At 37.7% G+C, this 72,089-nt stretch overlaps 1 protein-coding gene across 1 annotated transcript; it reads left to right on the top strand.

The window, feature by feature from the left end:
* The first annotated feature begins 35,366 nt into the window (after positions 1–35,366).
* LOC145636112 (protein BIIDXI-like) lies at positions 35,367–41,482 on the top strand. The gene is made up of 3 exons (XM_081687569.1): positions 35,367–35,714; positions 39,262–39,771; positions 40,725–41,482. The coding sequence occupies exons 1-3, from the start codon at positions 35,627–35,629 to the stop codon at positions 41,309–41,311; spliced, it is 1,185 nt and encodes a 394-aa protein (XP_081543695.1). The 5' UTR covers positions 35,367–35,626; the 3' UTR covers positions 41,312–41,482.
* The last annotated feature ends 30,607 nt before the right edge of the window (positions 41,483–72,089 follow it).

The following is a 72,089-nucleotide window of genomic DNA, read 5'->3' as shown; positions in this document are numbered from 1 at the left end:
TTTACTGACTTATTTTTCCGACAGTTTTCACGCGAGGTGGTTACGGCTATGGCACGATGCATATATGCCTTCCGGAGCCAGCTTGTCCGGATGAGGAATGCGGCCACCTGCCGTTGGGATGATGTTGTCTGAGAGGTAACCTTTCTTTACCCATTATTTTTGTATTGCTGCTTCAATTTCACTTTGTTTCTGATTTAACTCTTTTTGCAGGGCCAGCCTATCGCTTCTCAAACCCGCACGAGACCTTAGGGGCGGAGGGATCCAGCGAGGTCTAGCTCGAGACGACGCCGTACTTCGTCAGGGGGTAGAGGTGGTCGCTCTGAGGCTGCTCGAGCCGACGTGGCTGAGGGCTCGGGATCTTCTTCTGAGGGTGCTCATGCTGCACCGGTAGGAGAGGCTACTTCGGCTTTCAGAGGTGGTGGGATGTACGAGGTCGGCTCGTCATCGCAGCAGCCTCCGCGGTCTCAGCCTCAGGTTGATCCTGGCTGGAGTGGTCCTATATTGAGTCTTCCTCCTCCTACGGAGACTGGAGCTGGTGCTGAAGCTGGAGCCGGTGGAGAGGTGACTCCTCGTACAGCGCAATTTTATAACATGATGGGCCTACGTCCTCCGGCGCCGTAGTTTGTTCCTGTGTATATTTTATTTTGACTTTTTTTTTTTAGAACTTTGCCTTTGACTCATTATTTATAGACACATTTGTATATTTATGTTATCATGAATTTATTTACTGTTATGTGTATGTTTGTGTGTGCAAGAAAAGTGTGACAAACAATTTTTCACAAAAATTCCGTCATTTTTATTATTGATGGAGGGTATCCGACTCTCTCCCCCAAAAAGAAAAAATAAAAAGGGAAAAAATTGAATAAAAATGTTGGGTTTTTGGAATTTAAAATAAAGTCCAAAAAGAATAATATATTTAATTAATTAAGAAAAAAGGATAGAAAAGATGTTTAGGAATATTAAACGGAGCCATAAAGTCATTAACCGACTCGAGTCTAATATTAAAAACGCAAGTTGAGCACGTGCGGCTGGTCTGGCAACTTGGCGCTAGCTGGCGCCACACTATGGCGCGTGGCGCCAAGCGCTGACGGTTGGCGCCAATCACGGGGTTTTGACGCCAATTGACGCTGACTACGTGTTTCATTCTGATTAAAATTCTTCGCAATTTGTGTATAAATAGCCCCCTACCCAGCCGATTCTTCTCATAATTCTAGCGAATAAAATAATTCTCTTCTTTAGAAAAACAATAATCATGTCTTTAGTCACCAAGACCTTCTCCCAATACACTCATGAATGGTGTCGATCTCTTAATGCGAGGGAGAGAAAAGAATTAGATTTATTTCACTTGGGGGGAATTTATGGCATCAAAGGGGTAGATCTTGACCTAGACTTCATACATGCCGCTTTAGAATTTTGGAATGTTGATACTCATTGTTTCAGAATAGGGTATGATGAGATTAGCCCTTTGCCAGAGGAATTTGGTGCTATTTTAGGCTTCCCTGCAATAGACCTCGTAGTAATCCCTAGAGTAGATGCGTACTATTATAAGGATTTTGAGCGCTTCTTTAATTTGAAGGAAAGGGATTTATCAAAAATAGTAGATGACAACATAGTTAATTTGAAAGAAATTGCACGCCATTATTTTGATAAACCTCTTTCTGAATCTTTTCATATATATAGAAGAAGGGCGTTCCTATTTTGCATGCTTAACCAATTTTTTCTTAGTAGTGGTAAAAATAATGAGGGTCAATCAATTATAACCACTGTTTTAGAACAAATTGAATCAGGGAGGAATCCAATGCCATTGATAGTTGGAGAGACTATGATTAGTCTAGATGAATTGAAAAGGGACCCAAAAGTGTCTCTTCGCGGCTCTCCAATTTTATTACAGGTAGAAAAATAATATTTTTAATTACAGAAATAAAAAAATATATTTTTGTATTGTAATAATAATTTATTTGCATTGAATTTTTTTACAGATGTGGCTAATGGAGAGGCTAGGATTAATTAGCCCTCCGGACGATATTGAAAAATATACTCCCAATTGCTTCGTGAGAAGGAAGAAGTGCATCCCTAAAATTGGGCGCCATGGGTGGAGTAAAGTCTTTGAATCACGTGATTTTGCTATCAAGTGGGTCATCCCATGGTGGAAAATAGAAAGGATGGTTGGTGTTAACAAGCAACCTTTCTGCCGTCTTCCAAGCTTGTCTCGTGTAACATATTATTATCCATGCAGGGTAAAAAGACAATACGGCTTTCTTCAGAATATTCCTTCCGGGGATCTTCGTCCTCCCTATGAGTACCCTGTATCTCAAGAAGTAGATAGATTCGATGCTTACTGTAGACACCCATTTGTGTCTCCCCAAACCCAAACCCGGTGATGAGTACCTTTCACGTTGAATCATAATCGAATGAAACGAAAGTGTGGAAAGGTCTGGTGTTGCGGAAAGTTTTAATTCTTTTCTTTTCTCTCTGTTTTTGAAAACTTTATTTTAAGAAAACAGCCAATCCAGTTTGGTTGGTCCATGATATGGGTCCAATAGTGGTGTAGTTTGATGCGGCTTGCAAAGACCTTTCCAACGATATATTATAAGCCCAATTCCGATGAATATTGAGGAAGTTATGGCCAATTTACTAAACTGGGCCTGGTTTGAGTTTTAAGTACGGCCCAATGATCTAGGGGAGGGCCTAATATGATTTATCATTCCTAATGTAATTAGGAATGGTTTTGGTCTTCTAGAAAATTCTAGAAGGTTCTTATCATTCTTAATTCAATTAGGATTCTTCAGAGTTTTAATTAGATCAAATAGCATTTTCGACTGAAATTATATTATTTTATCTTCCAGTACGGGAATTTATCAGATTTTCAAAAACGCGTTGAAATCCAAATTGGCGTCCAACCCCAGGCCTTGGCGCCAGACGCCAGCCATTGGCGCATGGCGCTAGCCACTGGTCCTGGCGCCAATGAGCCAGGGCTGGCGCCAAGGTTGTTTTATGGTCTTCAGACTCTGTTTTGATAAATTATCTTTTTTGAATGATTTTCTCTATAACTATCGTATCAAAAACTCCGTTTTCATTCACCAATTACCAACTATCTTCATCATCTACATCTATCATTCACCAATTATCAATATTCATTCACCAAGAATCATCAATTCTCTTCTTCATTCATCAACTCTTTTCATTCACAAATCATCCATCAATTCAATTCATTCATCAATTTTCAATAATTCTTAACATTCATTCATTCTTTTTTTTATACTTTTCTTTTTAATACAAAATTCCGTATTCACAAGATCTAGAAACACCTAGCCATATTCGAAGTTGCCTTCGCCCTAGACGTGAAAGGTTTTAATTTCTGAGGGTTTGGTCCCAAATCTCTCTTTCAATTATTTAATTTAATTGTTTTGATTATTATTTTCCTTGAAGTTACTAACGCGTGTATTTTGTAATTAGAAAGAGGTACGAGGCATCCAAGTAAGTACTTTAATGGTTTAATTGATATTATGATGTAGATATCATGCTTAGATTGTTATTTTGATTCCTAGTATCATCTCTAGGGTAACTTTAATATCAAGTATGATTAAAAATATGATGCTTCCTATATTCTCTCTAATATTTATGATTATTATGATTATGATTGATTATTGATTATTTATTATATTGCTTGATATGTATCATATTTATTATTGTTATTGCTTGATCACCTTTTATTGCATGTTTAAAGGGAATTTGTATTTGCAATCACGCTTAATAAGATAATTAATAATCTTGTTTAGGTTAATTGTGATTATAATTCAAGTGATCGCCAATAATAGTTTATTTGTGCATTATATTCAACCAACATAGTTTAAACAGGTTTAGGGTTAATCCTATTGATTGTATGTTAATCAGAAAACGCACATGAATACGAGCAGAATAAAGTAGAGGCCTATTATTAGGGCAGGTTCAATCTCTTTTAGGTTGGATTTGTACCATCATCCCCGGACCCTTATTTGGTTCATGACCTTAAGGAGTTGACGATCTCTTGGATCGTTAAGAGGTGTAACCTTCACCTCGTGAACGGTTTACAAGTTCCTTAAAAACTTGTTGGCGACTCTTTTGCTCTATCTTCTTCCCTTTTGGACGCCACCGTACTTTAGTGTATGATCACAGTGGGGTTCGAGCTAGTGGGATTTTGAAGGCTAAAAACTATTCCCTACAGTTTTCGGCAATGATTTAGAATGAGTGGATGAGACTCGAAAAGTTCTAAGTATTTCATGTGCGTAATTTTGATTAACATTGTGGCATATGCATAAAAAGGTTCTCATTGGAAAGACCATCCGTAATGAGTCAAAAATATAAGGATTTTACACGTAGGAAATTTGAGAAATGTCTTTCACAACTAGGACTGAAATAACACCGCGCGAAACTGGATGATTTTATTGAGCACAGAAAGCTGCTGAGGCATGTGGGAAGTAGCGTCAGGGGCTAGAGCTTGGCGCCACACTTTATTCCGTAGCGCCAGACGCCAGTATTGGCGCCAGGCGCTACAGTTAAAAGTTGGCGCCAGTGTCTGTTTGCTGGCGCCAATTTCCCCCAATACCGAGCAAGAAATATGCGTTCTAATTTCGACCGGTTTTTCGTATTGTTTGCTCGATCCTACTTCCTGATTGATTTTTTTTCTCACTTTTCTGAAACCCATATGTGTTCTACATATGGACATAACCCTCTGGGAATTCATGCTCTATCTACCCGATTGAACGCTCCTGGCAACAAAGGGTACATCTGAGAGGTTGAATTCACCAAACCATGGAAGTGAGTTTTTTCTAAAAACTCGCGGTGTTCTATCCACACGCGTTAACCCTTCACGGTTAGGCTTCTACGCGGTGCATCTGGACAATTAACCATGGACCCTATTTGACTAAACCATATCCCGAACTTTAGAGAACTAGAGCCATGGTTAGGTTGCGAACTCATTGCATCATATTGTGCCTACTTGCCTAATTGTGCATTATTTGTTGTGCATATATATTCTATGTTCTCTTAACCGTTTGTTGATTTGTGTTGAGATTAAAATTAATGAATTAAAGAACTTTGCCTAATTAATTAATTAATTAATTAATTAATTCGAGTCAATAAAGTTTTTTCTTCTTTTAATCGGAATTGACCTAGTACGACTTTAGGCATACCCTAGTTGACTAATAATAACGAAAACAGTCCCAGACCGAGGCTCCAATATTGGTGCCAAAATTTGAGCTGTAGCGCCACTGTATGGTGTGTAGCGCCAGACATTTACTAAAAAGTCTGGCACCAACCACCATATTGTGACGCCAGTCCTGTCCCTTGGCCGACAGTTCGGATTATTTGTCAAGTCATCACCTAATGTCTAATTAATCAGTTTCCTGTTTAATTCGGTTAATTTTGCCGGCAATAATGCTTAATTGAATCCATAATCGAGTTTAGGCACTAAGTCCCATGGTCTTACACAAGAGTCCAAGCATGTCACTTACACTCAATGCACACACTAATACACATGTCTTGACCATGATTAAGGGAGTCTTGTGTGCGCGCGTTATTTTTCGTCATTTTTTTAGGGGGGTAAGTCGGATATTAATCCTCCAATAATAATACTTAAGTTCCCTAAACACATGTACATTATTGCTCCCTAAAAATATGCATACTTTTTTTAAAAAATAAAAGCCATAAAGTCAAATTGATTCGAGTCAAGTAATTAAAACGCAAACTGGCTTAATTTACAGCGCGTGGTCAAGAAAGGAAGGACGATTAATCAAAGATAACCTCTTCGTACAAGTCCAACTTTTCGACAAACCTATAGCTCGCAAGAGGAAAGCAAGAGTTATAATGGCAACTCAGGAAGAAGTTAACGATCTCAAGAACCAACTGGCTACTGTAACTGAGACACTGAAGCTTCTCGCACTTAAGATCGAGGATCCCGCGAAGCAACAACAAATGGACCTCATGCAAGAAAGCCTAAGCAAGTTGTCCAGCGACTACAAGTTTCAAGAACTCACATCCCAAGGGGTCTCAGTGGATAAAGATCTTCTTCCGCAGAAGTTCAGTGCCAACGACATCCCAAAGTTTAGGGCAATCGACAACCCCTACTTCCATCTAAGGGCATTTGAAACAATAATGAGTATCAAGGGTATTGATAAGAAAGTTTTCCCATCTCTGTTCTCGCTATCTCTCGAGACCGTTTGCCAACAATGGTTCTTTTCTCTTGAAAAAGAAAAGACCTCTACCTGGGAATCCATAGCAAACGCTTTCGTCGATAGGTACATGTGCAACGTTCAAGTCGAAACTGACCATAGAGAACTTGAAATCCTCAAACAGAAGAAGAATGAAGGCTTCACATCTTTCTTTAACAAGTGGAGAGAAACCTCAGCTAAAATGATTGAGGTACCAAGTGAAAAAGAGTCCGTGAGATTGTTCATTAAAAATCTCCAAGAAAAATATTCAAAACATCTTAAATATCAAAATAACCTTCATACCTTTAAGGCTGTTTATGATATTGGGATTAATATTGAAGATGACTTAGCTAAATCTAAAGCTGCCAACAATAACTCCAACAGTGGCTGGAAAGGAAAGAAGAACGACAATCCTTCTTCTTCCAAAACCGCCCACTCAAATAATGTTAGCGCCTTTAATCTAGGAGAAGTCCTCGCCATGAACAATCAGGGACAAAAGAAACCCTTTAGGAGAAACTTCACTCCTATTGGCATGAGTTATGACACCGCGTTTGATCGGCTAAATGCAAAAGGTCTTATAACTCCCATTGGACCATTTGGAGATCCACCAGTCGAGAAGAGATCGCCTAATTGGAACCCCAATGCGCATTGCAAATATCATCAAGGTAAGGGCCATTCTACTGAAAGCTGTTGGAAGTTTAAGGAAGCTATCCAAGACCTAATTGACAGTAACAAGCTGTCGTTGCCTCCTACCAGTAAGAAACCGAGTATTGACAATGCACCTCTAGCTCACACATTGGCTATCTCCGATGAAGAAAGCGAAGTTGACCCCTCATCCCTCATTAAACCTGTCAAAGCAACCAACGTCAAAGAGGAAGGAGAGACCTTTTTCGATGTCAAAGATAATCTTCCAGAACCAACAAATGAGGTAGAGATACGAATACTCACACTGTATCTGAGGGAGACATCGCAACTGTTACATGAAACTCTCAAAATTTTAAATGAACTTCGCAAGGAATATGATGAAGAACCTAAGAGAGAATTCACACCAGTAAAAACGACTTATGAGGCAAAATACTTTCCCTTACAAGTCACCGAAAGACCCAAGAAGAGCAATAAAGTTTATACTCCAATTGGGATCCCGTATACACAAATGTTTGAAATGCTCTCCGAGGGTGGCAAGGTCAAACCTCTCGAAAGACCATTTGAATCATTAAAAAGGACAGATAGATATTACTGTCAATACCATCAGTCAGGAGGACACACCCTAGAAAACTGCTTCAAGTTCAAGGATTTGGTGCAGAAAATGATTGATAGAAAGGAATTAGTCCAAGTCCAACAAGAAGAGGATATAAATGTCAATGGAGTATGGGACAGTGACGAAGAAGATGTCTATCTAAAAGACATATTAGGACCTTCACCTTATGTATCATACACCACGGACGACATTTGGGCTGAAGAAGATTCATCAATAGACGTCCTCACAAGATCCGGGAGAATACAACCTCCCGTTTCAACACAACCTATTCCTACTGTACAACAAGTTCCCATACCTATCATCGAAGACAATGACATTGTTAAACAATTCAAGAAGACAAAAGTTGAGATGAACGTATGGAAACTTCTGGCAACATCTCGAGAACATAGGTTAGTTGTGATGAATGCCTTGGATAAAATCGGGATAGATTCTGACACCACTCCTGAGGGACTAGCTAACTTCCTCACGAGTGATCTCCCTAGTCCAATTAATCTAATCACCTTCTCTGATAAAGACTTACCCCCGGAAGGTGACAAACACTACAAGGCGTTAAACCTCACGGTAGTCTGCAAAAGGATGAATGTTCCCATGACTCTTGTAGACAATGGATCGGCTATTAATGTCTGTCCACTTAGGACTGCAAGGATGCTTGGCGTAAAGGATGAGGATTTAACTCCGCCCACACAAGGAATAAGAGCTTACGATAATACTCGACGTCAAGCTCTCGGCAAAATAACCCTAAATGTGACGGCATGAGCAATAGAACATGCTACTACTTTTCAAGTGGTAGACATCAAAACCTCATTCAATTTGTTGTTAGGACTCCCTTGGCTCCATGATCTAAAGGCCGTCCCTTCATCTCTCCACCAACAAGTGAAAGCCATAGTTGGAGTAATCCCCATCACTATTGATGCTTCGCCAATGAGGATCAAATCAATAGAGAATCCAATCATCAACGTGGAGCACGACGAAGACGATGAAGACCTATGGGGCTTTAACGAAGAAGTCTCCTTAATCCAGGAGGATGAAAGGACATCTCTTTGCCACGACCCCCATTCCAACATGATTGTCAACACTATGCTAAAGAAACAAGGACACTTCCCTGGGATGACCTTAGGAAAGAAGAAGGGGATAGCCAAATCGATAGAGTCACCTGGCCTCCCTAAGCTAGATACTTTCAGACTTGGTTTCGAACCGACTCGGAAAGATCTCAAGCGAGCCCAGGACAAATTGAAAGCACGTAGGGACGCTCGCATTCAAAAGAAAGCAATTCCAATGGATGAGTACCCTCTTACGCTTAATGGACAGTTTATAAAAGAAGGAGAGGACTATCCATGCCATGAATTTCCCGAACCATTTGTTGTAAATGGCATACGACAATCAGGATTCGAGATTTTCTTGGATTGCTACTTCATTGACAAAATCCCAACTCCCGTCCATAAGGAGAAAGCACCCCCATGCTTTGACTTTAGCGTCATGGGATTACTGTTTGGGCGAGAAAAGAATGAGCCAGTTTATGAAGAAGATAACTCCTCACTCATTCAAACGGTCCTACAAAGTGAGAACTTTGACCCTTCAAAGCTAATTACTCTAGCTGAAGGATTATTGCAAGGGTGGCGCAAGACTATCAAGGTGACTACTCCGAGTGGAAGGAAGATATCAATCACGACAGGGCAAGGGCCAATGTTTGAAGAATCGTCAGAGTCAGAGTCAGAGTCAGAGTCTGAGTCAGAGTCTTTCCCTTTATAACCTTCTAAGGCTTTAGCTATAACGCCTCCCCTTCCTATTTCCTCTCCTAGGATAGTGAGTGATCCAGCCCCTGAGGACATATCACTCTTTGATGTAATGATCTCAGAGTATAATAATATCGCTCATTCTCCTTACTTCTCGTGTTCTTCCCTAACCCAAGATGATGAACATTGCTTAGCTAACGATGAAAAAGATAAAGAAATTATTAAATCAATGGAAACACTTGAAAAGAAAACACCAGTAATTGAAGAGACTGAAACAGTTGACATCTCAAATGATTCAACTCATAAAAGAGAAGTTAAAATCGGACTAACATTGAATAAACAAGAAAGAACCGATTTAATTAACTTGCTTAAAGAACTTATCGATGTATTTGCTTGGTCATATGAAGATATGCCAGGAATTAACAGAGAAATAGCTCAACACACTATACCATTAATCCCAGGAATGAAACCTGTAAAACAAAAGTTACGTCGAATGAAACCCGACGTAGCACTTAAAATAAAAGAAGAAGTTCAAAAACAAATAACTGCAGGTTTCATCAAGGTATCCAAATACCCCGAATGGGTCGCCAACGTCGTCCCAGTTCCAAAGAAAGACGGAAGGGTAAGGATGTGTGTCGACTATCGAGATCTAAATAAGGCAAGTCCAAAGGACGACTTCCCTTTGCCACACATCGATATTCTGGTAGACAACACGGCAAATCACGCGCTTCTCTCATTCATGGACGGATACGCAGGGTACAATCAGATTCTCATGGCGGAAGAAGACATGGAGAAGACAACTTTCATCACACCATGGGGCACTTACTATTACACGGTAATGCCATTTGGGTTGAAAAACGCAGGTGCTACTTACCAACGTGCTGCAACTGCCTTGCTTCATGACATGATGCACAAAGAAGTTGAAGTATATGTCGACGACATGATTGTGAAATCAAAGGACCGTCCAGGCCATCAAGTAGCCTTAAGGAAATTTTTCGAAAGGTTAAGAAAATACAATATGAGGTTGAATCCATCAAAATGTGCTTTTGGAGTCACCTCAGGCAAGCTCTTGGGGTACGTCATAAGCTCTAGAGGAATAGAGATAGATCCAACCAAGATTAAAGCAATCATGTCGATGCCACCGCCCAAGAACGAGAAACAGATTCGAGGATTCATTGGCCGATTGCAATACATAAGCAGGTTCATATCAAAACTAACAACGATATGTGAACCAATCTTCAAAAAGCTCAAGAAGAATGTACCAGTAATATGGGATGACGAATGTCAAGAAGCCTTTGACCGGATCAAAGCCTATCTCGTAAATCCTCCCGTATTAGCGTCAGCACTCCCCGGAATACCTCTTAGGTTATATTTGACGGTTACCAAAGAGACAATGGGAGCCATGCTAGCACAAGAGGTAGAAAACAAAGAGAATGCAATCTATTACTTAAGTAAGAAGATGCTCGAATACGAAACACGCTATACACCACTCGAGAAATTGTGTCTCGCTTTGGTGTGGGCCATAACTAAGTTGAGACATTACATGTTGGTGCATACCGTTTTCGTGATATCTCGATTGGATCCACTCAAATACTTGTTCGAGAAATTAACGCTCAATGGACGTATTTCAAGATGGATAGTCAACTTAGCCCAGTTCGATGTGCGGTTTATGCCACAAAAAGCTATTAAAGGATCTATGGTGTCAGACTTTCTGGCAGACTTTCCAATAGAAGACTCGACACCAATACAGGACAACGAATTTCCAGATGAAGATTTGATGGTCACCGAAGATGATACTTGGACCTTGTATTTCGACGGAGCCTCAAACCAAAAGGGATGTGGTGTCGGAGTGCTACTAGTATCACCTAAAGTAGAACACGTCCCAATCTCAATAAAACTCGATTTCGACGTTACCAACAATGCTGCTGAATATGAAGCATGTGTGGTAGGCCTTGAAACAGCTCTGGCATTGGGAGTAAAGAAGTTAAGGATATTCGGAGATTCCTCTCTAATCATCAATCAAATATCTAAAAGGTGGAAAGTAAGGAGCGAAAGCCTATCCCCTTACCAAACTTATCTGAAAACTCTTACTAATCAGTTAGAGAAGGTGGAATACACATATCTACCTAGAGAAGAAAATCAATTTGCTGATGCCTTGGCAAGATTAGCCTCAATGGTTAGGATTCCCACGGATATCGAGCAAATGCCTCTAACTATCGAAAAAAGGCACAAACCGGCACATATACAGGCTATAGAAGACGACGACCCAGTCCAAGACGAAGATGAAGAACAAGAAGAAGAACCGTGGTACACAGACATTCTCAACTACGTCACCAATGGAGAATACCCTCCTCATGCTGACAAAAGAGAAAAACGAGCCTTGAGACTTTTGGCTTCTCAATATGTACTCATAGACAACGAGCTACATAAAAGGGTACTTAAAGGTCGAGCCCTCCTATGTGTAGGGAAGGTGGATGCACAAAGAATAATGAGAATGGTCCACGAAGGAATCTGTGGAACTCATATAAATGGCAAAATGTTAGTCCAGAAAATAATGCGAGAAGGGTATTATTGGACTACCATGAATAGGGACTGCCATCAATATGTGAAAAGATGCCCTAAGTGTCAAATTTATGCCAACTTATAACACGTTCCCCCATCTTTTCTCTACACCGACACATCACCATGGCCATTCTCTACATGGGGAATTGACATAATTGGCAAGATCACTCCCCCAGGGATAGGAGGCCACGAATTTATTCTAGTAGCAATTGATTACTTTACAAAGTGGGTTGAAGCACAATCATATGCTAAACTCACCGCAAAACATGTAGCACTTTTTATCGAGAGAAATATCATTTGTCGATATGGAGTCCCACATGAAATGATAAGTGACAATGGAACTCACTTTCAAGCCGAATGTGAAGAATTGCTACATAAATATGGTATCCAATATCATCCTTCGTCCCCTTATAGACCTCAAGCAAACGGAGCAGTCGAGGCAGCTAATAAGAATTTAAAGACTATCATCGAGAAAATGACAGAAAATTATAAGGATTGGCCTGACAAACTTCACTTTGCATTGTGGGGTTATCGCACGTCAATCCGTACGTCAACAGGAAATACACCATTTTCTTTGGTATATGGAATGGATGTCGTACAACCTGTCGAACTAGAAATACCATCTCTACGTATTGCGCTAGAGAGTAAACTCGATGAAGTCGAATGGACTAGGGCACGATATGAAGAATTGATCCTACTCGACGAAAAACGACTAGAAGCTCTACATCACACTCAGTGCTATCAAACTCGTATGGCTAGACATTTTAATAAGAAGGTCAAGACAAGAAATATCAAAGTAGGAGATTTGGTATTAAAAGCGCTAAGAAAAAATGTTTTAGATCCAAGGGGAAAGCTTAGACCTAATTGGTCTGGCCCCTACATTGTCAAAACAATCCTGTCAGGTGGTGCAGCAAAATTAACTGACATGGATGGCAATGAATTCTCAAACATGACCAATCTTGACCAACTTAAAAAATACTACCCATAATTACTTGAGTAGGACACTCAAGAGAGCTACGTTCGGCCTGATTCCTTAGGAAAGGATACGTAGGCAACCCATTACGGGTGCGGCCACTTTATTTTTCGACATCTCCGCGTTCCAGAATCAACAAAAGTTAACAAAAGTCGGAAAAGAAACTGGCGTCACAGAACAGAGTCTGGCGCCAGCCAAAAGCCATTAGCGCCAGACGGTGGAATTGGCGCCTGGCACCAGACCTCAATAGCTGGCGCCAATCTGCAATTACTGACGCCAATTCAGTCTTAAAATCTGGGCGAATTTCGGTGTTTTTCGGAAAATTTTCGACTTCCGTACTCGAAAGGTTTCCGAAAATTGATTTTTTTTCGGTTTTTTCATTGCTTTAATAAAATAAATTTAAAGTAACAATTTAATTGAAAGCTGAAATTTCATTAATGAAATAAAATTGCATTGTTAATGGAATTTAAATAAGGCTGAAATAAATTAACTTTAAATAAAAATTAAGAATCTAATAAATCTAAAGTTAAGCAATGTTCTAGTCTTTCTTCTCCTTCTTTGCTCTTTTCCAATTCTTTTCCGCCTCCTCCTCTTCATCCATTACTTTAGCCAGTAGGCATCCTTTAGAGGACCTACATTCAATTTTAGAATAGATTGTTTCTCCTTCAGCTAGCACCCCATGCTTCTTTTCCACCCAAGCCTTATTGTCTATAGCTTTCCTTTTCCCCTTGTCTTTAGTAGTATTCTTCTTCTTAGGCATTGTAGGTGTCTTGAACTCAATTCTTGCACCTAAGCGTTCCTTGGCCGGTGTCACCCTGTCACCTAGACGATTCTTCACATCGGTTCTACCCTGATCAATTGAAGACTTCTTCAGCAACCACTTCTTTACATCATTAGGTAAAGAAGGGGGAACCTTTAGGGTAATCACTTCCCATAAAGGTCTAGCGCTCCAATAAGTGTCAAATTTATCTACTTCTTGAGATATGGGATACTCATAGGGAGGACGAAGATCCCCGGAAGGAATATTTTGAAGCAAGCCATATTGTCTCTTTACTCTGCAGGGGTAATAATATGTCATGCGAGACAAGCTTGGAAGACGGCAGAAAGGTTGCTTGTTAACACCAACCATCCTTTTTATTTTCCACCATGGGATGACCCACTTGATAGCGAAATCACGTGATTCAAAGACTTTCTTCCACCCATGGCGCCCAATTTTAGGGATGCGCTTCTTTCTTCTCACAAAGCAGGTGGGCGTATAACTTTTAATGTCGTCAGGAGGGCTAATTAATCCTAGCCTCTCCATTAGCCACATCTGTAAAAAATTCCAATGCAAATAAATTAATATTACAATACAAAAATATATTTTTTGATTTCTGTAATTAAAAATATTATTTTTCTACCTGTAATAAAATTGGAGAACCGCGAAGAGGTGCTTTTGGGTCCCTTTTCAACTCATCTAGACTAATCATAGTCTCTCCAAATATCAATGGCATTGGATTTCTCCCTGATTCAATTTGTTCTAGCACAGTGGTTATAATCGATTGACCCTCGTTAATTTTACCACTACTAAGACAAAATTGATTAAGCATGCAGAATAAGAACGCCCTTCTTCTATATATGTGAAAAGATTCAGAAAGCGGTTTATCAAAATAATAGCGTGCGAATTCTTTTAAGTTCACTACGTTGCCATCTACTATCTTTGATAAATACCTTTCCTTCAAGTTAAAGAAGCGCTCAAAATCCTTATAGTAATATGCATCTACTCTAGGGATTACTACCAGGTCTATTGCAGGGAAGCCTAAAATAGCACCAAATTCCTCTGGCAAAGGGCTAATTTCATCATACCCTATTCTAAAACAATGCGTATCAATGTTCCAATATTCTAAAGCGGTATGTATGAAGTCTATGTCTAGATCTACCCCTTTAATACCATAAATTCCCCCCAAGTGAAATAAATCCAATTCTTTTCTTTCTCTAGCATTGAGAGATCGACACCATTCATGAGAATATTGGGTGAAGGTTTTAGTGGCTAAAGACATGATGATTATTATTTTTTCTAAAGAGAAGAATAATTTTTTTCGCTGGAATTATGTGAAGAATCGGCTGAGCAGGGGGCTATTTATGCACAAATTGCGAGAAATTTCAATCTGACTGGAATACGGAGACAGCGTCAATTGGCGTCACACACCGAGAATTGGCGTCACCCATCAGCTTTTGGCGCCACACGCTAGAAATAGCGCCTGGAGCCACGCGCCACAGGCTGGCGCCAGCTGGCGCCAAGTCAGCAGGACAGCCGCGCGTGCTCAGTTTGTGTTTTGATATTAAATTGGAGTCGGTTAATGACTTTATGGCCCCGTTTTAATTTCTTCTAAATATCTTTCTATCCTTTTCTTAATTAATTAAATATAGCAATTATTTTTAGTTAATTTTTATTTCCTTTTTTGGATTTTATATTAAAATTCAAAAAATCAGCCTTTCTCTCCGTTTTATTTTTCCTTTTTATTTTTCCTTTTGGGGGAGAGAGCCGGATAATACCCTCCATCAATAATGAAAATGACGGAATTTTTGCGCAAAATTGTTATCACATTAGCACACACTAACATACACTAACATAATAAAAGATAAATTCACAATAACATAAAGTACAAAGTGTCTAAATAATAAGTCAAAGGCAAAGTTCTATAAAAAGTCAAAATAAAATGCATATACAGAAATGAACTACGGCGCCGGAGGACGTAGGTCCATCATGCCATAAAACTGCGCCGTCCGAGGAGTCACCTCTCCGCCAACTCTAGCCTCAGCACCAGTTCCAGTCTCCGTAGGAGGAGGGAAACTCAAAACAGGACCGCTCCAGCCAAGGTCAACCTGAGGCTGAGACCGCGGAGGCTGCTGCGATGACGAGCCAACCTCGTGCATCCCACCACCTCTGAAAGCCGAGGTAGCCTCTCCTACCGGTGCAGCAGGAGCACCCTTAGAAGAAGACCCTGAGCCCTCAGCAACGTCGGCTCGAGCAGCCTCGGAACGACCACCTCTACCTCCTGACGAAGTACGACGACGTCTCGAGCTAGACCTCGCCAGCTCTCTCCGCCCCTCAGGCCTCGTACGGTTGTGAGAAGCAATCGGCAGACCCTGCAAAAAGAATTAAATCAGAAGCAAGGTAAAACTGAAGCATAGTGCAGAAATAATAAGTAAAGAAAAGTTACCTCTCGGACAGTGTCGTCTCGACGACAGGTAGCCGCATTCCTCATCCGAACGAGTTGGCTCCGGAAGGCATCTATGCATCGTGCCATAGCCGAAACCACCTCGCGTGAGAACTGTCAAGAAAAGTTAAGTCAGTAAAAATGCATGATAACCGAATATAAGATTCTGTATTAAAAACTAGACTTACCCTGGTCTGGTGATGAGGAATCGACCGCTCCACGAAGCGCTCGCCCTCAGGAGTCGGAGAAATCATCTCCTCGATCGGCCCGTACATCCCCTGGTAGTGGATGGACATACGGGGTGGCACAAACTCAGTGGGACCATCCTGATGAGACAGAAAGAAATCAGTAAGGTATTACTTAGGGGCTACTTAACGAAAAACAAAAAGTTAAGAATCTTACCCTCACATCCTCGGCCAGCACAGGGGCTGGAGCTAACAAAGGAAGTAGCTCCTCAGCATAACTCCTCCCAAGGATCACATGGGACCGCCAAAGGGAACCAGACTCCTCAGCCATGCTCGACAACTCTCTCTCGTCGAACATGTGACGTGGTGGAGGAGCAGGAACGACAAAAGCATCGGAAGAGTGCTGTCTAGCAACTCTCTCTCCTAAGTACACAACCGCTCCATAGGTCCCCAGAAAGTAGCGACGCTCAGCAGATTACTGTGCGGCTAATCCAGGGACTGTCCAACCACCCCATGGTCGGTATACTACCTCAGGTCCCTATAAAAATACCAATCGGGTAAGAACATGTCTAAAACGTCGCAGAAGAGCAAGATAAACACTAAAAGTCGTACCGAGATGATCCGACTCCGGACACGTGCAGTAGACAGGTCCGCATGGTGGCCGCCCCAAGAGGCGCTCACCAGATACCCCATCGGCAATGGTCTCGCCGGCGCAATGGAAGGAAAGTACTCATAGAACCAGATCTACAAAAAAGCTAAAGCATGAGTAAATGCTAACTAACATATAGGGCTAAACTTTATAGGGAATAATGTTTACCTCTACGACTTTCCAGAAAGCAGACAGAGCAACATTCGTCCTAAAGGACCGGTGGCGACACGAGTCCCTCAGTGCGCGAACGAAGTCAGTGTAGGCCAAGCTGGCCCAGTCATAAGTCCCGATCCGCCGGAGATCGCGAACAGCAGGGATGTAGTAAAGCAACGCCCTACTACCCCTGTCAGGGGAGAATGTCCCTGACAACAACAACAGCACAAAGATGCGCACCCGCTGCTCTCGGGTGGTCGCATCATCGTCAAGAGCCGCTGCCAGCATCGAGCGGCGAATCCCTCTAGGACTGAATTGAGTCGTCTCGACCTCAACTCGGGCCCGAACAGTAATCGGCCCTAACAGTTCCTCGACCTCTGAAGAAAAGACGTCGATACCGCCGTCGAATGGCAGCGGCACAGAAGAGAACTCCAGCCCTGTGATGAGACTGAAGTCTGTAGGAGTGACCATCATCTCACCCCATGGAAAATGAAAAGGTGTTGGTGGTGTCCCAAAAGAACTCCACTAGAGCGCGTACTACGTGGTGACCCCCGCTGGAGGCGACTGACAAGGTAAAGTCGTATCCCCTAATCAAAAATAATTACCTAAATCACTAACTACAGTAGATAGGGAAGTAGGGTCGAACTCCACAGGGAAACAAGTCTTTTTACTCCTAATTAAATATTATAATCTAAATTATTTAAGTAACCAATATTTATGAATGAATAAGAAGCTAAACTAAAAAGAGTAGGAATAGGGAGAAAATAATATATGAAAGGATCTAGGGCATAGGTTCACCAATAAATAATACTGCGGGGTAAAATAGGGTAATCAATCATTGACATTGCATAAATAACATGATTAACAGGCTCTCGCAATTTACTAACCAACATAGACCTAACAGGCTCTCGCAATTTACTAGATCTAAGTTCTTATTAAAAATAGCCTTTAATATCAAATTAACATCTGCTCGATTCATCAATTTAATATTGCTATACTTTTACAAGCCGCAATTGTAAAACATTAAAACAATCCAATAAGAAATCATCATGCAATACCAACAATCAATAATAGTCAATCATCAATGCATCAATTAACCAGATTGTAAAGGGCTCTCGCTACTTATTACAATCACACAATTAATTTACCGGTATTAAATCTCATCTCTCGAATCTTGACTTAACCATTTATAAATTAACTTGCCTATTAAAACTAGACCTAAACATTAATTCTCATCTCTCGATTCTTGAATCAATATTGTCAAACTCATGCATAAAAGATAGGCCTAATCTAATCACAGAGCATTAAATCAATCAATAGGAAATTAATCTAGCATTGATAATCAACAACAATAATTTACCCCCTTCATATTATTTATAAGATCCCCATAAACCCTAGAAATTAAACTACTCACACATAAATAAATATAAACTAAGCAAAGCAATAAAATAAATCATGATCAAAGGAATAAAATAAATAACTAAGATTAAGGGAAAAGAAATCGTCACCAAAATAAATCTGGAATTAATCAAAGAAATAAGAACAAAGGTTTAGGGAGAGAGTTTAGAGAGAGAAAACTAAGTAGAGAGAGAAAGTCTAAGAGAAAAGATTAAGAGAAGAAGAAGGGGTAGAAGATAGATTCCTAAAAATCCGTACAAAAACGTATTTAAACAAAACTAAGAACAACTCCTAATTAGAAACTAATTGCTCGTCCAAAAACACCTCTCCAGAAACACGCGCCCGATCGGGCTAGAGGCCGCCCGATCGGGCGCGCCTTTTTGCCAGTGCTCCTTCTAAGTTGCCGCGCCCGATCGAGCTAGCAGCTCACCCGATCGGGCGCGCCTTCCCTTGATGGCACTCCCACACATCCGCCCGATCGGGCGATTGCTTGCCCGATCGGGCCCGGTCTTTATCTTCAAGGCTTTGGACTTCGATTGGGATAGATTTCTCGGCCCAATCCATATTTCCTCTCGGGTCTCGAATACATGGTCCAATTGCCTCGCGATCCAAATAACCGAGCCCTTAATCACCGGCTCGATGGCTCTAACCGGCCTTGGGCTCCATAAGTGGTCGTGTTCTTCCAATGCTCGTAGTCGCTTCATAAAATCCCGGGAAAATGCTCCAAAGGTGCAATTCCCTGCAAAACTCAACCAAAACTACGAAAACACTAGAAAACACACATTAGTAATAAAAGTGGCCCAAAAGGGCCAAAAACACTACTAATTATGACCAAGGGACGGGGGTAAAACACTATATAAAATAGACATATCAGCGACCATAGCCTCGGAGGTCTCGAACAGGGAAACCAGTCCGCAAGACTCCCATAGGAGTCTTGTCTCGCAATCTCTGGCGATATGCATCCTATACAAATCGCCTAGACCATCACAGCCAGAGCCGTGATGTCGTGTCCTCCCAGGCTCGGTTCCCCGTCTCACCCTCTCAGAAATGTGGTGGACAGGGGCAAAGAACAAGGTCTGCTCATCCCACTCTGGGAACTGACCAAGCGAAGTGGACGGTGTAGTGTCGTCCTCCACGGGCTCATGCTCCCGTCTAGTGTTTCGGGACCGTGAACCTGAGCCTCGTTGTCTAGCCATGCTACATTGTGCAGAATCATCATAAATTAAGGTTCTATAGTATCTAAAGGTTCGCCTAGCCGCATGATACTATGTTCAGAGTACGTAGTACTAAAACAGAGCACAAATTCAAATTGAGCATGACAACATTTTTTCAAGCAATCAAACAATTTCTTGCAACACTATAGGGATTATTCTGACAAATTGAACAAGAATTGCTAGCAAAAACAACAAGAACGGGTCACATTATTTTTCACGACCTTATGAGGTCCAACAATGGCGGATTGCTCATTTCTTCACCAAATTGAGTCAAACAAGTCTCAAATTACTCCCAAGGCAATATACAAACATAAACAAGCAATTTCATGGCAGAAAACTTGATAAACAAAGCAAATTGAGCATTATAAGTTTCGATTTTTCATGAAATTCGTGAATAAACATGCCAAGAATTCATAAAAACCAGTGTGAGTTGGAGGAAAACTTACATAGATCGGGAATATGGATGAGAAGAGCTTTGATTTGCAACAAATTTGAGCGAATTCGGTTGAGAAATGAGTGAGCAACGATCAATTGAAGTTTTCGGACTTCTCTCGGGCTGTTTCGCGACGAACAGAGCAAGAAATAAAACGGAAAACTGATTTTAAAGAAGAATCCGTGCTGGCGCCAGTCCCTAGGCATTGGCGTCACATTTTGTGCTTGGCGCCAAACGCCAATGCCAGCGCCTGGCGCTAATGCCATAAGGCTGGCGCTGATTGATTTTCAGCGACGCCAAAGCAGCCAGCCACCTGTTGGGGTTGTGCTAGCTTTCTGCAACATATTTTGGGTTCCTTGGTACGCCAGTTAGCCCCTCTAAGCAATTTGACATGATTAGGTAATCGACTTGATTATGTAAAGTGATCGACCTGATGAAAAGATCGTCTCACTAAGCTTAAAGCGCCTAAGCATTGGCTCATTAGCAAAAAGCACCGACATATAGGTTCAAAAGCAAAAGGCACCGACATACAGGTTCAAGAGCAAAGAGCGCCGACATACAGGCATAGCAAAAGCAAAGTTCAGGCGAACTTTTAAGGATCGACAGGCGTGGATCTTCGGTATTTTCCTTTGGGAAATTATCGCATCAAATGAGGATGACTTCAAGAGAAGATGTCTTCGACATCATTCCCTAGCTTGCGGAAAGTTGTCACAAACAACTAAAGGTAATTTCAAGGCGAAATTGTCTTCGATCATAGTTCCTGAGGCATGGAAGATGATCATAATGCGGATGAGAATTATTTCAAGAGAAATAATTTTCGATGATATTCCCTTGGACGTGGAATATTATCACAGCGGAGAAGGTAGTTTCAGGCGAAGCAATATTCTAATTGGAAGCAGTTACAAGGCGTAGCGGTTTTCAGGCAGGATGACATTCTCTAGCTTGCAGGAGGTCATCAAAACAAGCAGCAGCAATTGGTTACTTTCAGAGACGTGTGCTCGACGGTGCAAGATACGCATTTCTTAACTCTTTTATCTGTTTAACTAATGCTAGTTTTGCAGGTATCGGCGTTACAAGATTGATTTAGGATCGCAGAACGTTCTGAATCATTCTCCGTCCCTATCGATACTTTGACTTTCGTTTTCGAAACTTGCGTTTCTCCAAACTCAGTCAAAGTGGGGGCTTCTGTAGACACCCATTTGTGTCTCCCCAAAACCAAACCCGGTGATGAGTTCCTTTCACGTTGAATCATAATCGAATGAAACGAAAGTGTGGAAAGGTCTGGTGTTGCGGAAAGTTTTAATTCTTTTCTTTTCTCTCTGTTTTTGAAAACTTTATTTTAAGAAAACAGACAATCCAGTTTGGTTGGTCCATGATATGGGTCCAATAGTGGTGTAGTTGGATGGGGCTTGCAAAGACCTTTCCAACGATATATTATAAGCCCAATTCCGATGAATATTGAGGAAGTTATGGCCAATTTACTAAACTGGGCCTGGTTTGAGTTTTAAGTACGGCCCAATGATCTAGGGGAGGGCCTAATATGATTTATCATTCCTAATGTAATTAGGAATGGTTTTGGTTTTCTAGAACATTCTAGAAGGTTCTTATCATTCTTAATTCAATTATGATTCTTCAGAGTTTTAATTAGATCAAATAGCATTTTCGACTGAAATTATATTATTTTATCTTCTAGTACGGGAATTTATCAGATTTTCGAAAACGCGTTGAAATCCAAATTGCGTCCAACCCCAGGCCTTGGCGCCTGGAACCAGTATTGGCGCCAGACGCCAGCCATTGGCGCCTGGCGCTAGCCACTGGTCCTGGCGCCAATGAGCCAGGGCTGGGGCCAAGGTTGTTTTGTGGTCTTCAGACTATATTTTGATAAATTATCTTTTTTAAATGATTTTCTCTATAAGTATCGTATCAAAAACTCCGTTTTCATTCACCAATTACCAACTATCTTCATCATCTACATCTATCATTCACCAATTATCAATATTCATTCACCAAGAATCATCAATTCTCTTCTTCATTCATCAACTCTTTTCATTCACAAATCATTCATCAATTCAATTCATTCATCAATTTTCAATAATTCTTAACATTCATTCATTCTTTTTTTTATACTTTGCTTTTTAATACAAAATTCCGTATTCACAAGATATAGAAACACCTAGCCATATTCGAAGTTGCCTTCGCCCTAGACGTGAAAGGTTTTAATTTCTGAGGGTTTGGTCCCAAATCTCTCTTTCAATTATTTAATTTAATTGTTTTGATTATTATTTTCCTTGAAGTTACTAACGCGTGTATTTTGTAATTAGAAAGAGGTACGAGGCATCCAAGTAAGTACTTTAATGGTTTAATTGATATTATGATGTAGATATCATGCTTAGATTGTTATTTTGATTTCTAGTATCATGTCTAGGGTAACTTTAATATCAAGTATGATTAAAAATATGATGCTTCCTATATTCTCTCTAATATTTATGATTATTATGATTATGATTGATTATTGATTATTTATTATATTGCTTGATATGTATCATATTTATTATTGTTATTGCTTGATCACCTTTTATTGCATGTTTAAAGGGAATTTGTATTTGCAATCACGCTTAATAAGATAATTAATAATCTTGTTTAGGTTAATTGTGATTATAATTCAAGTGATCGCCAATAATAGTTTATTTGTGCATTATATTCAACCAACATAGTTTAAACAGGTTTAGGGTTAATCCTATTGATTGTATGTTAATCAGAAAGCGCACATGAATACGAGCAGAATAAAGTAGAGGCCTATTATTAGGGCAGGTTCAATCTCTTTTAGGTTGGATTTGTACCATCATCCCCGGACCCTTATTTGGTTCATGACCTTATGGAGTTGACGATCTCTTGGATCGATAAGGGGTGTAACCTTCACCTCGTGAACGGTTTACAAGTTCCTTAAAAACTTGTTGGCGACTCTTTTGCTCTATCTTCTTCCCTTTTGGACGCCACCGTACTTTAGTGTATGATCACAGTGGGGTTCGAGCTAGTGGGATTTTGAAGGCTAAAAACTATTCCCTACACTTACTGGAGCGCTAGACCTTTATGGGAAGTGATTACCCAAAAGGTTCCTCCTTCTTTGCCTAATGGTTGCTGAAGAAATCTTCGATTGATCAGGGTAGAACCGATGTGAAGAATCGTCTAGGTGACAGGGTGACTCCTGCTAAAGAGCGCTTAGGTGCAAGAATTGAATTCAAAACACCTACAATGCCTAGGAAGAAAAATACTACCAAAGACAAAGGAAAAAGGAAAGCTAACACCACAGACAAAAAAGCTTGGGTGGAAAAGAAGCATGGAGTGCTAGCTGAAGGGGAGACTATCTACTCCAAAATTGAATGTAGATCCTCTAAAGGATGCCTACTAGCTAAAGTTATGGATGAAGAGGAGGAAGCAGAAAAGAATTGGAAAAGAGCTAGAAAGGAAAAGAAAGATAAGAGTATTGCTTCGCTTTAGATTTATTAGACTTAGATTGTTATTTTTATTTAAAGTTAATTTATTTCAGCCTTATCATCAACAATGTAATTTTATTTTATTAATGAAATTTTAGCTTTCAATTAAATTATTTACTTTAAATTTTTTTTATTAAAGCAATGAAAATCGAAAAAAGTTAATTTTCCAGAAATTCTTCGAGTACGGAAGTCGAAAATTTTCCGAAAAACACCGAAATTCGCCCAGATTTTATCCTGAATTGGCGCCAGTCATTGGCATTTGGCGCCTGCCATTGAAGTATGGCGCTAGGCGCCAATTCCGTCGGCTGGCGCTGATGACTTATGGCTGGCGCCAGGCTCTGTTCTGCGACGCCAACAATTCGCCGATTTTCTGTTGAATTTTTAATTAATTCTGGAACGCGGAGATGTCAAAAAATAAAGTGGCCGCACCCGTAAAGGGTTGCCTACGTATCCTTTCTTAAGGAATCAGGCCGAACGTAGCTCTCTTGAGTATCCTACTCAAGTAATTATGGGTAGTATTTTTTAAGTTGGTCAAGATTGGTCATGTTTGAGAATTCATTGCCATCCATGTCAGTTAGTTTTGTTGTACCTCCTAACAGGATTGTTTTGACAATGTAAGGGCCAGACCAGTTAGGTCTAAATTTTCCCCTTGGATCTAAAACATTTTTCCTTAGTGCTTTTAATACCAAATCTCCTACTTTGATATTTCTTGTCTTGACCTTCTTATTAAAATGCCTAGCCATACGAGTTTGGTAACACTGAGTGTGATGTAGAGCTTCTAGTCGTTTTTCGTCGAGTAGAATCAATTCTTCATATCTTGCCATAGTCCATTCAACTTCATCGAGTTTACTCTCTAGCGCAATGCGTAGAGATGGTATTTCTAGTTCGATAGGTTGTACGGCATCCATTCCATATACCAAGGAAAATGGCGTATTTCCTGTTGATGTACGGATTGACGTGTGATAACCCCACAATGCGAAGTGAAGCTTGTCAGGACAATCCTTATAGTTTTCTGTCATTTTATCGATGATAGTCTTTAGATTTTTATTAGATGCCTCGACTGCTCCGTTTGATTGAGGTCTATAAGGGGAAGAATGATGATGTTGGATGCCGTATTTTTGTAGCAATTCTTCACATTCAGCTTGAAAGTGAGTTCCATTGTCACTTATCATTTCATGTGGGACTCCGTATCGACAAATAATATTTCTCTCGATAAAGAGTGCTACATGTTTTGCAGTGAGTTTAGCGTATGATTGCGCTTCGACCCACTTTGTGAAGTAATCAATTGCTACTAGAATAAATTCGTGGCCTCCTGTTCCTGGGGGAGTGATTTTGCCAATTATGTCAATTCCCCATGTAGAGAATGGCCATGGCGATGTGTAGGTGTAGAGCAAAGATGGAGGGACATGGTGTAAATTGGCATAAATTTGGCACTTAGGGCATCTTTTTACGTATTGATGGAAATCCCTATTCATTGTAGTCCAATAATATCCTTCTCGCATTATTTTCTAGACTAACATTTTGCCATTTACATGAGTGCCACAGATTTCTTCGTGAACTATTCTCATTACTCTTTGTGCATCCACCTTTCCTACACATAGGAGAGCTCGACCTTTAGGTACCCTTTTATGTAGCTCGTTGTCTATGAGTACATATTGAGAAGCCAAAAGTCTCAACGCTCGCTTTGCTCTTTTGTCAGCATGAGGAGGGTATTCTCCATTGGTGACATAATTGAGTATGTCCGTGTACCACGGTTCTTCTTCTTCTTCTTCTTCTTGGACTAAGTCGTCGTCTTCTATAGCCTGGATATATGCTGGTTTGTGTCTTTTTTCGATAGTTAGAGGCATTTGCTCGATTTCCGTAGGAATCCTAACCATTGAGGCTAATCTTGCCAAGGCATCAGCAAATTGGTTTTCTTCTCTAGGTAGATATGTGTATTCTACCTTCTCTAACTGATCGGTAAGAGTTTCCAGATAGGTTTGGTAAGGGGCTAGGCTTTCGCTCCTTACTTTCCACCTTTTAGATATCTGATTGATGATCAAAGAAGAGTCTTCGAATATCCTTAACTTCTTTACTCCCAATGCCAAAGCTGTTTCAAGGCCTACCACGCATGCTTCATATTCAGCAGCGTTGTTGGTAACGACGAAATCAAGCTTTATTGAGATTGGAACGTGCTCTTCTTTAGGTGATACTAGTAGCACTCCGACGCCACATCCCTTTTGGTTTGAGGCTCCGTCGAAATACAAGGTCCAAGTATCATCTTCAGTGACCATTAGGTCTTCATCTGGAAATTCATTGTCCTGTATTGGCGTCGAGTCCTCTATTGGAAAATCCGCTAGAAAGTCTGACACCACGGATCCTTTAATAGCTTTTTGTGGCATAAACCGTACATCAAACTGGGCTAGATTGACTATCCATCTTGATATGCGTCCACTGAGTGTAGATTTCTCGAATAGATACTTGAGTGGATCTAATCGGGAGACTACGAAAACGGTGTGCACCAACATGTAATGTCTTAACTTAGTTGTGGCCCACACTAAGGCGAGGCACAATTTCTCGAGCGGTGTATAGCGTGCTTCGTATTCGAGCATCTTTTTACTTAGGTAATAGATTGCGTTCTCTTTGCCTTCTACTTCTTGTGCTAGCATGGCTCCCATTGTCTCTTTGGTAACCGTCAAATATAACCTAAGAGGTATTCCGGGAAGTGCTGGCGCTAATACGGGAGGATTTGCGAGATAGGCTTTGATCTTTTCAAAGGCTTTTTGACACTCGTCATCCCATATTATTGGTACATTATTTTTGAGCTTCTTGAAGATTGGTTCACATATTGTTGTCAGTTTTGATATGAACCTACTTATGTATTGCAACCGGCCAATAAATCCTCGAATCTGCTTCTCAGTCTTGGGCGGTGGCATTGACATGATTGCTTTAATCTTGGTTGGATCTACCTCTATTCCTCTAGAGCTTATGACGTATCCCAAGAGCTTGCCTGAGGTGACTCCAAAAGCACATTTTGATGGATTCAACCTCATGTTATACTTTCTTAGCCTTTCGAAAAATTTCCTTAAGGCTACTTGATGGCCTGGACGGTCTTTTGATTTCACAATCATGTCGTTTACATATATCTCAACTTCTTTGTGCATCATGTCATGGAGTAAGGCAGTTGCCGCACGTTGGTAAGTAGCACCCCCGTTTTTCAACCCGAATGGCATTACCGTGTAGCAGTAAGTGCCCCATGGTGTTATAAAGGTTGTTTTCTCCATGTCTTCTTCTGCCATGAGAATCTGGTTGTAACCTGCGTATCCATCCATGAACGAGAGAAGCGCGTGATTTTCCGTGTTATCTACCAGAATATCGATGTGTGGCAAAGGGAAGTCGTCCTTTGGACTTGCCTTATTTAGATCTCGATAGTCGACACACATCCTTACCCTTTCGTCTTTCTTTGGAACTGGGACGACGTTGGTGACCCATTCGGGGTATTTGGATACCTTGATGAAGCCTGCAGTTGTTTGTTTTTGAACTTCTTCTTTTATTTTAAGTGCTACGTCGGGTTTCATTCGACGCAACTTTTGTTTTACAGGTTTCATTCCTGGAATTAGTGGTATAGTGTGTTGAGCTATCTCTCTATTAATGCCTGGCATATCTTCATATGACCAAGCAAATACATCGATAAATTCTTTAAGTAAGTTAATTAAATCGGTTCTTTCTTGTTTATTCAATGTTAGTTCGATTTTAACTTCTTTTTTATGAGTTGAATCATTCGAGATGTCAGCTGTTTCAGTTTCTTCAATTACCGGTGTTTTCTTTTCGAGTGTTTCCATTTCTTTAATAATTTCTTTGTCTTTTTCATCGTTAGCTAAGCAATGCTCGTCATCTTGGGTTAGGGAGGAACACAAGAAGTAAGGAGAATGAGAAATATTATTATACTATGAGATCATTACATCAAAGAGTGATATGTCCTCAGGGACTGGATCACTAACTATCCTAGGAGAAGAAATAAGATGGGGAGGTGCTACTACTAAAGACTTAGAAGACTCTAAAGGGGAAGACTCTGACTCAGACTCTGACTCAGACGACTCTTCAAACATCGGTCCTTGCCCTGTCATGATTGATATCTTCCTTCCGCTTGGAGTAGTCACTTTGATAGTCTTGCACCACCCTTGTAGTGATCCTTCGGCTGGAGTAATTAGCTTCGAGGGGTCGAAGATTTCACTTTGTAGGACTGTTTGAATGAGCGAGGAGTTATCCTCTTTATAAGTTGGCTCTTTCTTTTCTTGCCCAAACAATAATCCCATGACGTTAAAGTCAAAGCATGGGGGTGCTTTCTCCTTGTGGACGGGAGTTGGGATTTCATTAGTGAAGTGGCAATCCAAAAAAATCTCGAATCCCGATTGTCGTATGCCGTTTACAACAAATGGCTCGGGAAATTCATGGCATGGATAGTCCTCTCCTTCTTTTATGAACTGACCATTAAGCGTAAGAGGGTATTGATCCATTGGAATTGCTTTCTTTTGAGTATGAGCGTCCCTACGTGCTTTTGACTTTTCCTGGGCTCGCTTGAGATCTTTCCGAGTCGGTTCGAAAACAAGTCCGAAAGTATCTAACTTAGGGAGGCCAGGTGACTCCAGCGGTTTTGCTATTCCTTTCTTCTTTCCTAGGGTCATCCCAGGGAAGTGTCCTTGTTTCTTCAGCATGGTGTTGATGGTCATGTTGGAATGGGGGTCATGGCAAAGAGATGTCCTTTCATCCTCCTGGATTAAGGAGACTTCTTCGTTAAAGCCCCATAGGTCTTCATCATCTTCGTCGTGCTCCACATTAATAATTGGATTTTCTATGGATTTAATTCTCATTGGCGAAGCATCGATAGTGATTGGAATTCCTCTAACTATGGCTTTTACTTGTTGGTGGAGAGATGAAGGGACGACCTTTAGATCATGAAGCCAAGGGCGTCCCAACAACAAGTTGAATGAGGCTTTGATGTCCACTACTTGAAAAGTAGTGGCATGTTCTATTGCTCCTGCCGTTACATTTAGGGTTATTTTGCCAAGAGCTTGACGACGAGTATTATCGTAGGCTCTTATTCCTTGTGTGGACGGAGTTAAATCTTCGTCCCTTATGCCGAGCATCCTCGCAGTTCTAAGTGGACAGACATTGATAGCCGATCCATTGTCTACAAGAGTCATGGGAACATTCATCCTTTTGCAGACTACCGTGAGGTTAATGCCTTGTAATGTTTGTCACCTTCTGGGGGTAAATCTTTGTCAGAAAAGGTGATCAAATTAATCGGACTAGGAAGGTCACTTGTGAGGAAGTTGGCTAGTCCTTTAGGAGTAGTGTCAGAATCTATCCCGATTTTATCCAAGGCATTCATTACAGCCAGCCTATGCTCTCGAGATGTTGCCAGGAGTTTCCACACGTTCATCTCAACTTTTGTCTTCTTAAACTGTTTAACAGTGTCATTGTCTTCGATGATAAGTATGGGAACTTGATGTATGGTGGGCATAGGTTGTGTTGAAACGGGAGGTTGCATTCTCCTAGATCTTGTGAGGACATCTATTGATGAATCTTCTTCAGCCCAAATGTCATTTGTGGTGTATGACACAGAAGGTGAAGGTCCTACTACTTCCTTTAGATAGACATCTTCTTCATCACTGTCCCAAACTCCATTAATGGTTGTGTCCTCTTCTTGTTGAACTTGGACTAGTTTCTTTTCATCAATCATTTTCTATACCAAATCCTTGAATTTGAAACAGTTTTCTATAGTGTGACCCCCTGATTGATGATATTGGCAATAATATCTATCTGTCCTTTTTAATGACTCAAATGGTATCGGTTCGAGAGGTTTGACCTCGCCACTCTCGGAGAGCATTTCGAACATTTGCGTATATGGGATCCCAATTGGAGTGTAGATTTTATTGCTCTTCTTGGGTTTTTCAGTGACTTGTAAGGGAAAGTACTTTGCCTCATAAGTCGTTCTCACTGGTGTGAATTCTCTTTTAGGTTCTTCTTTCGGAAGTGGAATCTCATCATATTTCTTATGGAGTTCGTTCATAACTTTGAGAGCTTCACGTAGTAGTTGCGATGCCTTCTTCATAGACAGTGTGAGCAATTGTATATCTTCCTTATTTTCCGGTTCTGGAAGGCTATCTTTGACATCGAAAAAGATATCCTCTTCTATTTCTTTGACGGGTTTAATGAGAGAGGAGGGGTCAACCTCGTTTTCCTCATCGGAGATAGCCAGATTATGAGCTAGAGGTGCATTGTCGATGCTTGGCTTCTTACTGGCAGGGGGCAACGACAGTTTGTTATTGTCGATTAGGTCTTGGATAGCTTCCTTAAGCTTCCAACAGCTTTCAGTGGAATGGCCCCTACCTTGGTGATACTTGCAGTGTGCATTGGGGTTCCAGTTAACCGACCTCTTCTCAACTGGTGGGTCCCCAAATGGTCCAATGGGAGTTATAAGACCTTTTGCATTTAATCGATCAAATGCGGTGTCATAACTCATGCCAATAGGAGTGAAGTTCCTCCTAAATGGTTTCTTCTGTCCTTGATTGTTCATGGCAAGAACTTCTCCTAAATTAAAGGTGCTAACATTATTTGAGTGGGCGGTTTTGGAAGAAGAAGGATTGTCGTTCTTCTTTCCTTTCCAGCCACTGTTGGAGTTATTGTTGGCAGCTTTTGACTTAGCCAAGTCATCTTCAATATTGATCCCAATGTCATAAACAGCCTTAAAGGTATGGAGATTATTTTGATATTTAAGATGCTTGGAATATTTTTCTTGGAGTTTCTTGATAAACAGTCTCACCGACTTTTTTTCACTTGGCACCTCAATCATCTTAGCTGAGGTTTCTCTCCACTTGTTAAAGAAAGAGGTGAAGCCTTCATTCTCTTTCTGTTTGAGGATTTCATGCTCTCTATGGTCAGTCTCGACTTGAATGTTGCACTTGTACCTATCAACGAAAGCGTTTGCTATAGACTCCCAGGTAGAGGTCTTTTCTTTCTCGAGAGAAAAGAACCATTGTTGGCAAACGGTCTCGAGAGATAGCGAGAATAGAGAAGGGAAGACCTTCTTATCGATACCCTTGATACTCATTATTGTTTCAAATGCTCTTAAATGAAAGTATGGGTTGTCAATTGCTCTGAATTTTGGGATGTCGTTGGCGTTGAACTTCTGCGGAAGAAGATCTTTGTCCACCGAGACCCCTTGTGATGTAAGCTCTTGAAACTTGTAGTCGCTAGACAACTTGCTTAGGCTCTCTTGCATGAGGTCCATTTGTTGTTGCTTCACGGGATCATCGATCCTAAGTGCGAGAAGCTTCAGTGTCTCAGTCACAGTAGCATGTTGGTTCTTAAGATCATTGACTTCTTCTTGAGTTGCCATTATAACCCTTGCTTTCCTCTTGCGAGCTATAGGTTTGTTGAAAAGTTGGACTTGTACGAAGAGGTTATCTTTGATTAATCGTCCTTCCTTTCTTGACCATGCGCTGTAAATTAAACCATTTTGCGTTTTAATTACTTGACTCGAATCAACTTGACTTTATGGTTCATTTTAAGGGAAAAAAAAGAAAAAAGGAAAAAAGGGTGCATATTTTTGGCAAAAATAATGTACATATTTTTAGGGAACTAAGTATTATTATTTTTATGTTGGAGGATTAATATCCGACTTACCCCCTTAAAAAAATGACGGAAAAACGCGCACACAAGACTCTCTTAATCATGGTAAAAGTATGTGTATTGGTGTGTGCGTTGAGTGTAAGTGACATGCTTGGACTCTTGTGTAAGACCATGGGACTTAGTGCCTAAACTCGATCATTGATTCAATTAAATATTATTGACAGCAAAATTAACCGAATTAAACAGAAAACTGATTAATTAGACCTTAGGTGATGACTCGACAAATAATCCGAACTGTCGGCCAACCGACAGGACTGGCGTCACACTGTGGAGCTTGGCGCCAGACAACATATCTGTCGTCAGGCGCTACACACCATAGCGTGGCGTTACAGCTCAGACCTTGGCGCCAATAGTGGAGCTTCGGTCTGGGACTGTTTTCGGTGTTATTAGTCAACTGGGGTATGCCTAAAGTCGTACTAGGTCAATTCCGATTAAAATATTAGACTTTATTGATTCAAATTAAATAATTAATTAATTAATTGGGCAAAGTTCTTTAAGTCATTAATTTATTTATTTAGTCTTAACACAAGTCAACAAACGGTTAAGAGAAACATAGAATGTATATGCACAACAAATAATGCACAATTAGTCAAATAGGCACAATATGATGCAATGTGTTCGCAACCTAACCATGGCTCTAGTTCTCTAAAGTTCGGGATATGGTTTAGTCAAAGAGGGTCCATGGTTAATTGTCCGGATGCACCGCGCGGAAGCCTAACCGTGAAGGGTTGGCGCGAGTGGATGGGACACCGCAAGCTTTAGAAAAAACTCGCTTCCATGGTTTGGTGAATTCAACATCTCGGATGTACCCTTTGTTGCACGGAGCGTTCAATCGGGTAGATGGAGCATGAATTCCCAGAGGGTTATGTCCATATGTAGAACACATATGGGTTTCAGAAAAGTGAGAAAAAAATTCAATCAGGAAGTAGGATCGAGCAAACAATACGAAAAACCGGTCGAAATTAGAACGCATATTTCTGGCTCGGTATTGGGGGAAATTGGCGCCAGCAAACAGAGACTGGCGCCAGTTTTTAACTGTAGCGCCTGGCGCCAATGCTGGCGTCTGGCGCTACGGCTAAAAGTCTGGCGCCAAGCTCTGGCCCCTGACGCTACTTCCCACATGCCTCAGCAGCTTTCTGTGCTCGATAAAATTTTCCAGTTTCGCGCGGTGTTATTTCAGTCCTAGCTGTGAAAGACATTCCTCAAATTTCCTACGTGTAAAATCCTATGTTTTAACTCATTACGGATGGTCTTTCCAATGAGATCTTTTTTATGCATATGACAATAATGTTAATCAAAATTACGCACGTGAAATACTTAGAACTTTTCGAGTCTCATCCACTCATTCTAAATCATTGCCGAAACAAATTCAGGAATTAAAATAGAAATCCTCCCCAGTGGAGTCGCCAAAAAACTGTAGGGAATAAATTCAAGCCTTAATCCCACTAGCTTGAACCCCACTGTGATCATACACTAATGTACGGTGGCGTCCAAAAGGGAAGAAGATAGAGCAAAAGAGTCGCCAACAAGTTTTTTAGGAACTTGTAAACCGTTCATAGGATGAAGGTTACACCCCTTAACGATCCAAGAGATCGCCAACTCCATAAGGTCTAGAACCAAATAAGGGTTCGGGGATGATGGTACAAATACAACCTAAAAGAGATTGAACCTGCCCTAATAATAAGCCTCTACTTTATTCTGCTCGTATTCATGTGCGCTTTCTGATTAACATGCAATCAATAGGATTAACCCTAAACCATTTTAATCTATGTTGGTTGAATTTAATGCACAAATAAACCCTCAGAAATTAAACCTTTCACGTCTAGGGCGAAGGCAACTTCGAATATGGCTAGGTGCTTCTAGATCTTGCGAATGCGGAATTTTGTATAAAAAGTAAAGTAAGAAAGAATGAAAGGAAGAGATGAATAATCAAGAAAACTTGATGAGAATTGGTGAATGAATGGAGAGAATTCGTGAATGAAAACGGAGTTTTTAATACGATATTTATAGAGAAAATCAGCCAAAAAAGATAAATTAACAAAAACAGAGTCTGACGCTCAGGAAACAGAGCTGGCGCCAATCCTGGCTAGCTGGCGCTAGGCACCAACACTAGCGCCAGGCGCCAGGCCTGGTTCCAGGCGCCAAGGCCTGGGGTCAGACGCCAAGCTTGATTTTAATGCGTTTTCGAAAATCCGATAAGTTTACCGTACTGGAGGATAAAATAATATAATTTCTTCGAAAATGCTATTTGATTTTGATTAAAACTCTGAAAAGTCAACAAAGGTCAATTTATCAATGCTAATTGAATTAGGAATGAAAAGAACCTTCTAGAAGAACCTAGAAGACTAAAACCATTCCTAATTGCATTAGGAATGATAAATCATATTAGGCCCTCCCCTAGATCATTGGGCCGCATATAAAGCTCAAACCGGGCCCAGTTTGGTAAATTGGCCATAACTTCCTCAATATTCATCGGAATTGGGCTTATAATATATTATTGGAAAGGTCTTTGCAATCCCCATCCAACTACACTACTATCGGACCCATATCATGGACCAACCAAACTGGATTGGCTGTTTTCTTAAAAATAAGTTTTCAAAAATAGAGAGAAGAGAAAAGAAAATAAAACTTTCCGCAACACTAGACCTTCCACACTTTCGTTTCATTCGATTATGATTCGACGTGAAAGGTACTCATCACTGGGTTTGGTTTTGGGGAGACACAAATGGGTGTCTACACTAGTGATGAATATCTTTAACGTCATTTGATTATCGAACGAGGTGAAATGTGAAAAGTCTTGTGATGCGGTTGTTTTAATAAAATACGTTCTTTCTGTTTTCGAAAACATTTCTTTTCTTACTCTATTTATGAAAAATGTCCAATCTAGTTTAGTTTGGTCCATGATAAGGGTCCATTAATGGTTTAGTTGGATGGAATTTGAAAAGATCTTTCCAACGATATATTATAAGCCCAATTATGATGAAAAATGAGGAAGTTATGGCAAAAATATTAAACTGGGCCCAAACTGGATTTTACTTACGACCCAATGATCATGTGGAGGGTCCAAAAGTTTAATCCCATTCCTAAACTAATTAGGATTAATTAGAAGCTTCTATGAGTTTCTAAAAGATCTTAATTATCATTTTTGAAAAGATAAAATTAAAGAATTTGAAATTGAATAAAAACTTTCCTTTTTTAAGTCCTAATTCTATTCTAATTTCAAGATGTTCAAAGACAGTCAGATATTTTTTTTTTGTGTCTCATAATAAAAACTTTCTTTTTTTTACCAACTCATCTATTAAGTCCCCAAACTTTGCCCAAACATCATTTTTTGTCGTAAAAGATGCCGAAATTACTACTAAGGCATTGTTTGGTGCTAGCGTTTGAAGTAGCGGTTAGCGTTTTAACCAGTCAAAACACTACTAAAAAAATACGAGAGTGTTTGGTAAGGTAGCGGTTCTAGTCGTAGCGGTTAGCGACAGAAGTAGCGTTTAGCGACAGAAGTAGCGTTTAGGTAGCTTTTCTCAAACGTAAAAAATAGTAGCGTTTAGAAGTAGCGGGTAACGTTTGATAAATTTTTATTACTTTTAAACAATATTTATATGAATTGTGATATATTTTAGTATTGCAACCGCTAATTTTGCCAAACAATCATATTATCCACCGTTATTTTGATAGCTAACCTCTACCCACTAGACAACTACTCGCTAGCATAAAACTACCCGCTACTCAACCACTAAAAACTACCTGCTACCACTACTGTTGCCAGACAGGTAATAAGTGATGTTTGAAGGACCAATTTTAGACTTTTTGAATTTGAAGGACTTTTGCTTGACTTTTGTCAAAGTATAGGGACCTTATCTGTAATTTACTCTATAAATAAAGGACCGGACGTAGTAATTTTTTAGGCGAAGAAAACTTAACCGGTAAAAATTAAAAAATGGTAAAGTTACCAAAATCCGGAGGGAGTGGAACGTTACTTAAGACATATTTTCTGGGCAACGACAAACATGATAGCTGTCAAAAAATATCGTATTCATTCGTGCACCGGGACCCATTCCCCAAGTAGCCAAGAAGGTAAAACCCCGCATGTAGGTCCCAATTCTGAAAACACGGAGACTCATAAAATTTTTTACCTTTAAATATTATTATTAATAATTAATATTATTCCACCGAAAAAATTATCCTCATTCATCAACTTCGAAAGTGGGAACACTAATACCAACTTTCAACTTTTCCTTTGTTCGTCCATTCATTCATCAGCTCGAGAAAACCCCTAAAACAAAATCCTTTTTCAAACCCATTTTAAAATTAATCCCAAAAACATAATAAAAAAATAAAAATGAAAAAAGTTATTCTTAAACCCTTTACTTAAAGTTGATTAATTAAACAATAATCGTAATACTGGTCATTAAGCATGGAATCTTTGATAATATAAAAAGGGCACTCTTTTTGCCCCATTTTTTTTCTCACTCTTCACAGTCACTCTTCTCCTGCCGCTTATCACTCAAAATGGCACTTACAACCTGTTGTGCTGCTACTACTGCTGCTGCTATTCTTTTCTTCTTGGTTGCTAACTTTGCTTCAGCTATCGAAGATGGTACGCCTTTCTAATCCTCTGTTTTTTGCAATTTTCTGCTTTCAATAAGTTCTTAGCATTTATAAAGGTGAAGATCTACTCTTATATAAGCTGGATAACAATGTATACAATGAGTGTTCAGAAACAGTTGTCGTGTATACTATTTTAGAATGTCGGGAATATATGTCAAGTCTTGTGACATTTCTTAATGGCTATTGTTTCATTTGATTATGTTTTAATTTCGGAACATATTGCGCTCAACTGGGGTAAAATGTTAGTATGTTTGTATTTTAGAGCTTTTGAGTTTCCGATTTTCAGTCTAGAAATGTGGTAACATCTTAATTAAATTGTTAAGGTGCTTAATTTCCTCTGTTATTGTTTATAATGTGAGAAATTTTTTTAGAGTATCATATCATTTGACAATGGTTGGTGCTTGTTGTGGTCTTATTGCTGAGAACCTTGTGTTTTTCCTGTCCTATTTTTCACGTTCTTTGGATGATAATAGTCTGACCTTTCTCTAACGAGAAATTATTGTATAGTCCAAAACCAATACTCCGGATGTTGTATAAATTGTGTCGTTGTGGTTGATATCAATTTATCATATGGTGTGTAAATTGTGTCATTCTGGTTGATATTTTGTAATGTCTAATTTTATCTGTATTACATAGTTTTGGACCACCACATTGTACGGAGTAGTTCGACTAATATCATATTAACTCAAGCTAGTACATAAATGCTTCCTAAAAATGTCCATCATGTTACATACGTAGTAATTAGATTGTATTGGTATAAAATTTTCAAATTCTAATTTATAATTTTTACATTTGTCTAGATTATTTAGGCATTGATAAGTTTTGATACAACTTGTTAGTAGTGGAATGACCAACTTGTTTGTAATACTATGCTTAACTATTGAAGAGCCAAAACTTTTCACATCATAGTACAAGTCAAACAAAACATTACTGTAGGATGCGAGCAATACTCTGTTGTGTGTCTTGTGTGATGATCTCTCAGCAAATGGAAGTGATTTTTGTTGTAAAATTTCAAACTAAGTGGACCATGTATAAATTTTCAATCTTGGACTAGTGATAAAAGTTTTAAGTGTCCTGTCAAGTTAGCTAAAACCGTGTTTACTTGGGAGATCGTTAATTGTTATGACTAATTGTCACTTCTTATTGTACATTTCTTGATTAAGGTTACTCACTGCAACTTCGTCTGAAACACAATGTCGCGTAGACATGCTCGTAGAACATTATAGCAGGGCATAATTTTACTTAATGCCCTAAATGATCTTACTCGCTTCTTCATCTGTGTTGAGTCCAAATATTATTGTACTTCTGGTAAGATCTGATTTTGCTCGAAAGTTGAGAGGAAGAGAGTCTAGAGACTGATTCAAATGAAAGACATTTAGCCGAGTATGAAAAGATTAGTTGGGTGTCAAGTAGAAGATTAGTTGAGGGAATAACAAGACTGGTAGGCATAAACCTTTTTCCCGAATGATCAAATTTGTCCGGGTAGTCTTCATCGCACCAACATCAATGCATTTAAATTTAGAAAGTTGAAAACTCAAATTCTCAAAGATTGTAGGACCATAAAGAGTCATAGTATAGCTTAGAATCTCGTTTGGTGATTCTTTTCATCCATAATTGGGAAGTTAGTGATGCATTATTGCAAAGTGATCATAAATGTTGATGTCAATTGCAGTTCCATTTTAACCTTGAAGTACTCTGAAATGCTTAAGTTTCAATGTAGCTGTCAATTGCATTTCTTTCTATATAACAGAAGTAAAGAATCTAAGTACTTTGTAATTGACTTTCGCAACCTTCTTTGAAGGGCAACAGAGAGTGGTTGCATATCCTTCAATGTTTTTGTGGTCCAAAACTGAAACCTCCCAAATGTTTGATTTACCTAATCATGAAGTTACATTCAAGTCATAAATTTTGATATGTCAATTTACCAAAGTTGCATGTAGAGGACTTTAAAGTATACACAAAGGCATAAAAGAATTTGCAGACATGATATTTGGTTTCAGTCCAATGTACTTTACATTAAACATTTTGATACGATAGTACTAGCCCAACACTTTAATAATCTTTATGTTGAATCAGCTGTTACATGCCATGTTAAGCACGGCCGTGTTAGTTGTTGACTTGTTGCTCATATACTAGTAACTACAGAGTACATACTACATGCCATCAATAGTACCTTGAAATTATTGTTATACTTCTTATGTTTTTTATGATTGAGTTAGATATGATCCACACGCAATTTTTCATGTTGCAGTTTAATTTTGCATCTATTTTTCCTTATCCTTATAATTTACCATTGGCCTTGCCTGTGTATCTAGACCAAGTTGCTGAAGTTGGTCTTTAAGGGGTCTGTCGTATATGCTCCTTAATACTATTCCCATTGTTAAAAGTTCTCAATATGTGTTAAGAACTTTTAGAGGAACAAAAACATTAGTGTTACGGAATAAGAACTTCTTGGTAGTCAGGTACGAACATTATATAGAATAGTATAGACTCCCTCTTTCGAGAAATGAGACCTTTTCGACTTTAATTTCTTGGTTGATTTTGATGTTCTTCAGTGATATCAATTGAGAATAGATTTGGGATCTCGACCACTAAGCTGTAGGCCCAAAAGTGCTGTAAAAAAAGAAGGGAAACAGAAAATAGTAGAGTTTCCCGCCAAAATTATAGGTGATTATGGATTATCTATAACAAATTAACAATGATGAACAACACAGTAAACGGCAAGTCTCTTTTTTCCCTGAAGAGCGGATAAAAACAAAGGTTGTTATGGAGATTCGAGTACTACCTTTTAAGCGGAAATTAGATGATGAACTAGCTTTAGTTTGTCCAATAAAAACAAATTAAAAAAAAATGATGAAGTAAGTTAATGGTCAATGACAGGCAGAAAAACGGGGAATGAGTTTACGACTATGAGACAAAAACTGGTTCCATCCGCCTTGCTCTGTACGGCACTATCATATCACTTTCTGTCTTGGATTTCATTTCATTAGCCGTTATACACCCGACTATCCGAGTATACCATACAATAAAGATATTATATTCATATACTTGTAATTTGCTCAAATGCTTTCTTGTTCACACTAATGAAAAATATAAAAGTATTGCGAGTATATGTATAGTTTTGAGCTAATGGCGATGAGTTGATGATTTGAAATGAAGGTTGTACTCCGAATTTTAGTTCTTTTACACTTATTAATGTAAAACTCTACCTATTATCTCTAGTTTATGTTTGTAAAATTTAAAAAATACTTCGTAGTTTGTGTTTGGAAATACTCTACAAGACCACCACATATTAAGACAAATTTAGCAGAATTCCATGTGAATACAGTACATTTTTCCTTGCAAATAAATTGTGATAGTTATAAAGTTGTTGATAATGTCAATATTCTAAGTTTCTAACCATAAAGAATTTACTCTGTATAAAAGGTTTTTTGTGACAAATTTCCATTAATACTTGTACTGAAGTACTTATGAAAATAATGTATGATCAACATATACTTAAATCAAATTAACCCATTAATTTAAATATTATATAGGTCTATTAGTAAATGGAGATTTCGAGACCCCACCAGCAGGAGGATTCCTAAGCACAAACGACGGCATAGTAGACGGGCCCACAACAATTCCAGGCTGGCAATCAAACGGCACAGTAGAGCTAGTCTCATCAGGTCAAAAACAAGGTGCTATGATCCTAATTATCCCAGGAGGAACACACGCCGTCCGATTAGGCAACGAAGCTCAAATCACGCAAGATCTAAAGGTCGAGAAAGGCTCAGTCTATGCTGTTACATTTAGTGCTGCTCGTACTTGTGCTCAACTTGAGTCGCTTAATGTATCTGTTGTCCCTACTCGAGCATCCTCAGCCGTTGATCTTCAGACTGTGTATACTGATCAAGGGTGGGATTCGTATGCTTGGGCTTTTGAAGCTGATGATGAAGATGTTAAGTTGGTGTTGATGAATACTGGTATGGAAGAGGACCCCACTTGTGGACCTATTATTGATGATGTTGCTATTAAGAAGATGTTTGTTCCTGATAAGCCCAAAGGTATGTTTATTTTTGCTTTAGCTTTTTTTACTTTTTTGCATGCACTTTCCTCACTTGATCAGGCCCAAAGGTTTCTCCGTTTCTTTGACAAAAAAACAAATAAAATATATATATATATTTTTTTTTTGACGGGAAAAAGATAAAAAAAATTTGGTTGATCTGAACTTTAATAATAATTAATTTAAAATAATTAATTTAATTTGTGAATAAATAATTAATCAGTTACAGCCTTAAACCTGTATGATTTTTCCTTTTTCTAAATTAACAATAATACTCCGTACTACCAGATAAATTAGTCACTCATTTTGTTTCTAAATAATAAATTAACACATTTTCACTACACAGTTTATATTTTTAGTGTTTAATATGAAATATTGTTTTAAAAAATATATAAATTGTGAGGATTTGTCACTAATGCAACAACATTATACTTAGTACTTCCTCCGTTTTTAAATACTTGCTCCATTTCTCTTGGACGCGTATGTCGATGCTAATCTTTGATGATTAATATTTTTAATACCAATAAGTATTAATTCTAACAATTGAAATTAATAATCTATTCATTGAGATGATTCCAACAAATACCTATAAGACTATATTTTTTCTTATGTATAAATAACAAACATTAGTCAAAGTACGACAAATGAATAGTGCCAAAAATATAAATGGAGCAAGTATCTAAAAACGGAGGAAGTATATAATTTGCTTTGTATATAGTAATTCGTATACAAATTTTTATTCCAAGTTATTGATCACTTTTGAATTTAAGCTTTCAAGTTTAGTCCTATATTATTACCGATTTACAGTATATTAGTATGGCATGTATAGTATGGAGAACGATTCTCTTTCAACTCAATCTTTTGTGCACAACTTCACAAGGGAAAGTATTTTATTTCGAAACAGAGAAATTACAAAATCATTGCATTTCTTAACATTTTTTTTTTTGCTTACAGGTAACGTAGTGCTCAATGGCGATTTTGAAGAGGGTCCATGGTTGTTCAAGAACGAGTCCCTCGGCATCCTTATTCCTACCAATCTCGACGAGGAAACCACTCCATTACCGGGTTGGATTGTCGAATCAAACCGTGCAGTTCGATACGTGGATTCATACCACTTTGATGTTCCAGAGGGAAAGAGAGCTATTGAACTCTTGTCAGGAAAAGAAGGCATCATATCACAAATGGTTGAGACGACACCAAAGAAAGAGTACACCCTAAGCTTCTCAATGGGACAAGGCGGAGATAAGTGCAAAGAGCCCCTAGCTATCATGGCATTTGCTGGAGATCAAGCACAAAACTTCCATTACACACCCGACTCCAACTCTACTTTCCGTCGAGAGGGCCTCAACTTCACTGCCAAGGCTGACAGGACCCGGATTGCCTTCTATAGTGTGTACTACAACACGCAGACTGATCATATGAGCTCCCTTTGCGGTCCAATGTTGGACGATGTAAAGGTGTGGGGAGCTTCTGGTTCTTCCAAAATTGGTGTTGGAATGTTTGGTCTTGGGTTTTGGATTGTTGTCCTCATTTTGGTCTAGAATCTAGTTAAGAGGTTAGTTATTAAGTGGGGTGTTATTTATAAATATATATGTATGGTTATGAGAAGGTTGTAACTTTTCGATCTATAGCGAAGGCTATTAGATAACAGCTGCTAGTGATAAATATATAAGCTTTGATCATATATATAGTTTTAGTGAGTTCTATATTAATCCATCAAATTGAAGTTAGAATAATGTACTAGTTAGTAGTTACCCTTTCCACCACTAATTGAATGGTGCTGAGCTGAATAACACTCGCTCGTATCGATTTTATGATTTTATCGGGGGGAACAATAATGAGTCAATGACTACTGGTATACCACTATACCATAACAGCAAGCACAGTAAACACAATCTTCTTCTTCACCTTAGTCAGTTATTAGAGGTGAGCCATCTTCCCCATCTCAGCATGAATCCTGTCCTCACAGTTGTAATATGTTAATTTTTTAAAAAATTATTTAATTTAATTTTTTTTAATTTTGGCCAATGGTGACACTTGAACCCCTTAGGTAGGAATAAAAATGGTTGATTACAAAAGGTAGAACGCTAACCCTTTGTTTGGATATGAAGAAATGGAAGGAAAAGAAGAGAAGAGAAATAGAGGGAGACAAAATCTCTTGTTTGGGTAAAAGATTGGGGGAAGGAAAGGGAAGGAGAGGGAGGGATCCATTTTCCCTCTCTCTTTAATAACCATAATCTCTCCAAAATTGGAGAGATTTGGAGGGAAAATGGAGCTCACCTCCCCCTCCCTTTCTTTTCCCTTCCCTTCCTTCATTTTCCCTCCCCTTCTTTTCCTTCCTTCTTTGCTATCCAAACAAAGCGTAAATGTCGCTCTCAAATCTCTAACTAACGCCCACATTTATAATCTTAAATTACATTCTTACCCTTGTTATAAAAAATTAAATTTACCTCAACTTACCACTTTCACTGTCTAAAAAACTTTAATAGAAATTATAATAATCATCATATCATATCACTAATATATAAAGCAGTCACATAGCCAGGCCACGAAGACACTTGGCATTCCAGTTTTTCGCCTAGTGTTGTGCCACATTGGCAAAATATAGGTATTATTGTGACACATATATATGATGCTAAGTAAGTGAATTTTTGATAGAGTATTTTAAGATAAAAATGTCATATCACTAACACTAATATATAAAGCTGGTCTCGCAGACAAGTCACGAAATAGCGACACTTGACATTCCAGTTTTTGGCCAAGTGTCGCGCTATGTTGGCGAAATATAGTATTATTGTGACACATATAAAATTTTAAGTAAGTGAAATTTGGATGGATTTTTTTAAGATAAAAAGGTTATATAGTGTTTTATTATCGATATACTTCTAGTATTTCATATATATACAAAAACTAATTATAACTTTTAATAAATATCTTATAACAAAACACTATTTTCATCATTAAATTCATTTTAAAAAGTTCTTATAATATATTTTAATAAAAAAAAGAAAATACGTAAAAAAAAAAGTTTTAATTAGAAAAAAATGATTTTAAAAGTAAAACAGGTTCTCATATTCATGTGCACTTTCTGACTAACATACATCCATTATATTAATCCTAAACATGTTTAATATGTGTTGGTTGAATATTAATGCACAAACAAATCTATTATTGGCGATCACTTGAATTAAAATCATATTAGTCTAAATAAAATTAACCTTAGCCCAAAAGGCGTTGAAACGAGCCTGCTGCTCCTCACTCCCACCATAGGGACCGCTTACACAACGGGTCGCGGCCTCCCAACCTCCATCAAGGCGATCAACGAGCAGCTTAGCAAAAGCAGGAGGAAGCAAGAAAGACCTAAGTGCCTCCTTTTTAGCATCCTCAAGCTCATTCTCTCGTCCAGCCCATTGATCAGCCATCTCAGCCTCCAACGCTTGCACTCTGGCCTGAGAAGTTACCAACTGTCCTTCGCAATCAGCTAGCTTTGTCTTTGTGAGTTGGAATGTTCCCAGATGAAGTTTCAGGGCATCCGCCTTCTCTCTTAAGGGAGTCACCTCACCAGCCACTGTATCCCTCTCAGAACGAGCCTGCTGAATCTCCTTATCCTTCTGAGCAAGGGTCAGGCCTTGGTTCTAGTACTCCTTCTCCACTGTAAGCAAGGTATAAGCCAAGTCGTCAACATAATTGGTAAGATGCAAGCAAACAACAAGACGAAAATAATCTAAGGCAGGAAGTAAAAGAAAGTAGGCCAAGGCGAAAGCAAGGAAAAACAAGATGAAGTAGATAAGAAAAACAACAAAAGCAGACTAAGGCAACAATAAGAAAATAAGCAAAAAGGGGAAACCAAAGCAAAAATGCTAGAAAAATAAAAGTTAACCTTCTGCAAATCATGGCACGCAGTGGTAGTAGGGAAACTAACTGAGCTGCTAGTAGAGTCAGCGGGGAGACGAATGCCCTGAGTAAGGCGGTAGCTCAAGGTGCCACCGTTTTATGGGTTTCCCACAAACAAGGACTCATCAGCCCTAACATTCATTAAAGGGCGGAACGGAGCGTTCTCAGCCCCAACAGGACACAACAGAGGACGAAGGGAAGCATCAATGGGAACCTCTCCAAACTGTGTAGGTCCAATAGGACGAAAAATGCCTCTAGCATAAATTGAGGTCGCAGAGAATGGTTTCTCAAAAGCATCACCCAAGAACTAGTGAACATAGCGATTAAGCTCACTGGAGTTCTAGGTGTCAGTCTCCCTAACAGTGTTCACTCTAAGAATCCTAGTGTTGGTAGAATGAGAAGCGAAAGGATCAACAGCAGAGGAAGTACGGGCTATTTTATTAGCGGGCTGATCAGCATCAGTTGAGGGAGAGACCACAAGATCATCCTCCAAATTAATAATTGGATGATCCTGCTTGTGTGAACCCCCAGGTTGAGAGTGCCCTCCCCTGCTAGCGCTTCGCAGGCACCTTGCAACCTTGAAGGGCGAGGTGGAATCTTTGGTAGCTCTATAATAGTCTCATCTGGGAGCTGAAAATTAAAAGCCTTAATAGAAGGACCTGTAGCGTCCTTAGCAGCAACGGTAGTACCAATGCTAGGAGAATAGAGCAGAATATGCTCAGCAGAAGTTGTGGGTTTCTCACCCACCGCAATAGTAGTCTTAGCGTCTTCAGCGGGAAAATTAAGAATTCTATCAGCAAAGTCGTCAACATTATTTTTTAATCAGCAAAAGCTTGATTTAGTGGTTCATTTACAACAGAAGTCTGAGGTGCCACCTGGCCGAAAGCCGCAGTTGGACACCTCTCAAGAGAAGCATCGTGCGCCACTAATGCCTTAGATCCTGAAATAAATTCCTTGGGTGCGGGACGAGTTTCCCTCCAACCCCCAATAGTGGAAAAGGAAGGCTCGGCTTCAGCACGACTAGACCCTGCACGATCAGCAGCGGTCACAGTGCCAAAGACAGCCCTCAGTTCAGCTGGGGCTAAACGAACTTCACCCTTCATAGAGCCAGCATAAACCTTTAGAGTCTCAAAAAGCTCAGGATGATTATCAGAGGTAGTAGTAAAAGGCTCCTTCCAGTTGTCCTTCAACCTAAGAATTCCCCTATCCAATTTGTCATAACCTGAAAATCAGGCAGAAAAAGAGACAAAATAAAGGACATAAGAGCATAGTATAAACAAAAGTGAAGAGAGAAAAACTCTTACAAATAAAAGGCAGAACAAAAAAAAATCTTACCAGGCTCATGGGTAAAACACAAGCGCATAGCAAAAACTTTGCGTTGCCCACAATGTACAAGGAGTTAGGCAGCCAAAACTTAGGAAACTTAGCATCACTTGTGGCCGCTCCCTGGAGCATATCAAAAGCATCTGTTTTGCAAGCATCCTCAGTGGGGGGAAATAGTCCTCCAACCATATTAGTGCGAATCTCCCTGAAATTGCGTGGCACAGCAAAAAAGAAGGCACTTCAACCCAAAAAAAACTTGCCAGTCCAGTCTCTAAAATGGCCAAGTTTAGGGTAAGACAAAACTCGACCCTGTTTGGGAGCCACGTAATACCACCCAGACTCGGAACCAGAAGATGACCTTTTCAGGATCATTAGAGATTGAACAGAAGTAGTGATTCTGGATACCTCTGAAAGCGCACAAACCACAATAAGCATATCAAAGTGTGCAAAGAAGTCAAATGCAGCAAAGCAATACAAAGGTTAAAGACGCGAAAGACCTTATCCAAAGTAGGGTCAAGAGGGAATCTCAAGCCTAAGTCAAGTTGAGAAGAAAAGACTGCAATATGAATAGCAGGAGGAGCAGATAACTTAGAGCCCCCAGCTAGCAAAACCAGTTTGTAGCCCTGACCAAAACCATAGAACTTCTGCCCCGCCCAGAGCAGAAAGGTCCAACTTCGTTGCATCTTTACACTTGTTGGAGTCCAGCACATAATTCTTGGGGCCATGACACCTTTCGTTTAAAAAGAAGTCAGGTTTGCCCTCTTCAACGGGCTCCTCCACGTAAATGGGTTGACAGTCATAAAAAGCACTCTCAACAGGACATTCATCCACCTCGTTCATATTCACACCTAGAGAATGAGATGGTGAAGAAGTTGCAGCGTTGCCACCCCGCAGTACATAATGGTCAAACCGATACACATCAACCATGTCATCAAGCCAAGCAAAACTATTTTTAAAGGCTGGACATGGGGAATGGGACTAACAAGAGAAACATTAGGGGGATTAGCCTTGACCTTGTCAGCTAAAATATCGTGGTGCAGCGCGCACCTCTGTAGACACCTACTTTTGGCCTCTTTTCCCAAAAGGAAGTGCGATGATGTTATAAAAATCCGTTCTTCATGCTAGATCAAAGTTGAAGTGTTTATGGACTATGAAAAGAATTATGAAGTAAGTTAAAACCCATATTTGAGACTAATTTATCTTAGAGCCATTTCCTATTACTAATTATTCCTAAAACGTGTTCATACATGTTAAACTTGATTAATAACGGACCCAAATGTGTCAAATGCAATGATTGGATCCAGTAGAACCTACATTGTTGAAAAACGAGCCAAAAAAATAAAATAACCATAAAATTCCCCTGAAAGGCCAATACAAATGGATATTCCTTTCAAAGAGCTTTCCAATGGTATATTATAAGCCCGATTCCGAGCCAAAACAAATAAGTTATGATCAAAACACTAATCGAGCCCTAAAACCAACACCCTTGCACTCCAACGGCCATAACTTTTTATCCATAACATATTTTAACCTAATTCTAACGGAATTGGAAAGTAGACATTCAGAGAATTCCAATGATATCTCACATGCCTTAATCCGAATCCACAATCAAAAGTTATGGAAGTTTTAAAAACATGCTTTCGTATAAGGCAAACCGCAAACCAGCGCAACTCAATCAGTTGCGCTCGCCTGGCGCGCGCGACTCATTGAGATGCGTGCGGCACCCAGTGCGTCTCAGAGATTTGCGCACGCCACCTGATGGCGCGGCTCTAAAACCATAAACCTAATCCCTACGCCTATATATAAGGGTCTTCGTTCAGCATTACGGGGACCGAAATTTTAGAATTAAAACCCTATTATTCTCAAAACCCTAATCTCTCTCTACTTCTCTTACTATCATACTACTTTTCCCTCTTTATTCCCAACTAATCTTCAACCCTAATCCATCCATAGAAGCTCTTGAAGGTACGAAGAAGAAAGAATTTCCATAAACACATTAAACGGAGACTTAACATAAAAGTAGAACGATTAGTTTCCTGAGCACTTACATAAATCACTTTTCCTTTATTGTTTAAATAACTTTAATTGAATAAATAGTGTTGTTTGATCACTTTAAACAAACTTTTAATTAATTAATTCACATAGTATTCTTTTGTTAATCAAGAATACAATTTGATAATTAATTGTTGTTTTATCACTTAAGACAAGGCGAATATTTTTTATTTTGTTCTTTTCACGAATATTGATCTAACAAAGAATAACGACTTTTGCGATGTAGTTCCTACGTGATTAATGCTTGTAAATAAAATCAACTAACTTAGTCTTTAGGTATCACGTTGCATATATTGTTTGGTAAAGAAATTGTGAAAAAGGAAGAGCTAGTAGTGGCCGTAGTAGGGCTAGAACAGCGATTCCTCCGTAAAAGGAACGTTATTTTAGTACCCTCGCTCCCGAACTCATTTCTGGTTTATGTAGATCAATTTGGGCATGGGTAAACTTACGATTTGTGCTAATTATTCCATGAACTCCACATGGAAGAAAGGCATGAACGAGGTTTATGAGTTTTCCTAAAACTCATTGACGACTCCTACTTTTTTCTTACAAAAAAAAGCGTGATGAGAGTATCATTTCTAATTCAAGGTCTCCCAAACCGTCAGGAATTCAAATCCTAATACACCCTAAAAAGTGTAAAGTCCTAGGCTATTTAATGGCCATGAGCATATAAGGAAGGACCCCTACGATGGGATCATGCTCTTTACAGTGGCGACTCCACTGGAGACTTAGAGGTTACAAGATTAATTCGTAGTTATGGTTCAAGGTTTCCAACACTAGGTTACCTATGGATTGTAACGAGAACTAACTTGAATAATCTCTAGTTAGAGAGCGGGACTCGAACGCATAATATATTCCTTTTTCACAAAAGTAAAAATCAAACAAGCAACATTGCATCATGCATAATCATAGCATAGTTTAACTATTGGGGATTGACTCATTGACTAGGGGTTGCCAACACTAGGCTTCTATCCCAAAATTAATAACAATATTCCCACCCATATCGCCAACAAAATGTTGGGAGGGCTATGTCGTGGGTCAACACGTTGAGTGATTGATTCGTGCATCGTCCCTTAAGATATGGTACCTTTGGACACCAAAGCCTTGACCTTAGAATGACATTGTATGCTTTGACGGTTCCTTTTATGTGCTTATGTGACTACATGAATATGTGCTTTGTGTCTAATCTAACTAATTCCAACTTTTTACCTAGAGATATAAAAAAAAATCGCAAAAATAATGGTTCGACAAAAAAAAAAATAATTATCGTTCTTTTAGCGTTTTCGCAAAAAAAAAAAAAAAAAAAAAAAAAAAAACGAACCTACCAGGTGGCACGTAAAACTATCAAAGTTGCACGCGCTCTCCTAGCGCAAGTTCAGAAGTTACGCGCGACACCTCCGCTCAACACTGTGTCTTGCGTGCGCCCACTGTTCAACGTTGACTTTTACTCGTTACGAGCAATATCATACGAAGAAAACGACACTACCGCTAGCTTCAAGGTTAATCGTTTAGTAGGTGCTAAAAATATCTCTTTAGCTAACAACGTTGTCTAACTTTTACTATGATCATCTTTTTTCGAAAAACATGTTTTTTTTTCGTTCTTTTTGCGTTTTCGCAAAAAAAAAAAATTAAAAAAAAAAAATAAAATCGCATGTGATAGATGCTACTCTTGAAGATGCACTTTCCACCTTAGCGCAAGACAGAAAATTGCGTGTGATACTATTTTTTATTATGTTGATTCATTTACGTACTTTATAATCGAGTTAATGACATTACTTCTTATGAGGTTCGTCATTAGAAGTTCGCATCTCTTAATAGGACGTCATCAATATGTTTATTCTTAAATGTGCCTACTTTCGTGTTCATCCTTTTTTTAGTTGTAATTGGTCAACCTAGATTTAAATGATATTGATCTCTATTGTAATCTAAATGATCAACAAATACTATAGTATATTTGATCATTTTAAGGAGTGTGTTCGGGTCGATTAATATTTTTAAAAATTTGATGCGCACTTTCAATCCAACTTTCTTCTCTTTCTCTTCTACCTTTTGCGAAAACAATTCATTTAAAGTAAAATCCTTAGATGATTATCTTGTTGAAGTCAACACAAATCATGACATTCTATTAATGATTGTTCGTGAAGTTTTTTTTACATTCTTCATCAACAAACTTGCTTAAAGTGAATTCATATTACAAAGATTGAAAAAAGTAAAACAACCATTTTGACTTTAGTTCATTGTTTGAATGCTTGGCAGAAAAGGTTTAAGTGAACGCGCTCTATTTCTCGTGACACACATTACTAGATCCTCTTCCACATTCGCATACTAGCCCAATCATGGGTGACAAAGCAGCATTGGAGAAACTTAGAGAAGAACTCCAAAACCTAAAGGCCCTACGAGAAGCAGAAGCCCAAATAAAGGCTCATAAAAAAGCAGAAAAGGCTAAAATAAAAGCAGAAAAAGAAAAAGAAAACATTCTACAAGAAAAAGCAAGAGCCGAAAGAGTAGAGGCCTTGGAGAAACTTGTCCTTCGAGCTAACTCAAGGAATAATTACTTCAATTATGAGCTTGCACCACACCCTAGTGGCAAGACTCTCCCAGAAAAGTTCTTGACTACGGATTTGCCAACCTTTAAGGTTACAGACCATCCTAGGACTCACTTAATGAGCTTTATTGGAATTATGGCATTAAAAGGGGTTGAGCCAAGCTTATATGCATGTACTTTTCCTCTTTCATTGGACCCAACTGCTAGATCATGGTTTTATAACCTTGATGCAAAACAAACTTCCACTTGGAGTGACGTTGTGAAAGCGTTTTTAACCCAATATGGAGATAACATCGAGCTCACAACAACCTAGCGCGATCTCAAATTGCTTAAGCAAGGGAAAGAAGAAGGCTTCATTGACTTCTTTTCCAGGTGGCGATCAAAGGTTGCTCTTATTCCACAAATACCTCCGGATCATGAACTTGTCCCAAAGTTCAAAGACAATATGTCTCCAACATACAAGTGCCATTTATAATACCTTGGTTTAGACACATTTCAAAAAGTCTATACTGTGGGAATATTAATTGAAAGGGACTTGATAAATGAAACCATGAATCATAAAGATGGACTTGATTTTTAGAGAGGATTTCACCTACGTCAGAAACGGACAAAGCTCAAAGACGCAAATCTCAAGAAGTTGTCAACAATTCAAGTAGCGCCCTAGGTCTTGTTTTGTTTCTTTCCTTTGTTTTTTTTTTATTTTTTTTTATTTTTTTTTTATGATATACTAAGAGATTCATGCTGTCGAATCTACTTATTTTGTACTCTCATGAATAAAAAAATGTATTTTCAAGTACATCTATTTTGTTCTCTTTTCAATCTCTTTATTGTTATTGACTTGAATTAAATAAAACGTATACATGCAAACATGCAATATCAAAAGGCATACATACTCAACACTTTGAATCTTGATGAGCTTTGGCTTACAAGATGTATTGAATGAAAAGAGGCCCATCTTAGGCCCACAAAGAAAGGATATGATTATTTCACCAACACAGGAGGCAACTTGAAACTCCACAAATATAATCCCATATTCTTAACCTTAGAGAAAATCCATCTTTTTGGCAGCCCTTTTGAGCCTTGTCAATTGAGCCTTAGTTATTCAACCTACATTATTCCATACCTTGGGATGGGAATGGTGCAAAGATACAAATAGGAATTTGGGGGAACGAAGCATAAGAGGGGGACACAAAGTTAGTCTAAACCCAAAAGAAAAGATCAAAAAATTGTTCCAAACCCAAAAAAAAAAAAAATAAAAAAAAACAGAGATGACAAGGAAAAGGCACCTAATGTAGGAAGTTGCCACACAAAGAAGAAAGGTTTAACTTTGAGAAGCACCAAAAGTAAGGGATTTTGGGAGTATACTTGAGCCTGTCCATTGTTCATAACCCTAAGCCTAGTGTAGACACCCATTTGTGTCTCCCCAAAACCAAACCCAGTGATGAATACCTTTCATGTCATTTGATTATCAAACAAAGCAAAAGTGTGAAAAGTCTAGTGATGAGGATGTTTTTATTAAAATATCTCTTCTTTCTGTTTTTGAAAATATTTCTTTTCTTACCTTATTTATGAAAAACGTGCATTCCAGTATAGTTTTGTCCATGATAAGGGTCCAATAATGGTGTAGTTGAATAGGGATTGAAAAGACCTTTCCAACGATATATTATAAGCCCAATTCCGATGAATAATGAGGAAGTTATGACCAAAATACTAAACTGGGCCCAAACAGGATTTTACCTACGACCCAATGATCATGTGGAGGGTCCAAAGGTCTAATCCTATTCATAAACTAATTAGGATTAATTAGAACCTTCTACAAGTTTCTAAAAGATATTAATTATCCTTTTTGAAAAGATAAGATCAAAGAATTTGAGTTAAATAAAAACTTTCCTTTTTTAAAACTTTCCTTTTTCTTAAATCCTAATTCTATTCGAATTTAAAGATGTTCAAAGTCAGTTAGATTTTATTTTCGTGCCTCATAATCTTTATCCAAATTTTACATGGTTGGATAGATCTCGAAATTATCTTTCCAATGATATATTATAATATTAAATCCGAGTTATAACGAAAAAGATATGAATGAGATATGAAACTCTATCTAAAACTGACGCCGTCCAACTATTTCGGCCATATCTTTTTATATACAAAATATTTTAATCTGATTCTAATTGGTTTAGAAATTAGACTTCAAGAGCTTTCCAACGACATATTATATGCCTTATTTGGACTTCTAAATCAAAATATATGATAAAAACAAAATCCGCAAAAACTGCTGTCCATCGAGTTCTATTTCAATTCGAATTCGGATTCTCTTCTTATTCTTCGACCCTCTTTTTTCTCTATAAATAGAGGTCATATCTCCCCTTTTTCAATCACCAATTCCCATAAAAAATCTCTTGATTACTCTCTCTTTCTCTCTTTAATAACCAACCTTCAAACAAAATTCCGCATTCACAAGATCTCGCCCTAGACGTGAAAGGTTTTAATTTCTGAGGGTTTGGTTCCAAATCTCTCTTTCAATTATTTAATTTAATTCTTTGATTTTTATTTTCCTTAAAGTTACTAACGTGTGTATTTTGTAATTAGAAAGAGGTACGAGGTATCCAAGTAAGTGCTTTAATTGATTTATTGATATTATGATGTAGAAATCATGCTTAGGTTGTTATTTGATTCCTAGCGTCATGTTAGGGTGTTTTGATCTTCCTAGTATCATGTTTAGGGTAACGACTAAAAAATGCTAATATCAAGTATGATTAAAAGTATGATGCCTTTCATATTCTTCCTAATATTTATGATGTTAGTATCATGTTAGGGTTATATATTTGATTTTTAATGTTTAGTGACATGCTAGGATTTGTTATCAATCTTGTTAGTATCATGCCTAGGGTCTTGCTATTATTATGCTTTAACATTATTATAATTATTTTTATGATTTATGATTATAATTGTTATAATTATTTGTTTTGATGATTATTTTTATAATTGTTATGATGATGATTATTATTTTAATTTATTATGTTGCTTGACATATATATTTATTTTTATTGCTTGTTCACGCCTTTTATGCATGCTTAAAGGGAATTTGTACTTGTAATCATGCTTAATGAGATAATTAATAATCTTGTTTAGGGTTAATATGATTATAATTCAAGTGATCGCCAATAATAGTTTTGTTTGTGCATTAATATTCAACCAACATAGATTAAACATGTTTAGGGTTAATCATACTGATTGCATGTTAGTCAGAAAGCGTATATGAATACGATCAGAATAAAGTAGAGGCCTATTATTAGGGCAGGTTCAATCTCTTTTAGGTTTGATTTGTACCTTCATCCCCGAACTACCAGTCATGGTTCCAGACCTATTGAAGTTGACGATCTCTTAGATCGTTAAGGGGTGTAACCTTCACCCTGTGAACGGTTTACAAGTTCCTAAAAATTGTTAGCGACTCTTTGCTCTTGCTTCTTTCCCTTTGGACGCCACCATGCTTAAGTGTAGGATCACAGTGGGGTTCAAGCTAGGGGTAATGCTTGAAATATTCCCTACACCTAGCAACCTTGGAAAGGCCCTCCTTGAGGTAGACCATAACCATATACCAAAATCATCATTCCATGAAAATATGGCCAATCTTAGGCCTTTGCACATATGGACCTACTATTGAGTAGTCATGCCCATATATAAAATGCATAAAGTGTTGAGTTATGATTTCAAGATCATATAAAAAAAAATTAAAATGATTTGGATGATTTGATAGCCATTGGCTTGATTACATCATGTTAGTAAAGCAATCGAATCAAACTAAATTCGATGTTTTACATAACTTTTTCCAAAGAAAAAAGAGATGATTATCACTTTAAAAAAACACAATCATCTTATTTTCTTTTAATAATAGGGCTATTTATTACCAAGGTAATTCAGGTTCTTTATACATTGCCTAGAAAGAAAAAGAGTTAATACAATAAATTGATTTGATATATCGACAGCCTCGACACCAACTTTAGATGTCTTTTACAACTCTTGAGAATTGGTCTTTTCACTTGAGCAACTAAAATGTCCGCCTACGTGGGATATCTCCATCTTCTCTAAGCGAGGAACATTGATTGAACATGATCGCTACATGAAAAAAATGATCGTTATCGCTATCACACTTATACCTCACTGCCAAGTCATCACGATGATTCAAATATTAAGTCAATAATCCTAGCTTTTCGAAAATATGTCTAATTTTCTTTCTTTGTTCTTCTATGGGAAAGTTGGATTCCCCTTCCTTTTTATACAAATTCGTATTTTTTGTTCAATTCTTTTTTAGGGGGTAAGTCGGGATGATCCCTCCCATTTGGCAACTAAAATACTCAAAAATAGTATAATTTCGCTCTTTGCCTCAAATTTGGGGCATTAAAAAGCCAGGACATCCCCACTTCTCTGTATTTACATATTTGAACACGCTATTTATGCTGCAAATTCAATGTCATGAAAAGCTTATTACGAACCATTTAATAAATTTAAATGACAAAGGGAAGAATACCACTTCCTATTATTTGACCAAGATAATTAATTATGTTACTTGATCAAACAATTTATGATAAACATATGCAATATTCCGCAAATCGAAAATACAAATCTTGGGGCCTTAAGTAAACACGAGAAACATCCCCTAGCATATGTATACATGAATTCCAAAAGCCACCTAAAGTCTACGCTTGGGGGCTTTAAATTAAAAATATAGGTCTCACCTTAACTTTCATTTTAAAATGAGACTATATTTTGGAAAGTAATTCGAATGATTTTATAAATTATTCTAACACTTCACCAAACCTAGGTTTGATAAACATTCGTTTTCAAACTACGGTGCTTATTTAATTGAAAGAAATTCACTTTCAATTAGCAAAATATGACAATGATGACAAAAAGTAAAACTTAACTAAAATCAGATATATGAAAGTTTTCTCACATTTTCATATCTTTGTTGAAATAAGTTGCAAATTACAACTTACCTTCATCAATCTTGGACAAAAAGTCACACTCAATTACGAGCTAGACTTTTCTTTCCATTTTGGGTTCAATTTAAAAAAAAATATTATGTATTTTGCCAACTATAAAAAGTTTCTTTTCAAAACAAACTTTTATTTAAATTATTGGACCCTTTCCAAATTTTGAATTCTGTCCAAAATAACCTGTCTCTAATAAAAAAATAGTATTCAAAATTTTCTTTCTGAATTTTTGTTTCATTTCCTCAAATAAATATATTTTCAGATTCTCAATAACCGTTTGGATAATACATGTATGTACATTTATATTTTCAAAAGGAATGAACAAAGATTTGACTTCTTGGCTCGAACTTGTTCTCATTGGCTTAGAGATGGTAAACAAACCACCTGCAAGACCAAAATCAATGATTGATAAGAACAAAGAAAATATTTGATGTTCTAAATCAACTTTGAGAATAAAAATCACCACAATGATTTACAAACGTTTAGACATTAGGTATGATATAATAAACCTTAAACACAATTATTTTGGTTTATAAACAAGCGAAGAACTAACTTGCTTTCTTGAACATGACTTTAACTAAAATGTGAAAGCCATGTCATTGTCCTAAATATCTCAAAACAAAAAATAGGACATATACATAGGTCCATCTCAATATCATGATTATATGAATGGCCTAAACAATAGCAAGTCATTAGAACTACCCCAAATTGGGGCTCCAAGACTTGAGAAATATCAAGAATGCGCATAACCCGACACATAGGGGCTCCAATATCCACAAAGAAAAAATGAGATATTCATGCTATTCGAGCTAATTTCGAGAACCGCCTAAATAATAGTTGTAGATCTCGAGCCTTATAATTTTCAAATGCATCACAATGATTTTGTTCCTTTGAAAACTAAGTTTGCAACTGAACTTGGCCATGAAACAAGTTACATATTCGAGCCAATTTCAAGTTCAACTTCAAGAACTAATCTTAGTGCATAATTGTTGTTTCAATACTTCAATTTACTCTAGAGATTAGAGTATGACTAGTATAGAGCAACAAAATCATGATACTTGCTCATACAAAAGTTTAATACTCAATCATTCATCATGAAAATTGTATCAAGACACATTATTAACATAAGACAAACAATTTCTTAAGTTAGAATGTAAGCAAAAGACTCCTAAATTTGAAATTAAGAAGTCTTCATTATAAATTATTCTCCATTGTTGCACACATTGGAATTTCGCAAGAAGGATAACATCTACTTTCTCGAGCTTCAAAACAGTGACAAAATTTGAACTCAAAATAAAGAATTCAAAAGCAGCAAGAATAGACGAAAAATTTGAACAACATTTCATTTTTCCCCTTACTTGTTCAAATGAATGACCAATATTACTAGACTTAGCAAATTTCTTTGTTAAAACTATGAATGGTAAAAAAAAAAACGGTTTAAACACACTAGTTTAATCGTTTCCAAGATCCTAGTTGTTATCATAATAAGACGAAACACGGGGTTTATAGACCCATTTCAAGCAACATAAAAGGGTCTAATTATTAAAAAAAACAAACAAGTCATCAAAGTCACCCAACATTATGGGCTACAATATTCGAAAACATAAAATGGGGGCTCAAAAACTTGAAGTATAGCCAAACTATTCCAGTTCGATGATCTCTTCAAGAATTTCCTAAAACTAACTAGTTTTGTGGAAATCTTAAGAATACAGTTTTATAAGTGAATAATAATACCATCAGTTATTTTTTATCATTGATAAAACCAATTTTGCAACTTACGCATGAGAAAAAAAAAAACATGAGTCGCAAGAACAAATTCATGCTATTATAAAAGTTCAAAATTTCATTTATTATTTTAATGCATAATTGTTGTTCCAAACACATCAATTTACATTAAAATTAACAAGTATAGTCTATGATAGAAAAAAAAAGAGAGAAATAAAGATCAAGCACAAAGTCAAAATTAGAATGAACAAAAAAAAAAAAAAAACAAACAAACAAATTCATGACAACAAATCGAATCGAAAACTTTATCACTTCACATGAAATTTGTTGCAATATATTGCTTAAACATGTCACAAAAACAAACAAACAAATTCATGACAACAAATCGAATCGAAAACCCCAACTATTGTTAGGATTCTTCATTCGATTTCTCCATTTTATTAACTAAGATCAAAGTCTGGTAGAATAAAAGGAGAAAGATTTACTTTCCTTAGCTTCAAACGACAACCAGAAATGGAAAGAGATCAAAATTGGAGAAAGATGAGAAGAAGAAAGTGAGCTATAGATCGCGCTTCTCCAAATCTTTTACTAATTCAAATGTTGCGTGCAACTCATTAAGTTACGCGTGGCATCCCAGCGTAACCTAGTTTCTTGCGCGCGCTTGGCCAGCGCGACCTGTTGAGTTGCGCGCGGACACTGGTCACTTAAAAGACCAGTACTCAGATTTCGATCTGTTTTTAATTTTTCTCAACGGTTTTGTACGTTGTTAGATGTAATAACCAAGAATTATCAAAATCTTTTAAAATTTCTTTGCATCCAGTAGTTTCGTTTCTTCTTTGATAGTTTTTTGCATCATTTTGCATGCACACCGTGCATTGTGCCTTCCCTAAGCATACGTTTTGAACTTATTTCGTAAGAGTGTCTTAAGACGTTCCATGGTGGTGCTTTACATAGAAGCACCCATAGAAAGGTTTGTCATTTTACTGTACTAACGTTATAAATGTCCGGCTTTTCTTCTTTTTTCACGTCCGAAGCAAAAAGGAAGGCGTTGTCATGCAGTGTAAAAATGCAAAAGGCGTATCGTATGGCGTAAAATTGTACGGCGTAAAATTGTACGACGGTGTTGCGTAAAATCACTTCAGCCCAAGCTTTGCGAGATCTACCTCACATAAAAAGGTAGAGGATTACTTTAGGCGTTAGCTCACAAGTCGACAGGCGCGCCGAACCATCAGGAACATACACTTCTTGATTGGAAGCAAATACGGTAGTTAGTGAGCTTACTAGCTTACCGGACAGCTAGGGTGTCCATCCACCCCCTGTATAAAGAAGCGACGAGACGATGTCGCGCCTATGTAGTCACATGCCCCCAGTCCTAAGACACGTGTACTAATCTTGTGGACAAAACTGCTGAGAGAGTTGTTGACTTTATTCTCTCTCACTAGATTTGGATATATGCCTCCAGTCCTGAGACATGCATTTCTATCTTATGGACATCTGGCACGAATACCAGACCATTTCGGCTCGAACACCGAAAACACCTTTTTCATCTTTTTACTTTGTTAAAGTTATGCTAAAGTTTCAATGACATATCGAAAGACTTTACACCAATGATGACATAATTGAGAGGAAATCATCCCCTTTTATTATTTTTTTAAAACCGATCTCTTCCCATGACTTGACATCACCCAGAACACCTTTACTTGTAAACGTGTTCTACAAATGCAAAGGATCAATCTAGATTCTTTAGCGCGTTGAGACTAGAGATAAATTTTTCTAGCCTTAATAGCTACTTGTTTCAAACACTTAGCGAATCATGGATCGTTTCTATATCCTTAACATTTCTGAAAGATTCTCTATTCTTAGGGAACTTCACAGAATGAGTCCCAGATTTATTTCCTTGAATAATTTGATCATCGTCTATTCTAGACTTGATCAAAGTGGGGGCTAACTGTAAAAACCTACTTTTGGCCTCTTGTCCCAAAAGGAAGTGCGATGATGTTACAAAAATCCGTTCTTCATGTTAGATCAAAGTTGAAGTGTTTATGGACTACGAAAAGCATTATGAAGTAAGTTAAAACCTATATTTGAGACCAATTTATCTTAGATCCTTTTCCAATTACTAATTAGGCCTAAAACGTGTTCATACATGTATTAACTTGATTAATAACTGACCCATATGTGTCAAATGCAATTATTGGATCCAATGGAACCTATATTGTTGAAAACCGAGCCAAATAGATAAAATAACCATCAAATTCCTGTTCACGAACTATAAAAATAGATAGCCCTTTCAAAGAGCTTTCCAACGGTATATTATAAGCCAAATTTTGAGCCAAAACGAAGAAGTTGTGATCAAAACACTAAACCGGGCCCTAAAACTGACACCCTTGCACCCCAAAGGCAATAACTTTTGATCCAAACATATTTTAACCTAATTGAAAAAGCATCGGAAATTAGACATTCAGAGATTTCCAATGATGTCTCACATGCCTTAATCTGACTATGCAATCAAAAGTTATGGAAGTTTTAAAAACGCGCTTTCGTATAAGGTAAACCGTCAGTTGCGGGCGCCTGGCGCGACTCAAAGAGTTGCGCACTCCACCTGACGGCACGGCTCTAAAACGCCAAACCTAGATCCCTACGCCTATAAATAGGGGTCTTCTTTCAACATTACGGGCATCGAAAATTCATAATTAAGACCCTATTATTCTCAAAACCCTAATCTCTCAACTTCTCTTACTATCATACTACTTTTCTCTCTTTCTTCCCAACTAATCTTCAACCCTAATCCATCCATTGAAGCTCTTGAAGGTACAAAGAAGAAAGAAAGTCCATAAACACATTAAACGGAGACTTAACATAAAGGAAGAACGGTTAGTTTCCTAAGCACTTACAAAAATCACTTTTCCTTTATTGTTTAAATAACTTTAATTGAATAAATAGTGTTTTTTGATCCCTTTAAACAAACTTTTAATTAATTAATTCACATAGTATTATTTTGTTAATCAAGAGTAGAATTTGATAATTAATTGTTGTTTTATCACTTAAGACAAGGCGAATATTGTTTATTTTGTTCTTTTCACGAATATTGATTAAACAAAGAATAACGACTTTTGCGATGTAATTCCTACGTGATTAATGCTTGTAAATAAAATCAACTAACTTATTCTTTAGGTATCACGTTGCATATATTGTTTGGTAATGAAATTGTGAAAATGGAAGAGCTAGTAGTGGCCGTAGTAGGGCTAGAACAGCGATTCCTCCGTAAAAGGAACGTTATTTTAGTACCCTCGCTCCCGAACTCATTTCTGGTTTATGTAGACCAATTTGGGCATGGGTAAACTTACGATTCGTGCTAATTATTCCATGAACTCCACATGGAAGAAAGGCATGAACAAGGTTTATGAGTTTTTCTAAAACTCATTGGTGACTCTTAATTGTTTCTTACAAAAAAGTGTGATGAGAGTATCATTTCTAATTCAAGGTCTCTCTAACAGTCAGGAATTCAAATCCTAATACACCCTAACACGTGTAAAGTCCTAGGATTTTAAATGTCCATGGGAATCTAAGGAAGGACCCCCTACGAGGGGATCACCCTCCTTACAGCGTCCTTAAACGAGCGAGATGGGGTATAGGTACCCCGTCCTAAATAGTTCCCGCTCGTAATAAGGGTCGAAGAAATTAGAATGTGGTCCAGGTTGAAAAGGACGGAAATCGCTGCTCTCAGCAGGGCGACTATTACCCGACTCAGGTACAGCAGGAGGAGCCGTAGCAATACTTGCCCTTCCCGTAGCAGAAGGACAATTGAAAGGCATAACTGTTTGTAAAGGAAAGGGGGAGAAACAAGGGAAACAAAAGAAGTGCGCGCAGAGCGCTCACCAGAGTGAGATGACTCTGAAGGAGAGACTGACTCAGTGGCCACGAGAGGCTCACTCATGTTTTGACTATTAGAAGCATCAAACATCCTAAAGAAGATCTACAAAGACAAAAAAGCCCCCCAAAGAATACGAGAAAAATGGGGTGCAAAAAACCAAAGATCAGTCTAATCCCAAAAGAGCGAGTGCAGAAAAGCAACGCAAGAATCAGAAGAAAGAATTGAGAATACAAATACAACAACAGAAGGGAATGAATTGAACGCAGACAATCAAAATTGATCAAAAGACGCAATTTTGCAGAAGAAAATACAAAAATAAATAAAACTTGGGCATATACATACAAGAAAAGGTACAAAGTAAGTACCTTTATGACAAGAGGCTCGTTAAAGGAGGCTGTAAGGAGGGTGATCCCATTGTAGGGGGTCCTTCCTTAAATGCCAATGGAAATTTAAAAGCCTAGGAATTTACACTTATTAGGGTGTATTAGGAATTGAATTCCTGACTTTTTAGGAGACCTTGAATTAGAAATGATACTCTCATCACGCTTTTTTGTAAGAAACAAGTAGGAGTCGCCAATGAGTTTTAGGAAAACTCATAAACCTCGTTCATGCCTTTATCCCAAGTAGAGTTCAAGGGATAATTAGCACGAATTGTAAGTTTACCCATGCCCAAATTGGTCTACATAAACCAGAAATGAGTTCGGGAGCGAGGGTACTAAGATAACGTTCCCTTTAGAGGGGAATCACTATCTTAGCCCTAGTACAGCCTCTACTAGCTCTTCCTTTTTCACAATTTCATTACCAAACAATATATGCAACGTGATACCTAAATAATAATTTAGTTGATTTTATTTACAAGCATTAATCACGTAGGAATTACATTGCAAAAGTCGTTATTCTTTATTTAATCAATATTCGTGAATAGAACAAAATAAACAATATTCGCCTTGTCTTAAGTGATAAAACAACAATTAATTATCAAATTCTATTCTTGATTAACAAAAGAATTCTATGTGAATTAATTAATTAAAAGTTTGTTTAAAGTGATCAAACAACACTATTTATTCAATTAAATTTATTTAAACAATAAAGGAAAAGTGATTTATCTAAGCGCTCAGGAAACTAACCGTTCTTCTTTTATGTTAAATCTCTGTTTAATGTGTTTATGGACTTTCTTTCTTCTTTGTACCTTCAAGAGCTTCAATGGATGGATTAGTGTTGAAGATTAGTTTGGAAGAAAGAGGCAAAAGTAGTATGATAGTAAGAGAAGTTGAGAGATTAGGGTTTTGAGAATACTAGGTTTTTAATTCTAAATTTTCGGTCCCCGTAATGCTGAACGAAGACCCCTATTTATAGGCGTAGTGATCTAGGTTTATGGTTTTAGAGCCGTACCATCAGGTGGCGCGTGCAACTTTCTGATTCGCGCTGGGTGTCGCGCGCATCTCAATGAGTCGCTCGCACCAGGCGCTCACAACTGACTGAGTTGCGCTAGTCTGCGGTTTGCCTTATGCGAAAGCGCGTTTTTAAAACTTCCATAACTTTTGATTGCAGAGTTGGATTAAGGCGTGTCGGATATAATTGGAAAGCTCTGAATGTCTAATTTCCAATTCCGTTAGAATTAGGTTCAAATATGTTATGGAACAAAAGTTATCGCCGTTTAAGTGCAAGGGTGTTGGTTTTAGGGCCCGGTTTAGTGTTTTGATCATAACTTCTTCGTTTGGGCTCAGAATTGGGTTTATAATATACTGTTGGAAAGCTTTTAAAAGGGATATCTATTTGTATAGGCCTTGCATGGGTTGGTTTATCTGTTTGGCTCGGTTTCCAACAATGTAGGTTTCATTGGATCTAATCATTGCATTTAACGCATTTGGGTTCGTTATTAATCAAGTTTAAATATGTATGAACATGTTTTAGGCCTAATTAGTAATTGGAAAAGGCTCTAAGATAAATTGGTCTTAAATATGGGTTTTAACTTACTTCATAATGCTTTTCGTAGTCCATAAACACTTCAACTTTGATCTAACATGAAAAACGGATTTTTGTAACATCATCGCACTTCCTTTCGGGACAAGAGGCCAAAAGTTGGTTTCTATAGTTAGCCCCCACTTTGATCGAGTCTAGAACAAACGATGATCAAAGTAGTCAAGGAAATAAATCTGAGGCTCATTCCGCGAAGTTCTCAAAGAATAGAGAATCATTCAGAAATGTTAAGGATATGGAAACAATCCTTGGTTCGCTAAGTGTTCGAAACAAGTAGCTATTAAGGCTAGGAAAAGTTTTTTCCTAGTCTTTCCACGCTAAAGAATCTATATTGATCCTTTGCAATTGTAGAACGCTTTTACAAGTAAAGGTGTTCTGGGTGATGTCAAGTCATGAGAAGAGATCGGTTTTTAAAAAAGAATAAAAGGGGATGATTTCCTCTCAATCATGTCATAGTTGGTCTAAAGTCCCTCGATATGTCATTGAAACTTTAGCCTAACTTTAACAAAGTAAAAAGATGAAAAAGGTGTTTTTGATATTCGAGCCGAAATGGTCTAGTATTCGAGTCGGATGTCCACAAGATAGAAATACATGTCTCAGGACTGGAGGCATATATCAAAATCCAGTGAGAGGGAAGAAAGTCAACAACTCTCTCAGCAGTTTTGTCCACAAGATTAGTACACGTGTCTCAGGACTGGGGGCACGTGACTACATAGGCGCGACATCGTCTCGTCGCTTCTTTATATAGGGGGTGGATGGACACCCTAACTGTCTGGTAAGCTAGTAAGCTCACTAACTACCGTATTTGCTTCCAATCAAGAAGTGTATGTTCCTGATGGTTAAGCGTGCCTGTCGACTCGTGAGCTAGCGCCTAAAGTAATCCTCTACCTTTTAGTTCCGAGAGGTAGATCTCGCAAATTTTGGGCTGAAGTGAAATTTTACGCAACACCTATGCCGTACAATTTTGCGCCATACGATACGCCTTTTGCATTTTTACGCTGCATGACAACGCCTTCCTTTTTGCTTCGGACGTGAAAAAAGAAGAAAAACCGGACATTTATAACGTCAGTACAGTAAAATGACAAACCTATCTATGGGTGCTTTTACGTAAAGCACCACCACGGAACGTCTTAAGACACTCTTACGAAAAACGTTCAAAACGTATGCTTAAGGAAGGCACAAAGCATAGTGTGCATGCAAGAATGATGCAAAAAAACTAACAAAGAAGAAAACAAACTACAATATGCAAAGCAATTTAAAAAGATTTTGATAATTTATGCGCCATTACGTCTAATAACGAGAAAAAACCGTTGAAAAATGATTATACGGATCAAAATCAAAATTCCAGTCATTCTAGTGACCAGTTGACAAGGGAATAAACGCGTCGTCAATTGTCTATCCCTAGATCAAATACAATTTATACAACCTAAACAAACCTAATACGAGTATAAGGCAAGCATAAGGGTCGAACCACAGAAAACGGATAAACACCACCAAATGTTATTGACAATTAAGCTAGTCCGGAATAGGGGATAAATAAACTAAAGTCTAAAGATGCTAAAACAAGAAATAAAACATTAAGGAAAATGATTTAGGTATAGCATTCACTTGAACATAAACAAAGGCATAGAAATTGAATTAATTATGAACTAAACATGCTCGAATATCAAAATAAAGGATCCAATCTAGCCGCCTTCCGGGGTCAATTGGCTTTTCCTAACATAGCCTCTATGTTTCCACATTAGAACCATATACTAGGAGGTACTATTAAATAACAATCGATAGTAATGAACCTTAACTAAGTCAACTTCCGTTTCTTATTAGCAAAGATTCACCTTTAATCAACCAACAATGTGCACTTGCAAGAAGATTAAAGAATATCAAGCATATAAAGACTTTAATCACAAATAAATCAATTCTAAACCCTAGAACATGCTCAAGGTCCAACTACACCACAACCATTCCCTTAATGGGGAAATTACTCACTAATCATGCTAATAACAAGATTAATTAACAAACAATCAAGAATAAACATGATTAACAAGCAATACCAACAACTAAAATAATAATCAAAATAAAACAAATAAAAATAGAGGAGAGAGAGTAAGAGATTGCTCATTAATTGAAGATGAAGGTCTACAAAGGATTAAACAAGCTCCTTCTTCAAAATCCAAGTTCATTAATGAAGAAAACCTCACTTTCTCTCTCTACCAATGAAGACTAATCCTAACCTAAACCTAGAGAGAGAAGCTCTCCTAAAACTAATTAGAGAGTAGAATAGATAGTTATTGAATATGTTTAATTACCCCAAAAATGGGTATATATACTAAGCTAGGAAAAATAGAAAAAGAAAAGAAAATAAATTAAATTAAATTAAATTAAAAAGGAAAAGTAAAAAATAAGAAACTAAAAAGAAATAAAAGAGAAAAGAAATAAGAAAAGGAAAATAAAAGAAATAAAAATAAAACAAAAGGAAAATAAAACAAAACCAAAAACAATTCCCACAAAACACAACCAGCCTCCTCTTCGAAAATGGCTGCTTCAATATTCATCTTCACCATTCATCAAAATCCATCATCACCGCACATCATCATCGCAAATCAAAGATCAACGACCATCACCAAGCTTCAATCGTTCGATCCTCATTAAAAATCATGTGCGAGGCTCGTGAAGTGGTTCGGTCGAACCATGGGTTGGTGCGGCCGAACTACGGGGTTGGTTCGGTCGAACCATGGGTGTGTTCGACCACACCTCTTCAATTCACAGAACTTGAAAGTCTCTGACTCGTGCTTCGACCGAACTCTCAACTAGGGGTGAGCAAAAACTGTGGGTACCCGGTATTGGAATTGGAACCGGTTAGGACCCGGTGGGTCTGGACCCGGACCCGGTTATACCGGTTCCAATTCTGGGTCCAAAATATAGGACCCGGTTATATCCGGTTCCAATTCCGGGTCCTATAATTTTGGACCCGGTACCCACTGGGTACCCGGTTATACCAGTTCCAATACCGGGTACCCGGTCTTGGACCCGGTATTACCGGGTACCCGGTCTTGGAATTGGATTTTTTAGTGCAATATATGCTATTTCGAATGCTTGGATTTTTTTTTACAGCCCAAATTTGTGTAAGCCCAACATATTAATGTACTCATATATCTTTTCTCAACACTAACCCTAAAATCTCACAGCCTCCAACCCTCCATCACTTTGAATCAAATACTCTATCACTCTCTCAGATCTCACCCCTTGTCCCCTTCACTGGTCACCTTACTCGAACTTTCCATCACGCCGGCTCCGTTCAAGCTCTCAGATCTCACCCTTCACGGCGGCTCCGTTCAGCTTCACCACTCCATCACGGCAGCTCCGTTCAAGCTTCACCACTCGGATTCTCCATTGAAGCTCTCACCGTGACTGTGTTGTTGCTCATATTGTTAAAGGTTCTTCTCCTTTCAAGCTCTTTTTATAATTTTACTAAAAATTTTAACTTATTTTAGTAATTTATAATTTTATATACCGTAAATTTTCTGAAATTTGTATTAGTTTTGCATGTTTATGATAATTATAGTTAGTTTCTCATGTTTGATTAGTTGTGCTATTTTTTTATTAATTGATAATTGTGCTATTTTATCTATTCTTTTTCAATTGTGTTGAGTTCATTTGCTTTTGTATGCATTCATTTTACTACAAGTTTGGCGTGCTTAGAGAATTGATACTCTAAAAATGAAGTACAGTTCTACATGGAGTGCAGGGCAATCGAAAGTGATATTGTGCTATTTTTTATTAATTGATAATTGATTAGTTGTGTTATTTTTTTGGATTAGCTTTGCATGTTTGGGTAAGTGTAGCAAGTTGCAGTAAGGAGCAAATGCATGCTTTCTATGCTATTTTAATTTCTTTCTTTTGTTCTTTTACCATATTGAAATGTCTAGCTTAAGATTTTGTATTAGATTTTGGCTCAACTATTAAAGCAGTAAGTATAAAAAGTGACATACTAGTTCTTTGTAGTTTGTACAACAATTTTCTCATGTATTAAAGCAGTAAGTATACTTAAAGCAGTAAGTATACTTAAGAAGCCATTGCACCCAATTTAATTTCAATTTATATTTTTAATTTATTTCAGATTAGTAATGAATGAACCTATGGATGATGAAAGTGATGCCAGTGGAAATGAGAATGCAACGAGCGAACCAACCACAGTTGGCGACAAGAGGAAGTCTGAGTATTAGAGCCATTTTTGGGACAGAGATCCGAAAACCAAAAAAATTATCAAGATAAGATGCAAATATTGTGAGAAAATTCTAACATGTAACACTAATAATGGAACTTCATCATTAAAGAAGCATCTTAACTCATGTTCTAAGTACCCTATAAATATTGACAAAAAGCAAAAACTCATTTCTATGTTTAAAGCTTCTCCATCTGAGTCTACTGTAATGTCTAATTGGGAGTTTGATCAAGATGCATGTAGACTTGCTTTAGCAAAAATGGTTATTGTTGATGAGCAACCATTTTCTATAGTTGAGCGTGAAGGATTTAAATTTTTTTGTCATGTTGCTGTTCCTCAATTTCATATACCTTCACGGTTCACTGTTGCAAGGGATGTGAAAAATCTATTTGTTTGTGAAAGTGAGAAGTTGAAGAATACACTTAAATGTTTGAAATCAAGAGTATCTTTAACAACCGATTATTGGACATCTATGCAAAATTTTAACTATCTTTGTTTGACTATTCACTTCATTGATGATAATTGGAAGTTGCAAAAAAGGATTTTGAATTTTCAGTTAATGGATAGTCATAAAGGTAAGGAGATTGGAAAAGTTGTTGAAGCATGTATTCTTAAATGGGGAATTGAGGATCGATTGTTGTCTTTAACAATTGATAATGCAAGTTCAAATGATGTGGCAATAGGTTATTTGAAATCTAATTTTCAAGATAAACTTGTTTTAGAGGGTTCATTTTTTCATATGAGATGTGCTTGTCATGTGTTGAATTTGATTGTGAAAGATGGTTTATCTTCGGTAAAGAAATCGATTGCTAATATTCGTAGTGCTGTTAGATATGTGAGGAGCTCTCCTTCTAGAGCAAAATTGTTTGCACACTCTGCTATGCTTGTGAAAGTTTCTTGTAAAAGATCGGTTTGTCTTGATGTGTCAACTAGATGGAATTCTACATATCTCATGCTTGAAATCGCTTTGAAATTTGAAAAAGCTTTTAATAGATTCAAGGAAGATGACCCGGATTTTAGTAAGGAACTTAAGGATGGAGTTCCAACAAAAGAGGATTGGGGAAATGCTAAAGTTTTGGCTTTGTGTTTAAAGCAATTTTATGAGTCTACAAAGAAGATGTCGGGAAGTTTGTATGTCACTTTAAACATGCATTTTCATGAGATTTTGGGTGTGTTGAATTCTTTGTTAGAATTTAAAAACTCTTCAAATATAGATATTTGTGTTATGGGTAAGCTAATGAGGGACAAGTTTGATAAGTACTATGGAGATCTTACTAAGACAAATGTCATGATGTTAGTTGCGGTTGTTTTAGATCCTCGATATAAGCTTAGGTTTGTGAAGTACTCTTTTAAGAAGCTTTTTCCTCATGACTTTGTTAAGGTGGATGTTATGTGTGACGATTTGTATGACATTCTTAGAAAGTTGTTTAACTATTATGATGCTATTGTTGCCTCTTCTCTCAAAAATGATCCTCGTGATTTTAATCATTCTAGTATGAATGTTGATGGTCAAGAAAGCTCAAAAGGACTAAATAATGAGCAAATGAAAAAGTTTTATGATGATTTTGATGAGGAAGATGGTGGAGGAGGGGTTATTGAAAAAAGTGAGTTGGATAACTATCTTGAAGAAGTGAGGGAGAAAAGGGTGGATGGGGATATGTTTGATATTTTGCAATGGTGGAAGGAAAAAAGTGAAAAATACAAGGTGTTAGCAACAATGGCTAAGGACATTTTAGCTATTCAAGTTTCTACCGTTTCTAGTGAGTCCGCATTTAGTACATCCGGTCGAGTACTTGATCAATTTCGTAGTAGTTTGGGGCCAAAGACGGTGGAAGCTTTAGTGTGTGCTCAAGATTGGCTTAGAGCATCTAATATTTGTGTGGATATTGAGCGGTTTTTAGAGGATGTCGAGAAGTATGAAGAAGGTAGTAACTATTTATCATCTACTTATCTATTTTTATATTTTATATTTCTTACTAAGTTTATTACTTATCTTGTTTACTATTTTTGAGAATTGGGTGATAGTGGTATCACACAAGTTAATGACATTATTGGAAATAATTGATATGGTATAATTTTTATATTTTATTTCTCTAATTTTGGTTGTGACTATATATATATATATATATATATATATATATATATATATATATATATATATATATATATATATATACTCTTATTAATTTAATATATGTGCTTTTTTTTTACAGGTTATTTGTGAAGTGTATGCTTCATGCTTGGAATCAAGAGATTTTACCTTGTAATAAAGTAGGATGTTTTATGATTTTATGGACTTTATGTCAGTTTGTAAACTTGGCATTTTGATGAAGTTTGTATGGACTTTGTGGAACTTATTATCAAGACATTTTTAATTATGTAAACATTTTTAATTATTAATTTTGACAGTTTGTGAACATTTAAGCCTTTTTCATTGTCTTTTTTTTTTTTTTTCTAAGTTCAGAGATTACAGTAAGCAGGTTAAAATTTCAATAAAAATAGCTTGCAAAAAAAAAAAAAAAAAAAACAAAATCAGTAAAAATAGCAAGTAAAACAAGGAAAATAGAAACCGGGTACCCGAATTTGGAACTGGTACCCACCGGTTCCAATAGCGGGTCCAAAATTTGAGGACCCGGTATAACCAGTTCCAAGACCAGTTCCAAGTATCCAGGACCCGGTACAACCAGTTCCAATACCGGGTCCGTCAAAATCAACCGGGTACCCGGTTGTGCTCACCCCTACTCTCAACGGTTTGCCCGAACTTGATTAATTCGCTAATTGCTCTGATTTTTGCTCTATTTCATGCGCGAATTGGAGGGTAGCTTAGTTGCGGGTCAGGTGTGGTGAAGGGCTGCTGTTTTGGGTGGCTAAAAGTGGTTTATTGCGGTGGTCTGGGTTGTGGTTTGGTGAGGTTGCTACAGTTCGAACGAAGGGGTTGTTGTTGTTGTGGTGGTGTATTGGTTGCGGCGAAGAGGTGTATTATGGTGGCAGCTCAATTGCGGCTGTGAGGGAGCAATTGAGTTGCGGGTTGGTGGTGGTGTGTGTGGTGTTTTCGGGGTTGCAGGTTGGTTTGGGTTGTGGTGGTGTAGCAGGGAGCAGGGGAGCTTAGTTGAGAATTGGAGCAGGGGATGTTGTGGCAACTGTGTGGTGGTGTGAGGGTGGCAGCAGGTGAGTGAATTGTTGCTGGTGTGTGTGGTGTTTGCGGGGTTGCAGGTTGGAGGTATGGTTGTTGTTGGTTTGTGGGAACGGTGGGCTGTTGTGTGCGTGAGGGAGCAGGAGAGATGGAGGTGCTGTTGTGGTGGAGGATAAGGGGAATAGAGAAGAAGAGTGTTGTAATACCCCATATTTTTATGTATTTTTATAAAGTATTTAAGTATTAATAAAATGTATTGTCAAGGGCTCAAGTATTTTAATTAAATATTCTAAAGGGTTAAAGTATTTTAAATATAAAGTTTTATAAAAGTAAAATATGTTTTGGGCCAAACATTTATTAATTATTGGGCAATGTAAATTATTCCTACATACTCTTATTGGAATAACCCATTCCAAAACCTATAACTTAAGCCCTATCCCATAACTCAAGTCCACATTTTTATAAGCCCAAATTTAACCCTACACTCTCTACTCTATAAATACCCCATGAATCCCCAAAAATTTCCCACACAAAAAGGTTAGTCTTATTTTCTCTCTCCTTTGTTTTATTAATTTGTGTAATTATAATTATTGATTTATAAGTTTTGAATTTATTGTTTGAAATTAATTTAATTAGTATCAAATTTTATTTTGATGATTGAACTTTATAATTTTCAGATTTTGTAAATTTTATAACCTAGGGTTTTTAATTATTGAAAATCATGATTTTAGGGTTTTTATGAATAATTGATTTAGGGCTTTTATTGTAATGATGTTTTGAAATTTTGATGATTATAACTACTTATTAGTTTAACTTAATTCCAGATTTATTTTGAACACGCAAATTCATGTTTTAATAATTAGATTTCCGTTCGTTAATATTAATCTCGTTTGAATCCCGATCAGGTTCTAAACTAATCCGATTTAGATAAAAGGTAGTGTTTTTTGAGTGGAAACAACGTTTTAAGAAAGAATCACTACCTTTGGTAGTGTGTACTACCCTCTCGTGGCCAAATTCAGCCTCTAAATACGATTTTCGAGCAGTTTTTGATTTTTAACGAAGTTTTTTTTTTTTTTTTTTTTTTTTTTTTTTTTTTTATGCTTTAAATTTTATCTTTGAGTTTAAAAGGGGTAAGAGATAATTTAATGTTCCTATGGATAATTTAAGTATAAAGATGTATTTTGATGAAGTTTTAAAGGATTTTTGATTAGCTTAAAATGTTGGAATTTTATTTAAAGTAGTATAATTGTGATTTTTAATAAAAGGGTGTGATTATCCATTAAAAAGGAGTTTAATTAGGGGTTTTTAAATAATTTTCAGATTATTATAAGTTATTTAAAGTGAGTTTAAGTTGCTGGAAATTGTGTATACAAGGGTAATTAATATAATATTATTGTCCCTTTATGTAGGAGACTTGGTTCGGGAATTATTGTAGTCTAATCGGCTACTTTAAGGGCTTATTTGAGGTACGTTCGCGTACTTAGCATATTTTGATGATGTAGATCATGCTAGGTTTAATTTCAACCAATTACAAGTAGTATCATGCTAAGGTTTATGTATTGAATCGTGAATTATTGGTGTTGGTGATTGAATTGTGAAGCATGAATTATTTGTGATGGTTTATGGATTGGAAAATTATATTTTGGCATGATTATATGGATTACATATTTATTTATGGCATGATAGAGAACATGTTTAATTAAACTAATTGTTTAATTATGTTTGGAATATTGAAAAAAAAAATTTATTATGGTTCATATAATTTTTATTGATGCTTTAAGCATGAGAAAGGAGCTATATAAGTGTCTATGTACACAAGGAATAAATTGTATGTTGGTGCCTTTGTGCACTTAAGGTGTTTTAACACCGAGGTATAGGATTGTTGGCGCTTTATGCGTTTAAGCTGTCTTCGACACCGAGGTAGAATTAAAAAGGGTTCAACATTAAATATTATGTGGTCACTAATTATTCAAGAATTAAATTGGTATATTTGTTTGATTGAATAATTATTGTTGATTGACTTATTATACCTTGAGAGTCATCACCAAGTCTAATAATATGTAAATGACGTAAAGTGAAAGAGATTACACACCAAAACTCTTGGAACGTATATACCTTGAGTATGAACATATGGGGGGAGTTATGTGACTTTATATTTGATCATAACTTCTAACGGAGTACAGAACGCTGTATATTCCTTTTTATTATTATGCGCTGGAATTCCGCCACCTATGTGTGGCACAGGTTTGTTGCTGGCACGGTTGGCTCCCGTGTCAGTTAACCCCAATTTATTGGGATAGGTATAGTTGGAAACCCGTTCGATGCGTAATCAACGCTAAATGAATTATTTAGTGTCTAGTTAAAGTGTCTTGTTGATTGTTGTGTGTGCTTGTAAACAGGTGCAATGAGGTAAGTGTGTGTGATGATAGGAGAATGCATGTTAGTGTGTTTATTTACGCTTATGTACTCAGCTTTGCTGATTGTGTGTGTTGTTTGTGTCTGGCCATGTCTTTATCTTAGCCCTACGATGATCCATTTTAATGGAGAGTAGTGGGGGCAAGTGGAGATACACTTTTCAGG

This window comes from Chenopodium album, chromosome 6 (genome assembly GCF_948465745.1).
Source record: "Chenopodium album chromosome 6, dcCheAlbu1.1, whole genome shotgun sequence".
NCBI classification, from domain to species: domain Eukaryota; kingdom Viridiplantae; phylum Streptophyta; class Magnoliopsida; order Caryophyllales; family Amaranthaceae; genus Chenopodium; species Chenopodium album.
This window is presented reverse-complemented; position numbering and strand designations above follow the sequence as displayed.

Coding starts and splice junctions, on each gene's coding strand:
- LOC145636112 (XM_081687569.1), top strand. CDS start 35,627: ATGGCACTTACAACCTGTTGTGCTGCTACTACTGCTGCTGCTATTCTT. Junction 35,715..39,261: donor TGCTTCAGCTATCGAAGATG/GTACGCCTTTCT, acceptor AATATTATATAG/GTCTATTAGTAAATGGAGAT. Junction 39,772..40,724: donor TGTTCCTGATAAGCCCAAAG/GTATGTTTATTT, acceptor TTTTGCTTACAG/GTAACGTAGTGCTCAATGGC.